Source organism: Cupressus sempervirens, chromosome 5, assembly GCF_028749045.1.
Source record: "Cupressus sempervirens isolate cs-2001-9-10 chromosome 5, ASM2874904v1, whole genome shotgun sequence".
Classification (NCBI taxonomy): domain Eukaryota; kingdom Viridiplantae; phylum Streptophyta; class Pinopsida; order Cupressales; family Cupressaceae; genus Cupressus; species Cupressus sempervirens.
The window spans coordinates 848,349,367-848,421,455 of record NC_143122.1 but is presented as its reverse complement, the minus strand read 5'-3'; positions in this window follow the sequence as shown (position 1 = coordinate 848,421,455).

Below are 72,089 nucleotides of genomic sequence, written 5' to 3'. Positions count from 1 at the left end.
TAAATAAAATATCTAATTTTATCATTGTGTAATTCACAACTAAATAATAGGTCAAAAAAATAAAATTGACTAAATAAACAATTATTACACCTTTATTTTATTATTTCAAATTTATTGATAATCCGTATAGCTTAAGCCTATCTTAAATATATTTATAAGCCACATATGAAAAAGATAACCCCATTTGGCTAGAATTAGAACTATAAGTTTGGAGAATATATCCCTTGTGCAAAATATTTTACCTAAACTCTATGTATAGAATGTCCTTTTACATTTATTTCATTTTAAGTTTAATATTTTATTTAATAGTTCATATTACTACTCAATAAATATTAATTTCAAATTTAATATAGTAAAGGAAATTACCATACATATCTATACAAAACATTCTAAAAAATAATAAATTTATTACCTAGTAAAAAATACTTTAAAACAATACTCATTGCATTATAAATTTAATATAACATAAAAATTATTTAAAATGATATGAAAAAGCTACATTTTAAAGGCTTATAGCCTTACATGACCCGCGGGTTCTATTTTCCATAATGCAAAAGTCATTCTTTTAAAGAAAGACACCCAAGAATATCACTTTCACTTCATTTTGTGCTTTTGAATTTGGCCTTTTGAAGAATTCTATTAGGCATTGACCTAGAGTCATGGTTTGAAGGTGTTGTCTAAGTTTTCTAAAGACATTTGATGGGTAACCTGTTAAAGTATGATCTTCATCTTTGTTTTGTCAAATTTCTTTTTCATGGTGTTTTATACTTATATTGCATGGTTTATCAGTTCTTTATATTATTGTTAAAGCCTCCTGACCAACTCTCAATAACATGAGCATTATTTTGTTCCTCCCTAAGTTTTAATTTCTAGTAAAGGAAAAATAGAAAATCACTTGTATATTGACTCTGTGACTTGTATTATTTTATTTTTTTAAATAGTATAAATATTTAAAAACCAACATTCATCTTCTTGAAATATTTACATGTCATGCCCTCCTACGAAACCTAGAAGACTTAGTTTAAAGTTGTTAATTTTCATAATTTTTTACTTAACAATCTTTATGACATATGTATGTTTTTCCTAATATGTTCCCTAATGTTAGAGGTCCTAAATTTAGTTCCTTTAAATAATTTCAAGGAATTTATCTAACCATATACTTAGGTTATTACCTAACTTCCTTGTTGCATTAAAAAATTTTCTAAGATAAACTTGCATGAATAAAGGAATGGAATGCAACTAAATAATACACTTTCTCTTATTTGAAACATATTTTCTTAATGAATACATTTCTTATAATAACTTTCATTACAAAACTATAACCAATAATATTTCCTTTCATTAACATCTAAGGAAGGGAGAGAAAACATATCAATATTTACATATTCTTTTCCCATAAACCTTTTTCCTAAGTCACCCTCCATTTTACATAGATTTATTTAGAATAAATTAATTATGTTAGAAATATTTAGAGTAACTAAGAGGATGAGGGGGGGAAATTAGTTAGTCAAGGTCTATATGTACCACTTAAACAATTAAACATTAAACACTTTACTATTCGGTTTATCTTGATGTTTCCTAGTCTCTACTATAAAACTATCATAAACTATAATTTGCATTGCATAATGAAAAAATTATCAAATGTAAATATTAATAAAAAAATCATAATAGGCTGACACTAGGATTTTATGTGGAAACCAAATTTGGGGAAAACCACCAACAATATGTCACTCTTTTTCACTCTTTCAAAGTGAGCTTTGTTAGGAGCCAACACAGTTAAAGGTTACAATACACATTACTAAATGTGACCTAGTTAGAGGATTAAATCACCCTATTAGGAGTGTCCTTGTAAGAGAACTTTAATTATTCCATTTAGAATGTTACCCAATTAAAGGATTTACACAGACTGTTAGTTCAACCTCTATTAAAAGGATTTCAATACAAACTATTTACAATGATAAGAAAGAAAATAGTAGGTTGGATTTGTATGATTACAACTCACTTTTTCACATTTAGATCTCTGTTTAGTCCTTATTTTGGTGCACTAATAAGATTTTCATTGTCACTTCTGATCTTGATCTACTTGGTCACCCTTCAAGCAATTGGTCCACTCTTCTCATCAACACTTAAGTCTTCTAGTCTAATTCAGTTATCAACAACAACATCATATCTACAGGATTTCTCCTTTAGCTTCACATTCACACTCTTATGTCTTTCTAATCAACCTCACTTTTTATGCCTCTCTTTGCATACAAACTTGCTCATGCACACATTGCTTGGGCTCAGCTAGGCTTGAGTGGACACAACACCAAATGATCGATTCTATATCTCCTCAAATACGAAATTTTTACTTTACCATTTTCTACATCCACCATAGATCTAAGGGTTTATGATTAGATTCAACTTGATTCAACATATCTATTCATCTACTTGATCATCCTCTAGAAACTTTTCTAGAATCTGTCTATTAGGTCTTTACCTAATCACCTTCTTGAATTTAATGATCCAAATCAACAATCTTATCTTCAACAAATTTTACATCTCCCATGAAATCAATTGAGTTAGCTTGATCTTACAATTTATTTGAATTTGTTCTCTTATTATCACTCACCAACTTCTAAATTCTGATACTTGGTCAACATTGAAATGCTTGGTTGCTGTAAATCTTTGTGGCTAGGCACCAACTAATTTGCTTGGTCAATGTTGATGCTTAGTCAATTTTAGATTTTATTGGCACTAACTATGGCTCAGTTGATAGTAGCATTTCTCATAACTTCTTAGTATTTTACTCTTTTACTATGCTTGGCTTAACTTTCTTGAGATAAAAAAATTACTTTTCTTTATCAAAGTCTATCTAATGAAATGTCCATTGTAACTTCCTTTTCATAACTTCAACCTTTCCTCTGGGTGCTATAGTTATGAGAAATTTCTCAAGTCTTCTTCATCAATAAAATAGATATGACATTTATATTGATAGCAATATGTCTTATCCATAGATTTGACATCAATGACAAAACAATAATTGTTCCAATTATAAGTTTTCCAACAATCTCCCCCATAAACATTAATGGCAATATCTCAAACATCTAAATACTAGTAGTAACTAGGTTACAATACAATCCAAAAGATTTCACTTCCATGAGTGACCAATATCCTTAGTTTCATTTTGATAGTCATCCATGCAAACTTCATCTGCCAATTTTCTTCACTTTCATGATTCTCTCCCTCTAAGGTTTATCTTTCTTTCTTTTCTTAGTAATGTCTTCCTTATATATCTCCCTCTTTAGATCTTAACTCTCCTTCTTTAGATCTATCTTCTTAGCAGTCTCTTCCTCTTTGACAATAACGCCAAAGACATGTAGCTGTCTCAACTTCAAACTCTTCATACATTTGAATTGTGTAGATTTTGCATGTCTATTTGATACTTGTCATCTATCTATGACTGATTTGTTTATGCTATACTAAAGTATTCTACCTTGGGAATTTCCCAAAGTAGAGTTTTATTGCACCATTGTGTAGAATTTTCTGATTAGCACATGTGATGCAATGCACCTTATCTTCTTAAGTAGCTTTAGTTAGGGAAATCACCCCTAGTTGACCTCTAAGATATTCATGAGCATCTTTGGGTAATGGTTTTGTGAATATATTAGCAATCTATTCCTTTTTATTGACATATTCTAGCCTCACTGCTTTATCTTGAACTAATTCTCTTAAGTAGTGATACTTGATAGCAATGCGTTGCTATAGTAATAAGATATTGCCTTATTAATTAAAACATTTTGATTTTATTATCAAGTCACTTATTATCTCTAGTTTACTAAAGCTAAAATTTAGGCATATAATAATTAATTCTTTTATTAATTATTATCATGCAACCTAGGTTTTACCTATTAGGGTTTTGATCTCCTTTTATAAGGATTGATCTCTTTGTAATTTATTCATTCACTTTTGATAATAGCAATCTCTTTTTTTCTGATCAAGAATGTCTCATCTATGGATCTAACAATTCCAACCTCCATAGATTTTGCTTCTCTCTTTTTGTGACATGTGTTTACATGTAGGTGATTCTCGGGAGCTATGGGGTTGATCTTTCATCAACTTTGACATGGTATTAGAGCTCCAGAGCTTCATGCCCTTGTTTTGTTAAAGAGAGGTTTTGGCTTGACTTTCAGATCTATGCCTTTTTCTCAAAGGGTTTCATTTTTCAGAGCATTTTTGTATTGAATGGGGGGCGAGGGGGGGGGGGGGGGGGGGGTCCTAGATTTTTTGTGCTCTTTGAGCCCAAATGGACATCATTGTTGAGCTCAAAGAACCCAAAAACCCTAGTTTTATATAGAATTTGTTCAATTTGGACATAGTTGGAATCTAAGCCAAAAATTTATTGCTCTAATATTGGGCACATTTCTCAAGATGACAATTTTGTGATTTTCAACATAGAAATCAAAATTTTTTGGTATCAAAATCAATATTTTTTAGCACGAGAATAAAGATTTTTTGGCATGTAAATTGAGATTTTTTGGCATGCAAATTTATTTTTTGTTGCACAAATCAATATTTTGGCATGCAAATTGAAAATATTGGCACACAAATTGAGACAAGTTTGGTACAAACCTAACATGCTTCGAAAGGTAATTTTGGTACTAGTTTGCATACTTTCTAAGTTAGTTTAGTATAGATCTTGAGGTAGTATTTTTTTTTACCCTTCTAGTTCTTTTTTGACCTATATATGGTTTTTAGGTAGTAACTTGCTCATTTGGACTCCATTTTTTACAAATAAGATATCGATGAAAAGTTGGTTTTGAGCCTATCATGATGGTGTAGTTTATTTGGGCTTTTGATGACTATTGGTTTCCATTTTATGTAGCCAAATTAAAATGTTCCATTTTTCACTTTGGGAGACATATCTTGAGGCATTCTATTTTCTAGATTTTGCTCTAGGCACATCCCATTCAGTTTTTTGCTTTTTTAAATTTTGGTGAATATCTTGGTTGTTTTAGGTTTGTAGATCAATTTTGTTGCTTTAGATGATTTTTCATGGGTTGTACTATATTTTGTATCAGCTTTATGTCTGTTTTGATGTTTATTGACATCTTGTTGTGGTATTTTTGCAAACATATTGAGCTATAGTGCCACTCTATTATATTTCAAGATCTTGCACATCTTTTTATTTTTTTGTACTAGTACTATATTACAAAGTTCCTTGGGGGGTTTCATGTTGGCCATATTCACTATCTTCCTTTGTCAAATGACTATTTCTTCTATGATATTAGCCTCATAATGTGTCGATGACATGTGTCATTATAGGTGTTTGTGTTGGAATATTCAAATATGGAAAGAATACTTATGAGGTGGGGGGGGGTGAATAAGAAGTATCATACTTTAACCAATAAAACTTTTAACTGCAAGTAAATTGCATGCATGTAAATACATCAAGAAAATATGAAACTAAGACATGCATCAAAAACACATAACACTGGAATTTGGTAACCCAGAAACCCTCTAGGAATAAGAAGGTAAAACTGGGGTGGGGATGATACCCACAAAAATTACTGAAGCAATATTGTTCAACCACTTCTGATGGTCTGCCATGTTAAAGGCTTACACTATGTCAATAGTGACCTGGTTAAAGGATTTCAAACACTTAACATGAAGTGTCACCTTGTTATAGGATTTAATCACCTTTTGATAAGGATCTACAAATAGCTGTTAAGTCAACCTATCTACATAGGATTTTCTTTCTAATACAATGGTAAGAGAGTATTAGGTATTATAAACCTGATTGTTTGCAATCCTTGATTACTGAATGCAAGTACTTGTTCTAGCTCTTTCTATGATTTCAATCCTCTGAGATCTGATTTCTGTTTGTCTACCTTGCTTTGTTCTGATCAACCGATTAATGAATTGTTGCTCTTACTTTCTATGTCTCCTCTCACCAAATACCATTCTGCTTTAACTCTGCTCTTCTCCTCTCATTCTCTCTATTCAATGAAACTTTCATCTTTCTTAAAAAGACTTTGAAGACTTATGGTTAGATATGGATCTACGATCCACGTTGAATCTCAATTTCTCGCTCAATACTTTTCTTTTGTTGATTGGTTGCATGCCTTTCCAAATTTCCAATTGGTTGCATGCAAATTGCATAGGAAATGTAAAAGATTCATTCCTATCTCTATATCTTTCGAGATTTATCTTATGTCAGCTACAAAAATAGTTTACATCATAGTTTGTGCAATCACAAACTCTTATGTTGATATCCTAAGTTACTCGGCTCTTGAAGCATTGCTAATGCTTGACACATGCTATTTCTTGGATAGCTCGGCACCTAAACAGAACTGTATCACTCGGAACCTACTGTTACTTGGCACTTGTTAACACTCGGTACCTACTATTACTCGGCACTTGTTAACACTTGGCACCTACTATTACTCAACACTTATTAACACTCGGCACCTACTATTACTCAGCACTTATTAACACTCAGCACCTATTGTTACTTGGCACCTTATGTTATAGCTCGGCACTTGATATTACTCGGCACCTACTCTTTGCTTGACATTGTTTAGTGGAAAATGGTTAAGTGTATTGACACTCAGTTGTCAAAATTATTCTTCAAACCAACAATCTCCCCCTTTGACATGAGTGGAAAAAACACTTAACTAAGATCCTTATGACTCCTTGTTAGTTGATCATGTATGTACACTCAGTGATTTCTATCCTATTTCTGCATTCTGACTAATCAAAATTTGTCAAAAAAAAAAAAAAAAATCTCCCAAAAGTTGTTGTCTCCCCCTTTTATCATACTTTCCATTTCATTCCTGTACTTAACTCCCCCATATTTATTCTCTTCTTATCACTCCCCCATACTTATTCTCCCCCTTTTTGACACTTATGTCAAGGGTCTTACAAGGAAATGCCATACTTGGCCAAAAATGTACTATTTACTTCAAGGAGTACCTTTAGAGCTGCATCCCAATTTGCTAGTGCGACATCCAATGACTTATGCTAGATGGAAATCTCTGCTGCTAGGTGTACAAGTCGATCAGATGTAGAAAAATTGAGATCTTTCTTGAGGACTATCTCTGCATTTATCTGCTCCTTGTGAAGTAGTTCTAAATGAGGAGTTATTGAGGATTGAATTTGCATCAATTTAGCTTTTGTGGTTGCCTCCTCTGCTGCTAAGACAACTAACTCTCTTTGTGTGTGAAGTGATTGGGCCAAATGCTTCTCACTCTGAGCTAGATTTGTGGGGAGTTGCATGCTAGAAATCTTTAGATTATTCTCCAAGCTCAGTATTTTTTGGCTAGTGTCCTATGTGAATGAAAAAAAATCACACAACTTGTTGTACAAGGAAAAGATGTTTCCTAGTATAGTTTTAACTGTTTTAATTTTATTTTCCAGTTCTACTTGTGATAGTGCTATATCACCAGATATTTTATTACTTACCTTGCCTTGGAACTTTCTTTCTGACCATTCTAGTAGTTTGGCATTTGTTTCCTGGTCTTCACTAGTCACCTAGTCAACTATATCAGATAGTTGCTCTATAATTTGTCTTGACTCATCTGGAGACTGTAAGCAGAAAGCTTTTGTGAATATGTCTTTGATTTCATTCAAGGTAAGCTTATGCTTGTGTTCTTTTCTTAGTGCTTCTTGTCTCCTTCTTCTGTCCAATGCACTCTGAATTTCATTGATCTTCTCTTCAGTGAGAGTGCTAGATTCATAATATGGAATCCTTATTTCTTCATCAAGCTCAGGAACTCCATAGTGAAGTTTCCTAACTACCTTTGATGAGCTCTAGCCTAGTGTCCTAATTTGTAATTGTAACCCATCAGTGCTCGACTGCTAAAGAGTCTGTGTTGGAGTACCAAATTTTGGTAATGCAACCGGTGTTTGTATTGTGGACTCCCCCTTCTTCTTTGTCTCATCTTTTTCTTCAGCTTGAGTATCCTTTTTATGATCGCTAGGTGGGGTTGAACTTGTTGGTTGTTTAGTTGTTTCTTTTATTTCCCCTGCTGCTGTACTCAACATTTGAAGTGTATAAGTGACTACACTTAGTAGAGGTGGTGGTGGAAGAAATAGAATACCAATAGTTTGTATGGTTGAGGGTGGCACTTGTGCTTTTACCTTGAATATCTTTGTTTTAACTTCTAGATTCTATAATTCATCAACACTAACCAATATAGGATTTGAACTTAATTTTGCTACTAGTGATGATTGGTCAAGGATTTCTAAATCCTTTGCAGTTAATGGATTAATGTTTGGATTTGAAGTGTCTGTAACATCTTTGATTTTTATAATATCTGCAGGTGTGATAGTGGCATGAGGAGGACTAGGAGGGGATACCTATGTGTCTTGCACACTTTGATCTTGTAGTTTAGCTATATTTTTCTCTTCCTCTTTCTGCTCTGTATGTACCTTTTCTTCCTTTTCTTCTTCACTCTTCTTCTCCACTTATTCCTTCTCTTTTTCCTTGGTTCCTGACACCTTCTTTTCCCTTATCTTGGCACTTGCCTTTGCCTTATATTCTTCATTATACACATCTTCTATTTTCTTGTAAACTATTTTCCACAATCTTGTGGATTTTGTAACTACCTCTTCAATTTTATTCTGTAAGATGTTGAATGCTCTATGCTTGGGAGTGAATCTATTATTATGCCTTTTTACTGCATTTGTTAATTTATCTCTAGAAAAATAAGGCAACAATCTAGCTAATGTTGACTCCCTTATCTCCCTTTCCATTTGTAAACAAAATTGCCATTTATCCTCTACAATTTTATACAATTCTTTAGGCATTGATTCATCTAATTCTAGAGGTGTGTGCTTATATTCAGCCATCATAACATACACAGATTCCTCTAATTTATTTTTCTCTTCTTTGGTGAGTTTAGAAAAATTTAGGTTCTTTAAACCTTTCAAATCATCATTCCTAATTTTTGAACATAATTTATCAACAACAGTTTGAGGTTTGTGTCTTACCACTTGAAATTGACTGTTGTCTTCTGACACTGTCTTCTCCTCATCTATTTCAGGCTGGGCAAAAAATTTTATTTTCTTCTTAGACTCGGAAGCAGTCTTCTTTGAGTCTTTCTTGTTTCCTTTTGCCTCCTCTTGGGCTTTTTGTGTTGCAGCCCTTGTGGTAGGTCTCTTTGGTGTAGAAGCAGCTACTTTCTTTCCCTTGGATTGAAGAGCAAGTGGAGTTGTGACCTTGGTTTTAACTTGTGCTTCCTTGGCTTCTTCTTCCTCAGCACTTTCCTCTTTATCTTCTCCTAACCCTTGAGTTAGACCTTGAGGTTTATCTCCCTCTTCTTCAATGTCTTCTCCTTCCTCTTCTGCTATTCCTTCTTCCTCAACACCAAATTTTCTCTTGATTTGTCTCACCATTCTTTCTTTCTTCTTTACTGCAGAAGTAGTCTTCAAATCTATTATCACCCTTGATTTAACAAAATCATAGGTTCCAAAAGCTCTTACATTTTTATCAACTTCTTCTGCAAGGATGGGTGTTATTGCTATAGAAGCTTGATCAATATCAAGTTCATAACCTAGTGGCCTAAGCCATCTTACTCTAGGTATAACTGCTTGTATATAGGTATAATCTATATCTACAAGAAAAAAAATGTCCTTTTCATATTTCTCAGTCAATGAGACTGGAATCTTCATTCTTTTTTTCATGGACTTTTTGAAGTCCTCAAAGTAACTAGTCATTTGGGCATCAAAATTTTCACCCATCTATTCAATGTATCCATTGATTTGTTCAACAATTGTTTTGTCTGGACTCCATCTTACCTTACCCACAAAAGGGAATTCTTTCATCAGATAGAAAAATATGCACACCAAAACTGATCCAAATTTGCACTGAGCTCCCTTGCTCTTCCTTATAGCTCCCAAATTCTCATTAATCTATTGAAACATGAGCTCTGCTAGATCATAAGTGTGATCCTTTTTAATTATCTTGTATGCAACATCAACTGCTATACAAGGCACACTATTTAACCTGCTTGATTGATAGAATTTGTGTGAACTGATTCTCATAGAAAAATCTAGTAGGGGATCTGCGACTGTGTCAATAGTCATTCCTCTATTATTCCATTTAGCACTTGTGTTTTTCTCTTTTACTTCCCTTTTGTCACTTCACAGGGTCTTTGGCCGATCTAGGGTTGGAATACCCATAATGCTATGAATAGTGTTCTTGGTGAATTTTACTAGCCCTGAATCTAACCAAAAGGCTCCATCATGTATTCTACTCAAAACTATCTGTACCCATTCAATTTTGAAAATAATCAAAAACTCTAGGGTTTTGGTTAATCCTTTTTTTTCGATTATTGAGAACTCATCTTTCAGTCTTTTGTTCTCACATAGCTTGTCATATGCATTGTAGATCTCTAAATCTCTTATGGCTCTAATTTTATAGTTATAACATTTGTGAACATCTTGGATCATAACAACTTTATCAAGAATAACTGATAATGCACCTGCTAGATCATTCTTGTATGCTACTTCTAGAATGGGCTTGAATTCAGGTTGTTTTACTTCATTGCTGACCAGCTGTATTTCATGACTCTCTCTACCCTTAGTGGTTCCTGACCTGGATTCCATTGTTTGCCAAACTAGAATTTATGATTTAAACAAGTTTATAAATTCTACATAGCTTGACACTTAAGTAAAATACCTCAAATCGATGAAACTTGTCCTGAATCGCTGTTGAAATCTTCACAAATGGTTTCTAAGCTAACCTTGATCTTCTCCGCTCTTATCAACTTTGCTTCTCATTTGAATGGTGGGAAAATGATCAAAAATCAAATTATGTACCCTTCAAAATAGAGTAATTAATGCTTAGTACACTGACAACTGTCTACTTAGCACTTGAAGGGTTTCAACATGACTTGGCACCCATTGTGTTTTACTTCAGTCAGCTCCCATTGATATTTCACAGCTCAGCATCATCTATCAACTCGATCGCTATTAGCAACTTGGCACCTGAAGACAATGTTGGCAGATTTTGCAAAACTCTTAATTTTGACTTAGCATCTTTGCTTATGCTGATTTCTTCTTTGTAGTTCTTCTATGTCTTGGGACTGATGTAGGATGTAACTTGATTTATCAATCCCACACACTTATTCTTACTTAATTTGATGAAGTGTGATCACTTGACCTATTAGGTGAAGTGATCTCTACACTTGATGTGCTGCACTCATCTTTCTTCTTCCATGTCTTATTCATTTCACTTCTGATATGTCCAACATCTATCTTTGCCTTTCCATTGTTGAACTTAGAACTTGATGCCTTTGACCTTGTTGGGTAGTTCCTGCTGACATGACCAACTTTTAAGAAATTGAAACATGTAGTTTGACTCAACCATCTTTTATAGTTTCCCTTGAAATGTGTTCTTATGCAATTCTGGGATGTATGTCCATATTCTTGACAATAGTGACAACTATACCTAGTGTTGTAATGCCAAAATTCATGGTTTGATGTCCTTGTTGGTTGATTTAATGTCCACATAGGCTTTGATCTGCACTCAAAAGCTCTATGTCCATATTTTTTGCAATTATGATAGTGACCCTCAAATCTTGATGTCGTAGTAGTCTTGGTTTTGCATTCATATGCTTGATGACCTTGCTTCTTGCATTTATGACAATGGTTTATACTTTTAGGTTTATCATGTTGATGGGCATTCTTGCTTCTACATACATTAGATGTATGTCCTTTCTTTCCATAGAAATGACATGTAGGTTTAACATCTTTACCTTTATCACTTCTTTGTTATGCACCCTTTGATGATTCTCCAACTTCAGTGCTGTTGTATCCAAGTCCTGATGTATCATGGGTTGATCTTGGGGATTTCAGTAATTGCTCAAAATATTTGGTGGCTTCACTTGACTTGTTGAGATTCTCTGCCACCTCTTTTTCTCTATTCAATTCATTCTGCATCTTCAAAGTAGAGATCTCAATATCTTTCACATTGAGTTCATGATGAAGGTTCATCATTTGGGCAAGTGTATCCATCTGCATGTTTAAGATCCTTGTCAATTTAGTACATTTTTCTTCAAATCTATTCGCAAGATTTCCTTTGTCATTTTCCATCATGACTTTATCTTCAACTACTCTTTTCTTTTGTTCAATGATTTCACATATCATTATGGCTTGTGATTCATGTTCCATCTTGAGAGATCTTATCTCCTCTGCTTGAACTTTGTTTTTCTCCATCAGTTCTACTATTGCTGCATCAAACTCTTTTGTATCTCCATTAGAAAATATGTTGGTGGTATCAATATCCTTGTAGTTTATCTCATTTTCAGTTATGGCTAGATCCTTCCTTTTTTTTAATGAGTTTCTCAACTTGTTTGTAAATTCCTCCAAGCTATGCAGAGCAAGTTGCACATCTATCACTTGATTTTCAATGATCTTTCCAAGTTTGAAAGCTTCCATCTTTAGATCTTTTCCTCCAAGCTGTTAGGCTTTTTCTTGTGAGAACCTTTGCGGCTCTGATACCAATTGTTAGAATATTTGAATATGGAAAGAATACTTATGAGAGGGGGCGTGAATAAGAAGTATCATACTTTAACCAATAAAACTTTTAACTGCAAGTAAATTGCATGCATGTAAATACATCAAGAAAATATGAAACTAAGACATGCATCAACAACACATAACACTAGAATTTGGTAACCTAGAAACCCTCCAGGAATAAGAAGGTAAAACTAGGGTGGGGATGATACCCACAAAAATTACTGAAGCAATATTGTTCAACCACTTCTGATGGTTTGCCCTGTTAAAGGCTTTACACCGTGTCAATAGTGACTTGGTTAAAGGATTTCAAACACTTAACATGAAGTGTCACCCTGTTAAAGGATTTGATCACCTTTTGATAAGGATCTACAAATAATTGTTAAGCCAACCTATCTACATAGGATTTTCTTTCTAATACAATGGTAAGAGAGTATTAGGTATTATAAACCTGATTGTTTGCAATCCTTGATTACTGAATGCAGGTACTTTTTCTAGCTCTTTCTTTGATTTCAATCCTCTGAGATCTAATTTATTTTTGTCTACCTTGCTTTGTTCTGATCAACTGATTAATGAATTGCTACTCTTACTTTCTATGTCTCCTCTCACCAAATACCATTCTGCTTTAACTCTACTCTTCTCCTCTCGTTCTCTCTGTTCAATGAAAATTTCATCTTTCTTAAAAGTACTTTGAAGACTTAGGGTTAGATATGGATCTATGATCCACGTTGAATCTCAATTTCCCACTCAATACTTATTTTTGGCTGATTGGTTGCATGCCTTCCAAATTTCCAATTGGTTTCATGCAAATTGCATAGGAAATGTAAAAGATTCGTTCCTATCTCTATATCTTTTGAGATTTACCTTATGTCGGCTACAAAAATAGTTTACATCATAGTTTGCACAATCACAAACTCTTATGCTGATATCCTGAGTTACTCAGCTCCTGAAGAATTATTGATGCTTGACACATGCTGTTTCTTGGATAGCTCAGCACCTAAAAAAAATTGTATCACTTGGCACCTATTGTTACTCGGCACTTGTTAACACTTGGCACCTACTGTTACTTGGCACTTGTTAACACCTGGCACCTACTATTACTCGGCACTTATTAACACTCGACACCTACTATTACTCAGCACTTATTAACACTCGACACCTACTGTTACTCGACACCTTATGTTATAGCTTGGCACTTGATATTACTCGGCACCTACTCTTTTCTTGGCATTGTTTAGTGGAAAATGGTTAAGTGTATTGACACATAGTTGTCAAAATTATTCTTTAAACCAACATTTTGTACTTCTTTTGCACTCTTGATGTTCTTGGTTCATCTTTCTATAGGAGATATTGCATTTAGTTTCAGTGTTCATGTCTTACCTCTCAACATTATAGGGGGGTTATGTTGGTTCTATTGCTTTTTTGGTTCAATGGAGTGAGCTATATATTCAGTATTTGATCCTATGTACTAAGCGATTGTAGTTCCTGGATACCTATGTATTTTGGTGAGATGGATCATTTACCATATAAACATTCTTTGATTCCTATTTTTGGAGGCTATGAAGATACCTTCCATCTTCAATTAATGAGTTCTTCAGACTTCATATTCTCTACCTGGTCATGTTCTATACAATGGAGGTTCTTTAGATTAGTAGTTGAAAGTGTTTACAGCTTCATGCTTCAGTGATATTCTTCATGATCATCCTTTCATTCCTATCTTTTACAATATTCTTTCCTATAGCATCTGCAGCTATCACTGCTTTGCTTGCAGAAGGAATAGACAAGTCTACCAAATCTTTTGGCACATATGATATGGTCAAATCCAAGATTGAAATAGAATTAAAGACTACCTCTGTAATTAAGAAGAAAGATAAAATGGTGAAGAAAATAAAGAAGAAATTTGGTAAACGAATTGAGGCAGTAGAAGAAGAAGATGACGAAGAAGATGAAGAAGATGATGAAGAAGATAATGATAATGAGGATGAACAAGAGCAAGGCCCAATGTAATTAACTCAAGGCCTATGTGAAGACAAGGAGGAAGGTGCTGAGGAAGAAGAAGCCAAGGAAGCACCAATCCAGGCTGAGCCAAAGAAGAGAAAGGAAAAAAAATAGCCTCCAGCTCAGCCAACATCAAAGAAAATTGCCACACCATCACCCCAAAAGCCAACAACTAGAGCTGCAACAAGGGCCTCTACTCAAAAAGCTAAAGAGGAAGCTACAAAGAAGAAACCAATCAAGAAGACACAGGAAGAGCCAAGGAAAAGAAGAAAATATGTAGCTCAACCTAATACTGATGAAGAAGATCAATCTGAAAAGATAAGCCATTTTTTAGTTGATACATTATGTAAAAAGATTGGAAATGGAGACTTAAGAAACATAAATAAAGTTTATTTCAATAAGTTCACTAAAGAAGAACAAAATAGAATAGAAGAATCAGTTTATGAAATGATGGCACAGTTCAAGTACACTCCTCTTGAACTAGATGGACAATTGCCAAATGAATTTTCTTAAATTGTAGAAGATAGATGGCATTTTTGTTTGAGAATGGACAAGGAGATGAGAGAATCAACCCTAGCAAGCATACTACCTGATTTGACTAAGGAAAAAATAGAGAAAGCAGTCAAAATGCACAATACTAGGTTTACACCTAAGTACAAGGCATTCTTTATTCTCCAAAACAAAATGGAAGAAATTGAACAAAGAACAACAAAATCATGGAAGAACTTGTACAAAAAGATTGAAGATTTTATTGAAGAAGAATACAAGGAAGAAGCTACTGCTCTACCAGAAGAGAGAAGAAAAAGGAGAGAAGAGAAGACAGAAGTAGAGCAAGGTAGAGAAGAAAAGAAGGAAGAAGAAAAGAAACAAGAAGAAGAGAAGAAGGAAGAAGAAAAGAAAGAAATAGAGGATGAGACACAAAAGCAAGATGAAATGGCAATAGTTGAGCAAGAGCATCAACAAGATCAGAGTGTGCAAGACACACAATTGCCACCTTCTAGCCCTCCTCATGTACCCATCACACTTGTAGAAACTATAACTGTACAGGATGTTCCTGACACTTCTACTTAGAACATCAATCCATTAACTGTAGAGGATCTCAAAAGAATTCTTGACCAATCCACACAACAAGCAAGATTATGTACAAATCCAGTATTGGTCAGTGTGGATGAACTGCAAAAACTAGTAGAAAACATTGTTAGAGATAAGGTGAATCTACAAGAACCACCTTCCATCATCTCTATAGCTACTAGTGGTTAACTTCAAATGCTAACAGTTATTTCATCAGGCATAGTTGACACAACAATACAAAAGCCAAGTGCAGTAGCAAAAAAAGAAAAAGAACAAATAGGACAGACTATTACATCTAATCCTATAGCACAAACACAAGGTGCACTTCCAAAAATTACTATAATTGATCAATGTAGACAACAAGAGGAGAAAAAAGAGGAAACCCCTAAAGAGCAGGAGGCAATACACATATTGATAAATTTGCCTACCTCGAGAACTCCTTCACAAAAATCACTACAAATATCTGCACTAGGATCTAGTTCTACCAAAGTTGCAAGGGTACTTCACTATAGAGACCCTGAATTAGATGAGGAAATAGTCATACCAAGTTATGACTCAAAAACAATAAACATTGATCAAATCAATGAGGTACATGAAGCCTTGCACAGAAGAAAGAGGCAAGAAATACTCAGGAAGGAGTATAAACAAAAGCAAATAATGCATGAAATTAAAGACATCTTTATGGATGCCTTTAGTTTGTAGTCACCAGATGAGTCAAAGCATATCATGGAGCAGTTATCAGATATTGTTGACTAGGTGACAAATGCAGACCAAGAGACAACTGCAAAACTTATGGAATGGTTTGAAAGGAAATTTCAAGGGAAAGTTAATGAGAAAATATATAGTGAAATTGCACTTTCACAAGTTGAATTGGCAAAGGTCATAGAAAAAGTGAAAAAAGGTACTTGAGAATATATTCTCATTATACAAAAAGTTGTGTGACTTTTCATACTTCACACAAGAGACCAACGAAAAGATAATGAGCCTGGAGAGAAATTTGAATATTTTTAGCATGCAGCTACCAAAAGATCCAGCTCAAAGTGAGAAGCATTTTTCTCAAATGCTTCACACTCAAAAAGAGATAGCTGTATTAATGGCAAAAGAGGCCACCATCAAGGAAAAACTATTACAGCTCCAATACTCCATTACCCCACATTTGGAAGTTCTCCATAAAGAACAAGTCTATTCTAAAAATGTTCTCAAGAAAGACCCTAATCTTTCTACTTTAGAAGGACTTATTCACCTTGCTGTAGAGACTTCCATCCAACACAAGTCATTGAAAATTGCTTTGCATAATTGGGATGCAACTCTCAGGATGATTATGGAGGTAAACAACACATTTTTGGTAAAATTTGGTCTTAACCCTTAAAACCCTTTTACATAAGTGTCAAAAAGAGGGAGACAATATAGAAAGGGGGAGAAGAGAATGAGGGAGATGAGACAAGAATGAGGGAGATGAGATAATGGGGGTGATAAGATAAAAAGGAGGAGCATGATATACAACATAAAATTTTGGTTACCAAGATAGCACAGATAATGGCACAATCAACTCAGGGGGAGTTACAATAATTTTGAGGTATATATATTGTAAATTACAAAATTTTGATTAAGGTTTTAAAATCTTTGTATGTACATCAAGAAGATTAGTAAATGTACTCATAAGATTAGTTAAGTGTTTTTGTCACTCATGTCAAAGGGGGAGATTGTTAGTGTCAGAATGGTTTTTGACACTTGAGTGCCAACACACTTAACCAATTTCTACATTAGAGCTAAGTACACCATGTATGTTGAGCCACAACATGAGCTAAGTTAGGAAAGCCTTTAGGTGCCGAGTGATCTTCAGGTGCTGAGCATCCTTCAGGTGCCAAGTGAAGATCAAGTGCCGAGTGAAGATCAAGTGCTGAATGACTTTCGGTGCCGAGAATGATACAAGTGTCGAGTCATAGATGATGTTGAGAAATATAGAAATGCAATAGGATTCAAGTAAGTGAGTTTAATATAAGTGCCAAGCATCAAGAATCAGTAAGTGTTGAGCAACAAAAAATGCACATATGAGTTTGTAACTTTACAAATGCAGATGTAAACCATTTTCATGGTCAACATATGATGAATCTCAAAGGATTAAAAGATAAGATCGAATCTTTTGTTTTTCCTATGCAATCTACATGAAGCCAATAAGAAAAATGGAGAAGGCATGCAACCAATAGTAAATGTGCAAGGAATGAGCAAGAAACAGAGATTCAATATGGATCGTAGATCCATACCTAACCCTAAGTCTTCGAATGTATTTATAAGGAAGATTAAATCTCATTGTATATGTGGATGGATGAGGGTGTGTTAGGAAAACTATTTTTAGAGTGAAAAAGTATCAGATCATAGAGGATCAAGATCAGAGAAAGCAGATCAAGTGCCTGTATTCAACAATCAAAGGATTGTAAACTATTAGGTTTATTATACCTATTACTCTCTAGCAATTTTATTAGAAAGGAAACCCTATGTTGATAGGTTAGCTTAATAGCTATTTTGTAGGTCCTATAAATAGGTGATTAAATCCTTTAATAGGGTAACACTTCATGTAAAGTGTTTGAAATCCTTTAATCAGGTGACTATTGATACGGTATAAAGCCTTTAACAGGGCAGACCATCAAAAGTGGTTAAACATTAATATTGCAGTGATTTTTTGGGTATCATGCCCACCCCAATTTTACCTTCTTATTCTTGGAGGATTTCTGGGTTACCAAAATCTCAAGTTTTATGTGGTGATGCATATGTGTTTCTCATAATTGTGTGATATGTTTATATACATGCAATCTACTTTAAGTTAAGAAGAAGTTTTAATGGTTAAATTACAATAGTTTTGATTCACCCCCCCTCTCAGAAGCATTCTTCCTATTTGAATATTCCAACACCTTCTTAGATAGCTTATGTCCTATTGACATAGGTGTACTCACTAGCCTTGAATCTTCCATACTAGAAGTATTTGATATTTGCTTGGATTATGAAATGAAAATACCAAATTTCAATTGACATACTTGTAATCCAACAAAGAATTTGAATTCACCAAACATAGACATTTCAAATTCCTTTTTCATTTCATCAACATATGCTTTACATAATGCTTGTCATCCTCCAAATATGATATCATCAATAAACATCTCAAATAACAATACTTAATCATTCTTACCATTCTTCAAATATAAGTTGCTATTATCTTTTTTCCTTTTAAAACCAGTTTTCACTAAATAGTTATATAGTCTTTCATACCATGTGCTTGGGGCTTTGTTTAGTTTACATACCATGCTCATTTTGTCTAGATCTACAAATCCTTCAACCCGTTTAATGTATACTTCTTACTCTAGTATATCATTTAAAAATGTTGATTTGACATCTATTTGATATACCTTGAAATTCTTGTAAGATGAGTATGCAAGAAAAGTTTTGACTTCTTCAAGTCTAGCCATAGGAGAAAAAGTATCTCCATAATCAACTCCTTCTTCTTGTGCATAACCCTTGCATACTAGTCTTGCCTTGTTTCTTGTTACTTCACCATTTCCATTGAGCTTGTTCCTAAAAATCCACTTTGTTCCAATAACATTTTTGTCTTTAGGTCTTGGTACTAAGGTCCAAGTATTTCTCTTCTCAATCTAGTCAATTCCTTTATTCATTACATGAATCCATTCTTCATTGTCTAAGGAATCCTTTATTGACTTGGGCTCAAAGTCACATAATAATCATTTATCACCTTTTAGTCTTCTTATTTTCATTAAACTTGATTTTTTATCACTAATGATTTGATTAGGTTTATTTTTGGAAATGGAGGATATGCTTGGTGACTAAGAAGAGTTAGAGGGGGCATTGAATCAGGAACCAGTAATTTTTTTTTACTTTAATTCACCAATTAATCATTCACAATCTAATTTGATCTAATTGCATGCATGAAGAGTGTTGGCAAACAAATTTGTTCTTCTTTAATTATGACCCTTAGATGCCCAAATTATGAACAATATCTAATTACAAACAGTTGAAAAGCCACTTATGAATAGACTGTCTTTTCTCTAAATTGATAGGTACAGCTCCCTATGGTAGATGTGCTTTGAATTATGTTTTACTTCTAAAACTAATATGGGGTGTGTTCCTGACTTGAGAACAGAAGAGATAAAACTGAGCTAGACCTAAACATGATCTAACTTAGGTAGAAAAATATTTTGGAAGAATTGGTTAAATTTATGAACCCACACATCTTATGAAGTCACAAAGCTTAATAGCATAACAAATAATACTAAATTGAATTAATTAGGATCTAAACTATAGAGAAGAAGAAGTCAGCAAAAGTGAAAAATGTTTAAGGGACTTCTCTTTGAACATGCAATGACACTACTTATCACATCTGTTCACTGCCTTGAAATAAGGGAATGAAACTTCGTTCTTTCCTTGCTTCAATCTAGACAAAAGAGAGAACATATAACTACAACTAATAGAAATGGAACAAAAAATAGTTGATAAAAAATATCATTCAATTGACTTTGCAACGTCAAGTACTTTACACCAAAATTTTTTTGACCTTTTATTAACCTTTCAATTTCATACATATAGGATTCTGAGATGATCATAACAGTAGAAGTTCAATCGGTTCATCTCCTCAAAGAATGAAAAATGGCAAGAAACTAGTTTGTGTTATTGTAACAATTACATAAGAAAGTGAAAAGGGGGCAGAATATGAATCACTTTGTCTTCTTCCCCTTTTCTACTTTTGTTCTATAGGCCTTAGTGGCAACTATGATTAAGATTAGCTCTTAATGCCTAGGAACATGTATGTTGGTGTATCTCAAGAGCCACTTTGAATATTTTTTGGCCAACTCCTTCATAATATTTAATTGATTTGGCAATTCCTCCGTGGCCATGTGTATGCATCCATTGAGTTTCTAGAGTTCTGCAACTTTTTTTTGATTATTGGAAGATACATTAGTTAAACTATCTAAAAATTTGGAGAAATTCTCCTTGATGACATTTATCCCAATGAATGATTTCCCTTGGCTACTAGTTTGTGAATCTATATGTAGTCCTCTCATGAGTTCAAATCCTCTTTCTTGGGTCTCCTTCACTTTATTCTCTATTTCCTTAAGTCCTTTTTCTACTAATAAGATCATTTTTGACTTGAACTACATGCTTTAAAGCCATTCAAATAGAGGTTCATCTCCCTTTGGTAAGATTTTTTCTTCAACGGCTTCCTTTTCCTTCATTTGAATGACCATCTTTAGAAGAGAGATACAATTGTTGCTCTTCACTCTTTCTCTAGCTAGAGTACTACTATATGCTAAGATGCTATCCTTCTCTATTTCTAATCTTAAGATAACATTGCTAATTTGTTGTATAATAATGACTCCCTCTAATTTGAGCTTCTCAATCTAGTCTTTACCAATTTGGCTAAAGTGCCTATCTTCCTGAAATTGAGAGTTAAGGGCTTGAACTTTGACAACAGTAGGATTTGTTGTTATTGATACTCCAGATATAGTTACCAATGGAGTGACCAATTGTATGATGAACCTATTCAACTCTTCTATCTCAGCCTTCATCCTAACTTTGACAACTTCAGGTTTTCCAATTTTCCTTTAATTACTTCATTGGTTGACTTCCATAAGCCAACCTTGGTGTCATGTCTAGCCTCTCCAAGTTCCACCGAGTGCATGGTAAAATCATTAGTAGTCATATCTTCAATTCTTCCTTCTTCATTGGGCTTGGTTATCTCCATTTTTAGGTGCCCTATTTTTGGATCTTTCCCAAGTATAGACAAAGTTTTCTATTTCTTTACCTTGGTTAATGTTGGCCTAGAATGAACTGTAAGGGATAGGGTATCCAAGGCGGGGGCACTTTCATCTTTCCTTTTTCTCTTTTTCTTGAGAGTATCTTCTAACTAGGAATTGATGCCTATTACCTTAGAGGTCATCCCAAGTGAGTCTATGCTAAACATCTTCTTCTTGACTTGAGTGATTTTCATTGTAGTTAAAGAGAAGGGATTCTTTGGGGCCTAAGAAATGAGCTTGGAAGAGCTTTGGCCTTTCTCCACCTCTAAGGTTTTCTTTGTTTCCTCATCAGATTCATTAGATTCATTGCTACTACTCTTTTCATCTCCCAAATCTAATATCTATATTGAGGAGCCACTTGGTTGCAAAAGTGTAGCACTTATTGGTAGAACTAGGCTATGATGAGGAGAGGGGACTGGTGTAACATGAGGAGATGGAACTGAGGTAACAACAATATCCTTTGGGTTCCAATAACTGGGAGGGAGCCATCATGATGAGCCTTAGCTATGGGGATGCTCTTGTCTAGAGGTTGGTCACCTCCTCCTAAAGGTTGAGCTGATTCTTGAGTGATAGCTGGTGTTACACCTAGTGTAGCACTCTGGGAGGAAGAGGGAGTTGTAGCTACTAGAGAAGCTTGAGTGGTTGTGACTTTACTCTGACTTCTTTTGGCTGTCCAGTTGACCCACTTCACAATCCTTTTGATAATTCGGGCCATCATAGTGTCTAAATCTTCCTCACCACCTTCATAAGGCTCTAAATTGATAAGAGTGTTTCTTAACTTAGTTAGATATGTATTACTATAAATATATTGCCCATCATCCTCCAATCCTTCAACATTAAGATTGATATTATATTTTTTTATTTTCTCCATTATAAGCCTAGTAAAAGCATGATCTCAACTTTCAAATTCATCTTTACAATCCACCCAATAGTCTTCAATAGTGGTAATGTGTTTGATCACACTCCCAATCTGCAACACATCCCTAGCATATCCATTTGGATCAAACATAGATCTCAAGACCTCATACATATCCAATTTGTATTTCATCTTGAACACTTTGAGCATATTCTTTGCATTAGATCATGACTCACAACTATAAGCTTCTACTTTCATAGGGAACTCATATCCCTTCTTCTTCAAGCTTCTACTTAACACATTCACCTAGATTGCCTGCCTCACAATCTCTATCAACATGATCATGTCACTCAGATACCTGGGTAGCTTCAAAAGGAATCCATCAAAAGCTGCAAGATGAAAATATGATGAAGATGAGAACTAGATAAAATAGCTTCCAAATTGACTAATAGCCATCATTGCCTCTGGACTGAATCTCCTCTCTAGGCATCCTTGGAGTTCCTTGCAAATTCTTATTGTGAATGCATTATTAACTTTGACATACTTTGCATAACTATTTTGCAATTGCAAACATGGATAGAACTCATAACACTTCACATCATTAGGGAAATTTTCTATTCTTGGAAGGCCCAACCATAACTGTAGAGATGCTATCATGTAAATCAGTAAGGGAGACATATAGAAAGTATTGTAGAATTTTGTGACACTAAGAGGCTTGGAAAGATTTTCACTTATCTCATGAGCCCAATCAATATATTGTGTATCTAAACAAATAACTTGTACCAGAAAGAAATACTATTCAACAAAATTTAGAGCTTCTACCTCACCTTTTAGTCTGTGTAGGAGAACTAGAATATCTATGATCTCAGGTTTGAGATTAGTACCAGAAGGAGTTTTTGGGACCTTACTCTTGGTGCTTCATGGCTTTTGAAAATAGGATTGCATAATTTCCTTCCTCCATATGATCTTCTTTGTAGAGAACTCAAAGATTTCTCCTCCTACTATCAAGGGTGAAAACTCCTCCCATTCTAGAACTTAGAGGCAATTCACCATAGTTTACTTATCAATGGAGATTAATACTGTATGATCAGGTAACACAATTTGTCTGGTATCCAGATTGTTGTGATTTATGCATTTATAAATCAATTCTGGAGCTTGGACTACCACTAGGAAACTAGCTACCTCGACTAGTTGACTTTCTTGGATCTTCTTAGTTATGGGATGAATCGGCTCCGACTTCAGCCTCCTTTGGAAATCTTGCATATCATAAAAATAGAGTGAAGTATCTATGAAATTTTGTAATGTGGACTTGATTCTATTGAGCCCATCAAAACCCAAAAACTTGGTTTCCATTTTGTCTGAGAATGAAGTAAATTGAACTTTTGAATCTAGATGGAGAATAGGATATTGAATTTGCAAATACAAACTATTTGAAAGCATTGTGCAATTTAATAGAATAATAGTTCAAGAGAAAGCGGTAGTTTGAATAACTATTATGTTTCCATCTATATAGGAGTCTTAATTCATCTGTTGATCTTCAGGATTTGCACCACATGAATGAATTAAAGGATAAATCCATTGAAACAATAAATGTGGGAGCTCTAATGGATATTTTGGTGTCTTTTCATTGTTTCTATTAGCCCAACGGTAACTTTTCTTTCTTTCATACTTTTTCATTTTTCATTACATTTTAGAGAATTGTGAATAGAGTACCTCGTAAGGAAATATCTACCTAATTAAATTCTATACAATATACCTTTCCCACAATGGTTAGATTATTTCCATTACCATTTTATGATGTTTTGTGTGTAATTTGTGGGCCCAATCCACCTACAAAGTTGATTTTCTCTTGAATATGGAAAATCGTCCTCATGGGTTGAAAACCCTTCGAGGAGAAGATGATTCTCATTTTTCCACCTAGGCTTTCCTTTAAACTTTTTCTTTTGAGTTAATATTGTCCTTTAAACTAGTAGTAGATCTGTAGTCTACAACTCAGATTTTTGAATGAGATTCCTTTAATGTTAAATGATCACCTTACTGTGATGGATAAGACTTTGCTTTTCCTTATATTTCTTGGAGCCTTTGTCTTTTAATTCAAACTCATACAACTTCTTACTTGTTACACATATTCTTTTGGATCACACAAGATATATTACATATATGCCAACTCAAATAATCACCTTTTGGAGTCGGCTACAAGATCATATTCAAAAATCTTCACCAAGTTAAAAAACTATTGAAACTTAGGTTTTGAAGACCACTTGAGTGATATTATGACACTTGATAAGATAGACAACTTGGAAAGCTCTAGCACTGAGTTGACATTGGTACATGGTCCACATTGATCACTCGAGAGTAGTCATGAACTTGGTTAGCATTAATGACTCAACAAACATTGGATAACTCAATTGACACTGAAGGACTTAGTTGACACTATAGCTCAGTCAACACTACCTTCCTTTTGCTTGGTTAACACAACTAGCTTGATAGACACTATTAGCTTGATTAACACAACTTCCTAGTTGGTTTACATTATGAAGCTTGGCTTACAACACTTTCTACTTGTGAAGCTTGGCTTACACTACTTTTTTCTTTTGAAGCTTAGTAGACTCTATAACCAACCAAATGATTAAGTGTTTAGGAACTAATTAAAAAATAATTTGACCATAAGGTCAACATTTATGATGTCTTCTCACATATTTTTCTAACACACATAGTTTCCTTCTAGGTTCTTCTTCAAGTTCATCTAGAAAAATAATCTCAAGCTCATTTCCTCTTCCTTATTTAGGTACTAGTTTAGGTTTTGAATGCTCAACATTCACTATCTGATGGTGGTCAATAATTCCTATCTATGACTCAACATCTATAGTCTATTTCTCGATACCCACTCTTTGCTTCTTAGCATTTTGCATTTGCACTCCATCATTTCTAGTCTGATGGGAACTTGGAGCTTGACTTGTCCATTCACTTTAAGTACTAGGACCATCATTGTCCACATAGACGAATATACTATAGTCTTTAGGTTCTTCATTAAATTAAGTATCATATCTTTTTGCAAACTCATCAAATCTCACATTTGCACTTTCCACAACTTTATTAGTGTTAGAATGTAAACACTTATAAGCTTTGATTTTAGTGGAATAACCTAGGAATATACCTTCATCACTTTTTGCATCAAGCTTTCCATTCCTACAATCTTTCAGTATACAACATCTACTATTAATTTTTTTTTAATGTTTAACATTGGGAGGATAACCATACCATGGTTCAAAATATGTAGCATTTGTACCTTTCTTGACTTGAACTCTATTTAGGATGTTGGTGTTTTAAAATATTATTCTACTTCCCATCTACAACATACCCTTTTAGACATCGGGCCAACTATAAGGTTAGACCCTTCTTCTACTTCAGGCTTTGCAAAACCTAGGTAGGTGTAACTTAGATTCATTCATATGGTACTAGTTGTTCAAAAGCATAAACTCAAATCTAAACAAAGCAGATAAAACCCTTATTTCTACTATACTCATGCAATGACATAGATGAATAGTAGAAAATTAAAAATCCTATGAAATCCACAATTAGAGTGAGGGCATCCTTTCAACTCTTAAACAAAAAGGGAAATGGATGACTATACATTTTATTTGAGCTAATCTTCAAATATGTAATAGTAAGAACAAATTGATCCTATAGCTGATTAGTGCCTTATCTATTGGGAAATTCCATAAATCACACACGTACATATTCCATATATCAAGATACTAGATCTTTCCTATCACTTTGTGGATTAGACATTGGTGTTCATAAAGACCACATTCTCATGAAATATCATTCTTAAATAACCAACAACCCTATCCAATAAATCAAGCATTAACTTGGTTCTTTGTTCCAACAGCAAAACATACAAGACATACAACCTTAAGGGGATGCAAAACGGGCTAAGTTCTTTATCCCTGAACCACAAAACATTGTAAATTATAGAGTTAGGAAATGAGAATTAGAATGAAACTAAGAAGTTTTCTACTCATTTTATTCATTCATTTGAAACTATACATTTAAGATACATGTAAATAACTCTTGAAACCACTAAATAGATCAAAACTATTTATATTAGCACTAGTACATTTGGGCTCATTTTTTGAGCATTATTGGTTGAAATTTTGACCCAAGTTGGTCGAAATTTGGACCAAACAATTGGTCAAAAATTTTCTCGTTGAAATTTTGACCAATACATTGGTCAAAAACTTTCAAAATTGTTGGCACAATTTCTGCCAAGTAGAAAAATACACAGCATAGGTCAAAATTTTGACCAATGCTTGGTGGAAAATTGCCAAGCAATGGTCAAAATTTTGAGCAATTCTTGGTAGAAAATTGCCAAGCATTAGTCAAAATTTTGACCAATGTTTAGTCAATTTTTTTTTAGACATTCCATAAAATAGTTCATATACCTTGCCTATGATTTGACATTTTGCATGCATCTTGCACTCTCTCATCTGATTGATGGATTACAGGGAGTGATATGAAATGATGATGCTAAAAAATAGTGGAAATTTGATATTGTAATGCAAGTTCATTTTGGATTTAATTGTGTGCATTTTTTAGCATCATCATTTCAGATCACTCTTTATAATCCATCAGCCAGATGAGAGAGTGTAGGATGCATGCAAAATGTCAAATCATAGGCAAGGAATGTGAACTATTATATAGAATGCCTCAAAGAAATGTCATAAACTATATATAGAATTCACTCTGATTATAGTCATAAACTATATTGAGAAAATCAAAATAAATAGAATAAATGCATCATGTGAATTATGAATAGTAAAGGAAATGAATTTTTTTAGATATTGTCAAACTTCATAGCCTAAGTAAGGATTCACAAAAGAAATCCTTATCTGACTCAAGAGCACTGCGCTAGCCGTACATTTGAATTATGGTTGTTTCTATGCTAGAAAAAAAACTAGATCAATCTAAACTTGAAACAAATCTTATATACAAATTTGAAATTTAGCATTAGCTTTAGGGGGGAAATATCTCAAAATTGATTAGAAAATAAACCCTGATAAGACCCCCAAAAAAGCCTATGTATTAATATTTAAAAATTAAAATCCTAAACAATGGGCCTATTTTAATATGAATAGAAGAAATGTTTAACTTCAAGTGCAAAATTCCTCTAATGACATTTCTAAACATAATGGACAGTTAACGACTATTTTACAAGAAAGGGCTTATGTTAAAATAATGCACAATGAAACACAACAAAACATGATATACAAATATACTACTCACAATTTGCATTGTTATAGTGATCGCATTCCTTATCATCACTAGCCTCATTGATCTTGTGTGAAATGATGAATGAGGAAAAATGTAATGTAAATTCGAGCCCATACCCCAAACTGGTCATATAGAGCTTAAACTTAAAACAAGACAATACAAAGATCAAGCTTTGCATTTCTCTTTAAAGGTGTAGATATCAAAATCCTAGTAATGGAAACACTGGAGCTAAGGATGGAGAATACAACTATAACATCATGAAAAGTAAGGGCATTCCATCTAGTGGTCTAGAGTACACAAGAATACAATAAATTTATGTGAAAAAAAATTCAATGTACTTCAATACAATAGATGAACCACTTTATTTTGATAGATAAAGGCACCTTGGACAATTTTCTTTAGAAGGTAAAAGAAGCTGTGAAAATAGAGTATGAATCATCCCAAAAAGTGAATAGCTCATTACATCAGTGAGAAAAGTTTCTTCATGAGGTAATGTGCAAAATATGATTAAGGTGTCAAACTCACTTTGATGGTGTTGAAACAAATATTCCTTCTAGAGAAACCATTGAATGGAGAATTCAAATAAAGCAGTCCCTTCTTGCAGAGAAACTAACTCAAGAGAAGAAGAGGTATATATGTTGTAGTCTTATAGATAATAGAACAATAGACATCTATTTTGTTTGACATTTCAATAGAATTGAGAAAACAATGATACAAGAACATGAATCTCAACAGATCTCAGTAAGCGAGCAATGCCATGCCTAACTAATACCACATAGCATGATGCAATTAAAAGCTAATATGCACTTCAAATCTAATCCAGATGACATAAGCTACAACAAAAAAATTATCACATTAAAAAACTTCTGATATATGTAAGTTAGTTGTTTATTAAATGTTTCATTTGTTTTTATTACCATAGATATTTTTCTTTTATCCTTTATGTATTTCATTAGCCTATATATTCTATTCTATGCAAGCGTTTTATTTTCCCTTACAAAGAAATTCACATACATGTCAAAATGAATGTGTGTGTGTAATTGTAAGGATGAAATTAAAATACTTTTGCATCTCCATTTTGGCCTCAGTCTGATTGTGTGTCTCTATTTAGTGTATATGTGAGTGTATATGCTTGCAAAATGGAAGCATAGATAAGTCATGTGAACTGTTTGACAAGATGCTTGAACGTAATGTGGTCATCAAAAGCCATGGTTGCTAGATATGCACAAAATAGATATATTGAGAGAATATATTTGTTTAAGTTGCAACTGCCTTGGTAGACATGCATGCAAAATGTGGAATCATAGGTAAGGCATTTGAACTATTTTATTGACTACCTCCATGAAATATCATCTAATGGAAAGCTAATATTTTAGGATATGCATATTGATCTGTTGAATATATTTGCACACACACACACACATGCATGCACATATGCATGTGTATACTTATATAAGAGAAAATGAGTTAAATATATGTGCTTTGCCAACATCTCTTGTCTGTGCCAAAATGGAACCTTTGAAATGGGTTATAGACATCTCTCAAAGCATAAATAATAGAGAACTAGTGTTGGATGTTGTTGCCATTAGCTTCGTAGACATGCATGCAAAATGTGGAATCATCGTCTACCTCTGCATAGTATAGCATGGTATAGTTAGTACTATTACTACTACAACAACAACTAATAACTGACCTAGCCTCCTGCTACTCCTATTGGAAACTAAAGTATTGTATGTAAGCCACTTCTACTACACAGTATATACAAGACCCTTCCTTTTTCTTTTCCCTTTCTTCCTTCTCCATTGAAAAAGATCACTGCAGAAACATAGATCATAGGGGCACAACAAAATACAATATATATCCACTCTTGAATCATAAATGAATGAATGAAGGGAAATACTAGGTGGTGACATAAGTTATAACACAATCAATCAAAATTTAATGACTTTTAATTCCCGTTCCATTCCCCCAACTCAACAAAAGCTTCAATGGTGTAGCCCCCTGATTTCTCTTTATCATTGATTTGTGTGTATGCAAAAAGGAGAGATAGAAGAGCTTGTGGTGAAAATAGCACATCAAATCCATGTATAGTAATGAACAGCACTATTTAGTGCCTTGTCATTCATGACTTTATATTCTTACCCAGCTTGGAAAAATCCTAGCTATTTCTCATCAAATCCCACCTAGCTTTATACATCAAAACCTAACAAACTAGGAAAACAAAAACTATAATCATTGTCAACAGATGTACTAAATAAATATATGAATGCCATGGGAATGGTGTACAATTGGGGCATGGGGTTGCAATTGTGAGACAACTTAGTGCTAACAAGAAGTCAATACCAAAAAGATTGGTGCCACAAATTGTGCTACTCAAATACGACAAGGGTTATAGTGTTCTTAGCATGTAATTGATGGTGTTTTTTCACAGATTTTTTATGGTTTCAAGCAAATTTCATTTTCAACTAAAATTAGGTAATCAGTTTGAAATTTTGATACAATACTAATTAACCAAGAAAAGGTCCTATCTAAAAAAATGTTTGCATTTGAGGTGATATATTTGATTTGTTCACATAAGTAAGCAATTATTCACATGTACATTACAAAATTAATGAGTCCAAAAAAATTTGAAAAAAGAATAATTTGAAGGCCATGACTCATATTTTTTTCTAAGAATAGAGTCCATTAAATGAATGAACCTCTAGCCTTTCTAGCCCTTGCCTAAATATGCATCAATAATGGTCTTCTCTAGTTTCAGTTTGATGAGGAGATATTTGATCATTTGATTTACAAGTAACACTATTTAAGACTTGAATACAGGGAAAACCACTATTTAAGAAGAATTTGTGAGACTTATGGTGTTGGAAATCTTAGCAGAATAAAACATGCACATCTCTACTAAATTATGATATTGCTATTAGGATTCAATAGTGTAGTTTTAAGTCAAACTCATTGACTCAATAATCCCTACTTATCTTTGTTAAACTTGTAGCGATAATCCAAAGGAATCATACTATAATGAGTAAATGGAAACTCCTTGAGTGTAATCTGTAAAAGTTTCTAATTTATTGAAAACTGAAAATTTCTCAATGTTTTGCACCTATAGCTTGTCCTCAATGGTAGTGGCTCCAATAAGAGTCAATTTATTTCAATTTCTTTAGCTAACTATTCCAGAATTTGACTCTATTCATTAGAATTAATAATATCCTATTTTGCTTTGATCCATCTCTTCTATACATGTTAAAAATGATTACGATTAAATGAAACAGAAATAGATCTCAATGAATGAATTCACATTTTCATCTCTATTAATTGAATTCAATGTGCAAGAATATGCCAATAGACAACAACACCTGCATTTATCCTAATCCAAGTAGGATTCTTCATTAAGTCTCGAATATGCCAAAGCTAGTGTTTTAAGGCCTGCTTCTCCATACTCCTTCAAATGCTCCAGTGTTTTCTATCTTCACTCCTCTACTTCTGAAGAAAGTCTCTCAAAAATGACATTATCAACACCTTTTCATAAAAGTAAAATCTCACTGTGTGGATCACAGATAATCACAGGCATATGCTTCCTAAAGCCCAATTGAGAAAAATAAGTATATGCTATTAATTTCTGAGTAAATTTCACTCAAAACCTGTTACATGTATATTGTAAAAAATGAAATATGACATGTAATTTATATCAATGAACTGTGTTACCTTGTACTACTAAAATCAATTGCTTTTATTCAAATTCAAGAGCATAGGATGTTTCATAGACCTATGGCTTAATAGTGTGGGTGTTGACAATGACACATTTGATATCAAGAAATTTTGTATAGTGTTATAACCAAACTTACAATATTAGTGATGCATAAATATTTCCTAAGAAACCATTTGACATTAGGAAAAATTTAGTAAACCTAAAAAAAATTTCCACAAAAATTCATATAGATAATATTTCATACAAAATATTCAATCTATATTAAAGCTCAAGTGTACTCCCAACAAATCACCTCCCTGAAGTACACGCATATATAAACCAGCTTTCTCACATAACTATGCTATATGAGGATGATCATAGTGACTAAAAATTCCATTTGCCAAGATGGCATTAGTAACATTAGGGAAAGTGACCAAATTAATCTCAAGAACCTGCAAGGAAAATAAAATTAGAAATGATAAAACCACAGTAATTTCTACAATCAACAATGTATAAATAGTTACATTTTTACTCTTTCCATACTTTGCACATTAGTGTACTTTTAAACTAGGTTTAAAAGCTAGTTGATTCATGATCATATTAACAACTTGGTTTAGTTTGAAGATGTGCCTGTTTTGACAATTTAGGCTTCAAAACATCCAACAAAAATGATGTTGCTTCATGGATCATATTAAATTGCATATAGATTTAAATTAGAAACAAAAGTATAGTAAGTTACAAAGAAGTTTCCTTATGGTCTCCATAGTCCACCAAACCTTTTAAACATTTTTGATTCATCTTGTAAGATACTATCACTTTCCACTCTATCTACTAGTGTCATACATAATAGAAAAATATGAGTCCACTTTAGCTGAAACTACAATAGCATTAATTTCAATTTCATACGCTTCTTGAAACCCAATTGAGAAAAATAAGTATATGCTATTAATTTCTGAGTAAATTTCACTCAAAACCTATTACATGTATATTGTAAAAAATGAAATATGACATGTAATTTATATCAATGAACTATGTTACCTTGTACAACTAAAATCAATTGTTTCTATTCAAATTCAAGAGCATAGGATGTTTCACATACTTGTGGCTCAATAGTGTGGGTGTTGAAAATGACACATTTGATATCATGCAACTTTGTATAGTGCTCTAACCAAATTTACAATATTAGTGATGCATAAATATTTCCTAAGAAACCATTTGACATAAGGAAAAATGTAGTAAACCTAAAAAAGATTTCCACAAAAATTCATATAGATAATATTTCATACAAAATATTCAATCTATATTAAAGCTCAAGTGTACTCCCAAAAAATCACCTACCTGAAGTGCACACATATATAAACCAGCTTTCTTACATAACTGTGCTCTATAAGGATGGTCATAGTGACTAAAAATTCCATTTGCCAAGATAGCATTAGCAACATTATGGAAAGTGGCCAAATTAATCTCAAGAACCTGCAAGGAAAATAAAATTAGAAATCATAAAACCATAGTAATTTCTACAATCAACAATGCATAAATAGTTACATTTTTACTCTTTCCATACTTTGCACATTAGTGTACTTTTAAATTAGGTTTAAAAGCTAGTTGATTCATGATCATATTAACAACTTGCTTTAGTTTGAAGATGTGAATGTTTTGACAAATTAGGCTTCAAAACATCCAACAAAAATGATGTTGCTTCATGGATCATATTACATTGCATATAGATTTAAATTAGAAAAAAAAGTATAGTAAGTTACAAAGAAGTTTCCTTATGGTCTCCATAGTCCACCAAACCTTTTAAACATTTTAGATCCGTCTTGTAAGATACTATCACTTTCCACTCTATCTACTAGTGTCATACATAAGAGCAAAATACAAGTCCACTTTAGCTGAAACTACAATAGCATTAATTTCAATTTCATACACTTCCTGAAACCCAATTGAGAAAAATAAGTATATGTTATTAATTTCTGAGTAAATTTCACTCAAAACTTGTTACATGTATATTGTAAACAATGAAATATGACATGTAATTTATATCAATGAACCATGTTACCTTGTACTACTAAAATCAATTGTTTCTATTCAAATTCAATACCATAGGATGTTTCACATACTTGTGGCTCAATAGTGTGGGTGTTGAAAATGACACATTTGATATCATGCAACTTTGTATAGTGCTCTAACCAAATTTACAATATTAGTGATGCATAAATATTTCCTAAGAAACCATTTGACATAAGGAAAAATGTAGTAAACCTAAAAAATATTTTCACAAAAATTCATATAGATAATATTTCATACAAAATATTCAATCTATATTAAAGCTCAAGTGTACTCCCAAAAAATCACCTACCTGAAGTGCACACATATATAAACCAGCTTTCTCACATAACTGTGCTATATGAGGATGGTCATAGTGACTGAAAATTCCATTTGCCAAGATAGCATTAGCAACATTAGGGAAAGTGACCAAATTAATCTGGTGCAGGAGCACCTAGGAAATATGCCAAGTTTCCTAAACCATTTTTGGCTTGTAGTGGTCTTGGCTAGACCACATGAATAAGGGATATGTGATAAAGCCCCAAGTGTGTGAGTTGTGTTTGTAAATAGGTTTTTGTTGTGTTTGAGTTTCCAAGTTGCTTCTATGTTGGCAAAATTGCTTAAATTGCTTGTTAGAGCCTAGAATGGTCAAACACTGACCAAGACCCCAGGAGGATGGGAAACATGGAAAATATGTTAAAAGTTGTAATTACATGGAAATAGGTTCATTTAACCATGTTTGAGGTCATGGAGCCATTAAATGCACAATAGTGCAAAAGTTGCACTTGGCAACTTTGCAACTTTGCAAAGTTGCTTGACAACATTGACAAAAAGTGCTAAAACTTTATAAGGGCTTCAAGAATCAGTTGGAAACCTATGAGATCTGTTGATTCATGTGGGTAAGAGGTATTTAAGACCAATCCAAGTTCGTTTGAGGGTGGGCATATGCTTTTGTACGAATTTTGGCATTGGAATGAAGAGCAAACTGAGCATTTTGATGACAGTTTTCTAATTTCACCCTTCATCCACACCTTTAATGGATTGATAGGGTTGCTGTTTTCATGTGATTTTATATTGTATGGAATTTAGATGCTTTGGTAAAGATTAGGATTTTTTTTGATCAGTTTCATTACTAGTTTGAAAAATCTTTTTAAAGTTGCCAGTTCGCTGGTCTGTACACAGCAATCAACAAAGAAATCTCTATAACTTGAATTCCAATGGTGGAACCATGATGGCCTTTTGGAATCAAGTAATAGACTATATAAAAAATGTAAATATGTATTTTTGTCTTGATTTGTAGAGGTTTTTTGTTTTTTCTAAGAGGCCCTAGGCGAGTTTGCATACCCGGCTAGGCAATGAAATCAACAAATAAGTGTTTGAAAGGGGCATAGAATGGGGTGTTGGGTGAAATAAAAATTCATGGAAGGCAAGAGTGGTGAGTGAAGGAAGTTAATTCCAGGATTTCAGTCATTTAGAGTCCATTTGAGTGGTGGAAGGAAGAACTCTCTATATTCCTGTTCATACAAACAAGAAACCCTTGTAAATAGACATATTTTTGGAAATCCATTGTACGGATGACCTGGGTGTTGCAGACCTGAAAAATCTTCAAGGGGAGCCAAAAGGGTATCCAAATCATAATTTTTTTTGAGTACTTCTTAAGGGTTTGAGGAGATATAAGCCAAAAATCAGTTTTGGAGGCCTAATTTTGTTATTAGTCTTGGTAGCCCTCTTAACTATGCAATCTTCAAATCGATTGGAAACCCAATACTCCAATTCACTTAGTGATCCTAAAAACTATTGAATGAGACCTAATACAAGCCTTGGAATTCAATATAGCCAAGAATGCACTCCTAGAAGCCAGTTGTCAAGAATGGTGCAATGAGAGCACTAGGGAGACCCCATGGTGAAATAGAGTTTTGAGTTGATTGGTGAGGATTAGTGTAATAAGGGAATAGAGAGAAGATTCCCGTGGAGAAGGGTATAGGATAAATACCCTAAGAGGCTAGGAGAAAGCCTAAAGTGAGTTCTAGTAGTTGAGGCTAGAACCTTGTTCAAGATCCTCCCCATCATAATCTCAAGAACTTGCAAGGAAAATAAAATTAGAAATCATAAAACCACAGTAATTTCTACAATCAACAATGCATAAATAGTTACATTTTTACTCTTTCCATACTTTTCACATTAGTATACTTTTAAACTAGGTTTAAAAGCTAGTTGATTCATGATCATATTAACAACTTGCTTTAGTTTGAAGATGTGCATGTTTTGACAAATTAGGCTTCAAAACATCCAACAAAAATGATGTTGCTTCATAGATCATATTACACTGCATATAGATTTAAATTAGAAATAAAAGTATAGTAAGTTACAAAGAAGTTTCCTTATGGTCTCCATAGTCCACCAAACCTTTTAAACATTTTTGATCTGTCTTGTAAGATACTATCACTTTCCACTCTATTTACCAGTCTCATACATAATAGAAAAATACGAGTCCACTTTAGGTGAAACTACAATAGCATTAATTTCATACCTCATGGATATTCCAGAGAGCACCATGCCAGAATTTTCGGTGAACCCAGCAAGCCCAATGCTCCATGACAACTTGTATACACAAAAATGAACTTAGAAAAAATCATGTCAAAGCTAACCACTATCGTGGGAAGATATTTTAGGATTCATATTAGATAATCTTGTTGGAAAATGGGGTCATATTTGAATCAAAGGTTAAGTGGTGGAGTTCTTGTATTTGTATTTAATAAAAACTAAGGTGCATAGGACTAGGAATGAAAAAATTAGTCCTTGTTTGAAGCCTTCAAAGCATTTTCCCTAATTTTCCATATTTGGCCTAATTGAGGGCTACTATCCCTAAAGCCTTAATTTGAACCAAATTTTCTAAGAGCCCTAGAAAGGGGGTAAAACCTTAGAGAAGTGGAGTCCACTTGGAGAGACAAAGGCCAGCATTTGGTAATTGCTAGTAACCTTGCTTGGCATCTTGCAGTGGGTTGGGTGCTACTAGGCACTTAAAAATATTTTGGTGGATTAAGGCTATAGACTCTACATCAATTGAGGTGAGATATGAGCACATATTTTGGGCAGCTTACAAGTTACACTACCTCAACTTGGTGATGCAAGCAATTGGCATCCAAATAAAGTGGGTGAAAGAAATAGTGTACATTATTCAAGCACATCATTCTTTTCTTTGGAGCATTATGATTTTAGGATATGCAGATGATGAATTGATCAATCTTTAGACCCTTCCAAATAAAAGTGGCAAAAAAGATGACTTATTAGGATGAGAAGATGAGAGTTAGATAGATTTGGGTTTTGTGATTCTTTGGTATGTTAGTTTGAGCTTCACTTGGTTTCAAGAATACTATAATATTCTCTACTTGACAAGGCGAACCAAGTGAAGGTGGAAACTCATCTAACCTCATCCCCTTCCCCCTAACATCAATCTAAATTATCCATTAACATCTAATGACATACTTCATTCATTTCATTCATCCATTTATGAACTATAACATTCAATCAATACAATCACATATCATTCTATAATATGATATAAAATTCATTAATACACAATATTATCAGAAGATTTTACAAAAGTTTTTCCTTGTTCAACTGTAGGCACCAAGGGAAAAAGAACAAGGCAAAGAAAACCCTTGGTATAGCTCAAGACTAGAGTCTTGTATACATTACAGATGCCCTTTATAAGGGTCTTTAAGAAGGCATACCTCCTTTATACAAGGGGAGGATTTCTGATAGAAGAACCTCGAAAAACAAATACAAGGTTGGATTAAAATCCATTTTAGCTAGATTCCCTTCCCAACATATTAGGGATTACAAATAACAATGGCTGAGAGAGTTAAAAATACTAATGTTGGAGGAAATTGGAGTGACAAAAATTTGAGGAGATCTTTGGTCTAGTTAAAGAAACGGTGGACATTGGAGGTAAATGTTGCAATCCTTGAATAACTTGCAATAAAAAAAAAATCCCATGGAAATGAAAAGAAGAGGGGTAAGGGGTTAATAGGTCTTATCCCCCTAAAACAAATATCCCACAAGTCACCTATTCTCAAAATAGGAATTTGTGAAAATATTTAGCACCTTACACTTCCCACCAAAGAGGACAAAAAAATTGGCTTCAAGCAAGGCTATAAAGCAGTGGTAGCTCACCACGATATAGATTCTAGTGGCCAAAGAAATGTAGAGTATTTGGTGCATTGGTTCACACAAAGGTAAATAGGCCTAATCAATAATAACTAGAATTGAGAACTTCATGAGAAATTATCTATTTGATGTTAATTTTTAACAATGATAACAATGTGCTTGAAATTTCACTACATCCTTCTACTCTTGACATAGATCCTACTCATGATTATGAAGGCTAATAGGCACATCATGACTATCTTCGGCATAAAGGCCACATCATCTACCACATTTTGTTTATCCCCAACCTCAACATGCTCAACACTAACATCACGCTCACCTCCATTACCATGATGTTCTCCATACTCAAAAATTATCACATAAAGGTTACACTAATTTCAATTTAAGATGTCAAATTTTATTAATAATTACATAATTAATTTTCAATAAAAATTTAATATGTACCTCTATCACTGTGATGCACATTAGGGCCTTCATCATGTGTAGGATATGTGCCTTCATAATCATGAGTAGGATCTATGCCAAGAGATTTACATATTGGGCATGCCTTGAACAAGATACTGAAAGATTTTATCAATAGATATATGCTGCTTGAAGGGTATAAGGTGCACTATGTGCCTGGTTGGGATTGCCATGGGCTACCCATTGAGCTCAAAGTTCTATAGTCCATAGACCAAGAGGCAAATAAAGAGCTCACACCATTGAAACTAAGAAATAAAGATACCCAATTTGCCAAGAAAACTATGTGTTTATATATGTTTAAACACATATATAACATGCATGTTTATATTCAAGCAAATGCAATTGGTAGCTATAAAGCTAAATCACACAACCTTTCCTAGCATTATTGATGCCTGTGCCAAAACAAGAGCTTTAGAATAAGCTATGGACATGCATTAAAGCATAAATAATTTTTGTTAGGTGTTGTAGTCACAATTTCCATGGTAGACATGTTTGAAAAATGAAAGCATAAACAAGGCATGTGAATTTTTTGAAAGAATTCATGAACAAAGTGTGGTCATGGTATAACACTACTAGTTTTTTTATGTGTTGTTAAACTCCTTTACCCAACTCTTAGTTTGTTTTTGGGTGCTTAAAATGGATAGTATAGATATAAGAATGGTAGAGATTAAGCCTTGGAAACCATGAAACATATTGGGTGAGCCGAGGATGGTGCCTTGGAGGACACACAATAAAATAGTTTAATTGCCTAATGTTATCACCTTGTTATCAAATTTGATCAATATAAAAAAAGTCTATTGAGACTTAGCAAACTTTATCTTAATTACTTGACATCAATGATTGAGAATTTCAAATCAGTCATAAATGAAACAAAATTGTTTCTCTGATGTTCAGATCATAATCCAAAAATCAATTTGATGTTTTTCAAGTAAACATTTAACATCAAGCATCTATGACCTCCTCACTTCTATCAATCATTGGTATTTATTTTTTTCTAATGTCACATTCTAGAACACTTATGAAATTCATCTCTAAAGCTAATTATAGGCTATCATAACTTTGAAATACAAAGATTTTTTTGTTTTGTTTTTTGCACATAACCATATTGGGATATTCACAACATGATAACTTCTTAAATAGATATATCATATTAATTTAACACCACAAATTAAATCCAATATGATTACAGGTATCAATACAAGAAATAAAAAGTTGAACTTACTCCTTAATCCTCTGTATCCAAAAAAATCTATAGACAATAAGATTAATGTAAGAGAGATACAAAGATATCATTCCTACCCTACATAGTTTAGTGATTTGACAAACACCCCTTTAAATTCCCACTAATCAGTGGTTCCAAGTCCCACATCATGTTGCTTATGAAAACCAAATGTTCCATAGCTACTTATAGTCTCTCTAAATATACATCTACCTAGGTAGAGAATAGGCCACCAAAGATGCTTAAACTTGAGTCTCAAGTTTCTACTCTAGTTTTTTTAGGCTTTGAAGTACTACCAATTTTGAGTGCTATAAAGCACATCCCATGCCAAATCTATTTCCAATGCTGAAACACTAGTCAACTAGTTCTCATCTAGATCACCCTACATAGAATCAAGGTAAGTAGGCCAAGTATGGACTTGGAGATATTGAGACTCACTATTCACAACCTCCTCACATCTAGATTCTACATGACTAGACAACATTGGATTGGCTTCATATGTAGAGACACTTCTAGAATTGTTGAAGCAAAAAATTGGAATTCTTACCAGAAGTCTATTGATAAATTAAACCCAATCCATATAATAGGAGGAATTCAAAACAACCGAGGACTTTAGGACCAAAAGAACAAAAAATATTTTTAAAAAAAAAAAATCTCAATTGATCCTCACTTTCAAATAACTTTCTATAGAAAAAAACCCAAGGATTCAAAAATAACACCAAAAGATTATACTCTTTGCAAGATTCAAACTCTGAACATCCCAAAAACTATCAAAATATCTTGGAAACATATGAATCTTCCAAGATGGCAATTTTTTTGTGGGATGGCACATTCCAGTTCAACACTCTACCGATATATAGATGAACATTGGCCAATTATAATTATATGTAACCAAAACTAAATATGTTACACATTCACAAAGACAACAAGATAATGGTGCTTATTTTTTCCATGAACATGAATTGTAGGTATAGGTATATAGAGGAGAGCATATGAATGATTCAGATTTGCATATGTACACATATACATGTATATATACTTATGGGAGATAGTTTGTATATATATATATATATATTTAGACATACATACATATATACATATATGGAAACATACATTTAAACATATATATCTACATAAATACAATTGTATATATATATATATATATGTATGTATGTATGTATATATATATATATACACACACACATTTATATATACATATATACATATATAAATCTCTATACATACATACATACATACATACATACATACATACATACATATATATATATATATTAGAGATTAACTTGCACCAGTTATTAATAGCGATTAACTTGCACCATAGACCGATGATCTTAATCTTTGTTGTGGGATATGGACTAGGAAATTCTTCATTTGGAGAGAAGGTTTCCATCATGGTAGGAATGCATAAAATATCTCCAGGTAAAATGATATAAACTACTTGAGCTCAAAGTTCTGTAGTCCATAGACCAAGAGGCAAGGAAAGAGCTCACACCATTGAAACTAAGAAAGAAAGTTTCTCAATTTTATAAGAAAAATATTGATGCTCACAGGAAATCATTTAGGAGATAAAAAATATGGGGAGAGTGGGACAATCCCTATTTGACACTTGCTCTAGAGTATGAAGTTGCATAGATTGAAGTATTTGGGCAAATGTTTTTTTAGGGAAAATTTTGACCAACAAGGTAAATTGTGATGGCACTCAAAGCACCAAGGAGGTTTATCACACCCATGAGAAGAAGACCTTGAAAAAGAAATTAAGGGTCTTGCCATCCATCAGAATATCTTGATCATGAAACCAAATGGAGAAGATGTCGATGGAGAAACACAAGCTTTACACAAAAGCACATGACAAAACAAGATGCAAGACACACACACACAACCTAGAGCTCCCAAATGTTGCAACATATATTAAATGGAAAGCATCTACAAAAGAAACCCTCAAGAAAAAAACCATGCAATTGGAAAAATATGCTCAGGATTGAAGTAGAGACTTTGAGTAGCATAACAGCTGTAAGGAATTTGATCTTCACATGACACATAGTAAATTAGTTGCAAATTTATTCGGCTAACTATCTAGGAGAATGAAAGAAACTTGAAAATTAATTCTAATTTATAATAGTAGGTAAGCATCTAAGAGAACTAAACAGAGACTTGTAATTTAATTTAAGTTATGTTATTTAGTATTCCAACTAATAGATTGGACTTGTGAAGATATACTAGCAATATGATCTAAGGTATCTAATCTTTGTGAGGCCTCACCTAATCCGTTATAGTGAAGATGACATAATTACATTATGATACTTCTAATTTGATATTTTGACATACTTTCGAGACTATAGGGTTATGTTATTTTAATATCTACATCAACATTTATGCTTGCACATTAAGACCTAAATGATAATTCTATGACAAGGTTGCATAAGCATATGTCCCCTCTTGAGATCCACTATTAGAAGAGCCCAATTTCAACACTAGGAGCCTAACCCACTATGTTTCAACTTATGTAATACTACAACCTTTTATATGATGTTTAAGTACACCCACTTGGGAGAGAGTGTTAGGATGGATCACCATCATGTTGATTTTCAAATTCAAGCTTGTCAAGGATTTTAGGGGGCCTAAATGGGATCCTCAAGTGTCATTTTATTGAAAATAAGCCACCTTAATGGTAGTATAACATGTTAGGGGCCTAAATTTAACCATTTTAGTGATTAGCTAGCTTAGGAGACCCCTTAAACAATGCCCTCTTGAATCAATTAGAAATTTGGAGTTTCCCCATGAGTGTACCCTCACCATCCCACTTGGTCAACTTTCTTATTTTGGAGGGGCAACAATGTAAGAAAAGGAGGCTTGATGTTCCTTACTAAAATAGTTAGTGAGAAGGCCTTATTAGGGAGCCTTGGCCAAATTAGTGGGTTGTTCACCCACTCTCTAAGTTTAGAGATAGTTAGGGTTGGAAAAGGACTAAGGGAGCTTTGCAACAATATCATTGCCTTAGCTTGGACCAAGGTTGGTGTTTGAAACCATATGCATTTTCTTTATTTTGGTATTGCATAGTAAATTTGCAATCATGGAGAATTTGTTATGGGATCTTGTATTGTGTTGTGAATCTATGGATGGTAGATTCTAGTATCAGAGCCAGGTTATGAAACTTTGGGCATTAATGGGTCCATGAATGAATGAATTGACAAGTTCCTTTCCACCTAGATTGATATGTATGATGATTGTGATTCTCAAAAGGCGGTCAATCAAGGGCCAATGAGTCTTTGAAACTTGATATCTATACTCTTAGTCACAACATATAGACTTATAAGAAAACCCTAACCTAATTCTAGTATGAACTCCTTAGCTGATTATCATTGTTATTGGGAAATCTCTATTGTATAATTTTAATGTTGTTAATTTTATTTTTGTAGTTGTGTTTTTGCCCTGAAAATTTGGGCATGTCAATGTTTCAAAGATTTTTTTATAAAACTTGACTGAACACTTTGATTTAAGCTTGACTCATCATCTCTAGTGGGCATCTATTCAATGGGATTCCAAGTGGTGAAGCAATAGCAGATGAAGATCCAGATCTCCAAGTAATTATCTTGCATTCAGTGGCTTGGGTATCAATCCCAATGACTACAATCAACATTCTCACATTCATCAATCTCTCATCATTTTGATGCATCCTATAGTCAAATATAGAGATCACAACTATTCCTAGTAATATAATAATAGAAATTCAATATCTGTACTTAAAGACATAAACATAGAATACTTATCTTTTCTAAGTTTATGCAATGATTGCCACATATAGAATCATAAAATTGTGATCATATATAGAGGTTCCAACACAAACATGCATAAAACTGCTGATATTCAAGCAAGTATCTCTCACTACTCACCAACACTAGCAACTCTCAGGCAAGTGGCTCTGTCAACCACATCTTGTTGCCATTCCAAAATAACAATGCTAGAAATAATACATGTGAGTACATTTTCCAACTACAAGCTCCTTTGACACAAAAAAAACAATATATGTGTTTTTACTAGTACATTTGACCTTATTTTTGGACCAAAAATTTTGACCACCTATTAAAATGTTTTAGATTGGTTGAAATATGGAAGGAAAAATATCTTTTCAAAAAAAAATCCATGCCCGTGTTGGTTGAAATTTGCTAGATTTTTTATGTTGTTGTAGTCAATTCCATGGACAATTCCTAGAAACACTGCTATTGTTGTCAATGGTCAGCTTCTTTATGTAGTCATCCATGTAAAATGAAAAAAGGTTTTGTATTTCATTGTTTTGTTTTCATGGAGTGTGTGAAGGAGCTAGAGCATGTGATTTTGTTGTTGTTGAATTTTAGCATCTGTCAAAGTAATTATCTGACTCACACATACATGCCTATGCATATATATGTATGTATATATGTATATGCATACATATATACACACAGATATGTATACATATTAGTTGAGTATATTTGATACCTTTGATTATAGTAGGCTTGTTAAAGACACTTGCTATACTACTGATCTGCATATGTATACATATATAGGTATATATACTTATGTGAGATAGTTTGTATATATATATATATGTATGTATGTATGTATGTATGTATGTATGTATGCATGTATATGTGTGTGTGTGTGTGTGTGTGTAAATATATATATATATATATATATATATATATACATATATACATATATAAATCTCTATACATATATATACATACATGCATACATACATACATACATACACATATAAATATAACTAATTAGGTTTCTAATCTTGATTTGGTCAACATTGTTAATTTAAGGTTGCTTCTTTTGGCCTTGCACTTTCTTCTTAGTGGGTTTTTTTAAACACAACTCTACATCCATCTCCACTTTCAAGCGATTTGGCAATGCATCTATTTGCTACAAAAAATAATAACCATTTCTTGTTTTAGTTTCTGATAGGTCTTGCTCAACTCTTTCATTTGGAGAGAAGGTTTCTGTCATGGTAGCAATGCATAAAATATCTCAAGGTATATATATATATATATATATATATATATATATATATATATATGCATTGATACATATATACATATATACATGCATTGATACATATATACATACATACATTTGTAGATATGTACATATAAGTATATATGTTTAAAGACATATATAACATGTGTGTTTATATTCAAGAAAATTCAATTGGTAGGTATAAAGCTAAATCACACAACCTTTGCTAGCATTATTGTTGCCTGTGCCAAAACAAGAGCTTTGGATGGTGCGAATGCTATTGACATGCCCATGATACTTAGTTTGGATTTTGTAATTATGCAGATTGTATTTGTTGAAAAAAATCTAGTTTGTCATTTCCAGGATACTGCTCTTGTTGAACCTTTAATTGTTCTTGATGTGCTCACCTTAGAGAATTTTTGAAATCTTTGAGTTGTAATTTGGGGACTCTAATGGAAAAAATACTTCTTCAGGGTTTTTGAAATACATACCAAACCTAAGCCATTGGCAATAAACAAACCCTCGTCAATTTTGCAAAGTGCTTCTTAGAGTTCAATTAAAGTGCTTCTCTCATTGATAAAGAAAATTCACTCCATAAAGCCCAACACAGCTCACTGAACCAATAAATCTTGAGTCAGTACCATCTTTCCCTAAAAAAGAAGGCTTAAAGTGTGTCTAGTAATGAACTTATAGAAATCTCATAGCAATCCAACCCTGTCTACATTTTTTTGATAATACCAAACTAGATGTCAATGGAAACTTTGATACTACTGTCATTTTTCAAAATACCATTGAAAATTTAAGAAGCCCAACCCAGAATAGAATAATTATACCTAAAATGCTCAGCTTGTGTAATCTCAGGGTGGGAAGCAAAGGATTTATGATTTACCTTGAGACATTCTCTAGCCATGTCTAAAGAACTTACCACTAAAATAGGGTGGCTACCAAATTTTAGATGCATAATAGGGCCATATATCGATGAAAGTGAGTGTAGAATCTAATGAATTTTCCTACTTTTATCTTTGAGAAGATGAAGGTTTCCAATCATAGGAATAGCTCTTGGGCTTGGAGGGAGATGAGTCCTATAATTTCTAAGGCTTTTTAGTAGAATTATGGTACATTAGTTTTTACAATTGCTGCTTTATGCTCATTATCTCCGTTAGAGAATGAAAAAACAACCATTCAAACCTATTTTAGCATTTCCTCATCATCTTATATTTCAAGAATGGGTTTTAGGCTTTCAAGAAACTTAATTGTCTTGTAAATGGCTCTTGTTGTGAAATTTAACATTAGAAACATGACATCTTAAAAGAAAGGAAATTGACCTTTTTGGTGATGCTAGTAGTAAATTTGTAGATTGGTGATTGCATTTCATTGAAAGAGATTCCATCTGAGCACAACACTTTAGCATCTACATGATGGGGTAATGCCCAAATTCCCTCCTATTGTAGATATTTATAGGGAGATTCTAAATGCTTCACAACCTTAAGGGTTACTTCACATTCAATCAAAATGAATATCCATTTCTTTCTTAGATATCTTAATATGGGAGCAACATGAATTTGAAGTTGGGGTTGATCTATTCTGCTAAGATGATCAACCAAATTAGGTACAATTTATTTGTTCATATCTTCATTTTTTGAGTTTTATAGTTTTGGGAGCTAAATCAAAGTTGCAAATTGTCTTTCTAGGTCACAATTGAAAATTTCATATATAGTTGATAGCAAATGAAAACCCAATTCATCCACCCTATTATAAACTTCTTAATGATTGAAATTAGTTCACAAATGAAATTCTACCTCATTTTATTCTTCCATGAATCAAGAATTTCTATTTGAAATACAAAATTCTTGCACATGGTTATCTATCCTCAGACTCATCATATTTGCTGAATGATGATTGGAGATTTTTAATTTCTATAGCTCATCATGGTGTGATCAGATTAGATCTAAAAAATCACTCATCTAATCATGAAATGAAAATAGAGGATAAGATGGTAAAAATCACTTATCCCTACACATGCCCAATATTTACCCACCATTCAAAATATAGTCTAGATACTTAGCCTCTACAGTATTGCAAAAAATAAAATGGATAGCATAATAATGGCTATGTTACTAGAGAGGAGATATTCCTACAACATTATCTCATTATGAATCATCATTGTTTCCTTCCTCCTTTTTCCTATAGAGAGAATAAGATACCATGAAAAACATCCTAGTGAAGAGGACACCCAAATCATAAAGTACAGACATGGGATAATTTATTTGGAGTCCAATGAATATGTTATGGCTTCTGTAGAATGGATTTGTGCCTAAAATGTTCAATGAGTTTAGGAGCTCCTTTATATTCTCACAATGGTTAGTACCCACATTTCTCATCATTAGTTCTAGAGACATCAATATTGAAATAACGCATCTAAGATTTACTCACTTAAAGATTGAGGGGTTTTAATTCTAAATTGAGGGCAAAGGAATACAATGACATTGACAAACATGGAAATTGCTATGAAGATAATGATAGAAATGAAGGCTATGATAATTATAGAAAGATTGAAAAGCATTTTGGCTCTCCTAAAATTGAGTGTGGATGCCTAGTTGGACATCTTCATCTTTGTATTCATGGCTGCTTGGAAAAAGTGTGATTATTGACAACATTTAGTTATTTTACTACAAAATACATCACTAAGCATTAGTCACAAATTATTTCTTGCAAGTATCATTACCATTTGCAAAAAGTTGGATTGAAAAAAATGTTATTTTCCCATCTAAAATTTGTAAGATATAAAGCTCTAAAACAGCTTTAGCTCCTGCAGCTCCTACACTCCAAATGGAATGCCTGTGTAGCTCTCGCATGCACTGTGTGAAACATAACAATAAACTCTAACTTTTTTCTTTTTTTAAAAAAATTTTTAAGCTTGTGTTGGTAAAAATTTCAACCAACACAGATATGGATTTAAATTTTTTTTTTTTTTTTCTTTCATATTATGACCAATCTAAAACATTTTAATAGATGGTAAAAAATTTTGGTCTAAAAATGGGGTCAAATGTACTAGTGTAGCTTTGTTACTACTATTTATATAAGAGAAAAATATGCTAAAGGAAATGGTATCATAGTCATGATAGAAGTTTCAACCTAACTGGAACCATCCTTGTGGTATCACAACAATGAAAAATGTCCAAGAAACTAGAATGCTATGGTCTCATAGTAAAAGCTTGAACCCTTACAATGAGAAAGAAAGACAAAGATATAGGAAAGGAATGAAATCCTGAATCTAATTTGGAAGCACAACATGTGTCCACTTGAATCTTCATTCCCTTCTATCAAAAAGCATCTCTCTTCTCTCTACAACCAAAGTCACAAAGGAATCTCATTATTGTATCTTAAAAAAATTGAAAAATCTCCTCTAATTGATGAAAAACCCTATTCTAATAAAACTATTAGGCATGCATATAAAATAATAATAAAACCCTCACTAAATTGACTTTGAGGTGAGAAAATCTATCCATAACTACATCCCTACTATGTCTAGCACACATCCAATTCACTATCTTGCTAAAAATCAGAGTTGAACTGCTATACCTATATGTGGTTGAAAACTAGGGACCATATACAAAAACTTGAATAGCTTGAACAAATTAATTCTTATGCAAAAATAAAAAACAAATATGGAAATTTCATTCTCTCCTAGTTCTAATGATATATGATTGTCCAATATTGGCTTATCAAGAGTGCCCAGAAGATCAATTTGAAGTTCAGGTTCTAAAGCTACCTTACAAATTGCATTTATTTTTCAAAGATTTAACTATACTGTAGAGTTAAAACTTTATGTTAAACCGAAGTTTATTTAAAACATGCCTATACATATTTTTGAGGAAAATAATAAAAAAATTGATATTTTGCACTTTTGAATTTTCCCTCAAAATTCTCATCTAGGTCAAACTAGGTTTGATCGAGCTCAACATGTATCACACTATGATTCATCTGTCTCTTGCCCTATCACCTATTCTATTAGTACCTCTACTATGTGGGCACCACATGGAACCACTAGATTAGTCCTTAGTTTGACACATCTACCTAGGCCCTTTGCCATTTGGTAGCATCTGATTGGGTTTCCATGTCACCATACTTAACTGAAGTGCATCTTTCCTTGGCAACATACCAATAGTCATTGATCTTGTGCCATGTGGCACAATTATCATATCCCAATTTTAAGATAGAATTTTAATAATAATTAGATAATAATTTTTTTTTTTTTGATTGATAAACGATTGAAGCCTAGATTCATTATTGTTATTTGTTGTAATTATTTATTTTATGTGTTAAGTGAATTTGAACCCAAGACCTCCCAAATGAGAGGCTCACAAGTTACTGTTGTGTTGTAGGCTCTTGCCTGATAATAAAATGTTATTAAATAAACAATGATAATAAAGTTATAGTTATAAAACTAGAAAATCATAATTATTTAATCTATATTATCAATGAAATAATATTTATTATGATATTTTAAATAATTAAAAAATAATAAATTCTCAAAAAGTAAATAAAGCAATAAAATTAAATATAAGAGGCACTATTGTAGAAAGTATGTTAACTTTCTGAATAGAGTTTCTTAATAAATAATAATAAAAACCAATAAGTAAGTAAACAAATAATATAATTTAGAATAATATAAATTAACTAATTATAATGAAAGGACAAGAGAGATTTAACAAATAGACATGGCTCCTTAAAATTAAGATATAAAAGGGATCAGAGTTTATTTCAGAGAGGGGGAAAAAGGAGGTGGAGAAGAAAAGAGTTCAAAAGGGAAAAATGGAAGAGGAAAGTAATATCATGAAGAAAATAAGGAAGTAACTTTTGAAAAAATAGAGAAGTATTTTGGAAAGTAAATATAGAGTTGACATAATCTAGAAAGAATAATTCATTGAAGGACCAACGAAGGATAGAGCCACATGGACCAAGAAAAGAAGAAGGTAAGAAAGGTATGCTTATGGATTATGTTTGTTTAATTATATTTATGAATTTATTTATATTAATGAATCATACTTGTGGATAATATTGTGTTAACCTATGAGGTTAATACCATGGATACTAATGAAACTTGAAGCATAGAGCATGCGAGATATTTAAGATTTCCATTGTCTGCCATGGTTGAGAGTCGATATCAAAGCATGGAGCATGTGAGATATTTAATATCTCCATTGTCTGCCATGACTAATAATCAATGTACCAAAATATTCTAATGTTGTCAAACATATGCATATGTCATTGGCCTTGGATAGAGGATGCCCATCCAAGAAGAATCTTAAGGGGTGTGCTCCTAGGATGATGGCGAGGTAGCTATGAGCTCAGAAGCCTAATCTAGATATGTCCTTAAGATTGGGGTTAACTTGGATGGTAGAATAATATAATTGGTTTCATTATTATTGTGATTCTAACATTTATTTTGCAGGTATTACTTGTCACTAACTAACCCTATTAGTAGGCACATTACAATGGTATTAGAGCATGATCTTGCCATCTTGTAGGGTTAAAGAGGATTTAGAAAAATAATTTATATGAAAGACTAATGTAGAAATTTAATGACTATTAGAAATGATTCAAACATACCCATGATAGCAATCTAAGAATTTGGACTAAAAGAAATATAAATTTCAACTCAATAGAAGAATTTATATAATTGCTTGAGGACAAGCAATTTGAGGAAGGGCAGATTGTCATATCCACATTTTAGGATAGAATTTTAATAATAATTAGATAATAAAATGTTATTAAATAAATAATGATAATAAAATTATATTTATGAAACTAGGAAATTATAATTATTTAATGTATATTATTCATGAAATAATATTTAGTATGATATTTTAAATAATTAAAAAATAATAAATTTTCAAAAAGTAAATAAAGAAATTAAATTAAATACAAGAGACAATATTGTAGAAAATATGTTAACTTTCTAAAAATAATTTTATAATAAAAGATAATAAACACAAATAAGTAAGTAAATAAATAATATAACATAGAACAATATAAATTAAATAATTTTAATGAAAGTCAAGAGAGATTTAACAAATAGACATGACTTCTTAAAATTATTATATAAAAAGGAGGAGAGTTTATTTTACAGTGGAGAAAAAAGGAGGAGGAGAAGAGAGGAGTTTAAAAAGAGAAAATGGAAGAGGAAAGTAATATCATGAAGAAACTAAGGAAGTGACTTTATGAAAAGACAATGAAGAATTTTGGAAAGTAAATATAGAGTTGGATAATCTAGAAGGAATAATTCATTGAAGGGTTGACTAAGGATAGAGCCACATGGACCAAGAAAAGAAGAAGTTAAGAAAGGTATGTTTATGGATTATGTTTGTTTAGTTATATTTATGAATTTATTTATATTAATGAATCATACTTGTGGATAATATTGTGTTAACCTATAAGGTTAATACCATGGATGCTAATGAAACTCGAAGCATGGAGCATGTGAGATATTTAGAATCTCCATTGTCCGTCATGGCCAAGAGTCGATATAAAGCATGGAGCATGTTTGATATTTAAGATCTCCATTATTTTCCATGGCCAATAATTGACGTACCAGAATATTATGATGTTGTCAAACATATGCATATGTCATTTGCCTTGGATAGAGGATGCCAGTCTAGGAAGAATCTTAAGGGGTGCACTCTTGAGATGATGATGAGGTAGCTATGAGCTAAGAAGCCTGATCTAGAGATGTCCTTAAGATTGGGGTTAACTTAAAGTGTAGAATAATATAGTTAGTTTTATTATTATTGTGATTCTAACATTTATTTTGTAGATATTACTTGTCCCTAACTAACCCTATTAGTGGGGACATTACAAAAATCCTATGCATTCATCCTAAGTTGCAAGCATGAATACTGATGATATTCCCATGGGGAGTATTAAGATATGTTACATTCATGACTAATTTTTTCATTGATGTCAACATAGTAGTTTTCTGTGGTATTTGACAAGAGAACAACAAAAAGATCAATTTAGTATGGACAACTAGTTGAGTATTCTAACTATCTAAGGTATTGAGAGATATTTTTGAGTATCTAGTATATGTAGTTAATGTCGAAATAAAAATGATAAGTCTAGAAGAAGTTATGTAAGTTTTGGTGATGTCTATTTTGAGATAGAGTTTATAGAGGCATGTTCTAATAAACTTGTTATATCTCTTAGCAAAATTGTTATTCTAAGAATTGAGGTTGAGGATATGAAAAAGCTATGTTGGTGATGACATGGCTGAGTTTTTTCATCATAACATTGCATGTACAAAAAGTTATTCAAGTTGCAAGGTGAAAGATTAATGGTATCGCTAAATGTAACATGTTCTTAATGAGGTCCTATGATGATTAATTTAAAAGGTCTAGCAACCAAATTAGGGAATTGTTTTGAGGACTTGTTATAAAGGAAGGACATTTTTTTTTATCATATGGTATGGTTTTTGATTGATGATAAGTAATAGTAAGAGAGGAATGAAAAGTTGAGCAAAGCAAAGTGAAAGTGAAGGAAAGTCCATTGCTAGGTTTTGCTGAGTGATCCAAGGTTTGATATTTGGATCTAAGGTTCATGACCTAGTCACAAGGTCTAACGGTGATTCATATAGTTGAAAAAACAAAGGAAAGAATAAAATAAAAATAATTTTCATGTTTGAGTAGCGAGCTCTTCTTGTTGTTGAAATTGCATATTTGGGCAGTGGGCTCATCTTGCATACATTGTACTACAACTCCTAATAGGGTAAGAATCTCCTAATAGGAACTCTATGTACTAAATGTTATAATAGACTCCTAACAGGGTCCATCCTTTAACAAGGAATATTCATATTAGTACAACATCTTGTGGGCATCATTCCCACTGGGGTTTTCCCTTTGATCAAGGGATTCCCTAGTCAACATATCTAGTGTAATTGTCCATGTGTATCTTATTATGGTCACTATTTACTTTGGTTGAATGGTTAAGTTTATTTATAGAAGATAAATGTTTTAATTGTCTAATAACTAATTCACCCCCCCCACCCCCCTATTGTTTCTAAAAATTGGTATAAGAGCATTAGGCCCTTGAAGATAAAGTTTAACAAATTTGGGAGAAAAATGGTGAGCATGTTTAGGAAAGATAGTCTAAAGTTTGATAGAACAAATTATGATAGATGGAAGGGAAAGATGAAGACACATCTATTGTGTATGGGTCTGGGATATTGGATCTTGATAAAATAAGCAAAGATAATCATTGCTGAATTTTTTTTTGAAATTTGTATTGAGATAGAAAGAGATATTTTTATGTGCAACATGAGGGCTAGAGAAGCAATACTGACTACACTTCCTGAAATTGAATACAATCAAGTAAAATCACTTCCTACTTCACATTTGATTTAGAAAGCTTTGGAAACTAGTTTTGAAGGTGATGCACATTCTAAGAAGTTGAGGCTACAAAGTTGGATTTTTGCATTTCAAGATGCTAAAATGACAAAATATGAATATGTAAGAACATATGTAGGCAGGATATAAAAAATTATTGTAGGTATTAAATCTCAATGTGGAATAAAGAAGATGATGAGGTTATCTAGAAGATATTGAAGACTCCAACACCACCATTTAAGTCAATAGCTTAGATGATACAGTTGTTGATATATTATACCAAAGATTTCACATAGGAGTCATTTCTTGGAAGACTTGAAGTAGTTAAGAATAATCTTAGATAGTCTGGAGAATTGACTAGAACAAAAATAACTTTCAATACCTTGAATATTCAACCTAGTTTATCAAAGAGCACAAGTGCTAGAGGAGATTTTGCTAGCAACAACAAATCTAAGGAGGATAGAAAGATTGAAGGAGTAGCCCTTCTGGTAAAAAGAGAAAAAGGAGGTAAGAAAATATTTAATGTTAGACTTGTGATGAATATGGTCATTATGCATCTAAGTGTCCTAAAAGAGAGAAAAAGTATAAGGGAAATTACAAATCTAGAAAAGACAAAGAGTGTTTGTATGTAAATGAAGATAATGATTCTGATGAACAAGTAGTGAGTGCTAGTGATGATGAAATCTGATTTGTGAAAATCAAAGAAGAAAGTCCAGAGAAAGAACCTTTAGTGTCATAGGTTAAGAAGAAATATGATTGGATAACTAACAGTGGTTATTCAAATCATATGAATGGTGATATGAACAAGTTTTTTGACTTCAAAAGTTAGGATGGAGGGATTTTCAAAGTTGAAAACAATGCAACATGACAAGTTAAAGGTATTGGATCTATAACTCTTGATGCTAAAACTAACACTAAGGATGTATACTTTGTTGATGGTTTAAAGCACAATCTTTTGAGTGTTGGACAACTAGTGGACAAAGGTTATCAGTTGCAATTCATAGAGAAGATATCCATGATCAAGGAAAAAGATGAAAAGGTAATTGGAATATGAACTAGATCTAGAGGTAATGTATTTTAGTTGAATCCCATTGGAATAACATATTTGGTTGCAAAGGTAAATGACATTTGGTTATGGCATAAGGGATTTTTTCATATAAACTTTGACAATATTGTGAAGACTAGTAGTATATTTGTAATTAAAGATTTTCCAAATATTGTAAAGCCTACTAACACAATTTGCAAGGAGTGTGTGTTGGCAAAGCATAACAAAACTTCTTTTCCCTACAAGAAGTTTACTACTACAACAAAGTTTGAAATTGTTCACATAGATCCTAGTGGTCCTACAAGGACTAAAGGATTATATGGTGAAAGGCATTTTATGATTCTAGTTGATAACTTTTCTATAATGATGTGGGTTGCATTTCTTAAAGAGAAATCTGAGGCATTTGATATGTTTAAGATATTTTGGAATATAGTTGAGAATGAATCTAGTGTGAAGATTAAATGTTTAAGATCAAATAAAGGAGTAGAATTTACTTTAAATGAGTTCAACATGTTTTGTGAAGAAAATGGAATCAAAAGATAGTTATCAACTTCGAGAACCTCTGAGTAGAATGATATTGTAGAGATAAGGAATAGGTCAATTATAGAAGCTGCAAGAGCTATGTTAGCTAAGAATTATGTATCCAAAACATTTTGGAGAGAAGCTATGAATACAATAGTCTACACTATGAATAGAGTGCGAGTTAGGAAAGACACAAACATGACCCCTTATGAACTATGGTTTGGTCACTCACCTACAGTTAAGTATTTCAAAATCTTTAGGAGTAAGTGTTATATCAAAAGAGATGATGATATTGGTGAGTTTAATGCTAGAAATGATGAAGGTATTGTTACCTATTTTTGCCTCCCACCAAAAATTTGAATTCAAATGCCTTTAGCCAACCCAATGGTCTCTTCCCATCTTTAGTATTATTTTAATGCTCTGGAAATATCAAAAAAATAAAACATTTGAAACGTTATGGTATTTCCTTTATTTCCTTAAGTTCCTTTCTGCCAACCCACAACTTTCCACACCGTTAGATCTTTCATGATCTACGGTGGGTAGTTTCTTGCATTCTCAAGATGCACTAGATTTAAACAATGTGGGGAAGTCCCTTTGCAATGCATGGTAGGTGGGTCCATTTTTTTCTTGTGGGCCATAGGAGGAAGATGTCTTGGGTGAGCTGGCAGTTTGATTGGGGCCTACTTTCTCACATTTTTTCTTTTGTCAAACTTTTTGACAATGCGGGTAAGCACCCTAGCAACACATGTCCTAATGATGTCATAGAGGATATTCATGTGAGTTCAGAGGGTACAAATTATGTGTACCATTTGATGTGATCAGATCAATGGCGAGCGCATGCTTGCAATGTGAAGTTGCAAGGATGTTAAGTAATGTAGGATAGCACCTCATTGTCGCATGTCCTTGTGGGGTTAGGTTTGTTCCATATGCCACAAGGTGATGCCATTGGGGCTAGGTCACTAAGGTGGTTGTCAAGGTGTTCGTGGGCCCAAAAATTTTAGTGGGGTAGGTGTAGTGTAATGAGGATCTTCACAATTGTTAATCTTATGAATATCAATGATCGGTGCTTTTTCGTGTTATGAAGATGCGAGGAAATTAAATAATGTAAGAAAGTGCTTGAAGGACACATGTCCCAATAGGCCTAGTTAAGGTATTGATAGTTAAGGCTAGCAGTTATGTGACCGCCATGGTCAGGGTCTTGAGGAGGTGGCACAGTCAGTTAGTTTGGTGGGAAAACTCAGGAAGACTTTACAAGGTGGTAGAAAAATAAAAGACTATTGGCCCACGTGGCCTATTTTGGTTGAAGGACTCATTTGACTTGCTGACTTTGCTAATTCATGAGCTAGAAATGAAGGAAATTGAGGTTTCTTACATGATTTGATCCTCATAATCGATTCCAACCACTCCTGAGTGAATGATGCTCTTGGTAAATGAAGGAGAACACTCCACCACCTCTGATCCTATCCATCTACTTGGTTAGAATGGTTTAAATGGAACCATTTCTATCTTCTTGAGGCCCTATTTCAGAAAAATATTAGATTTCATTGTATTTAAGTTTGTGCCAAGGTTGGATTTGTCCTAGATCTTCAGGATTATTATTTATAGGACTTATTGATGATGGTTGTGGAGTAACTTCAGTTAGAAATATCTCAGTTATGCCTGAGTTATAAGGGCAATTTTTGTAGATTTTGTCCTGGTTGACTCTTCTCTATTTTCTCTAATATTGCTCTGCAACTTCAGTGTAAATCCCTTTTTCCTTTGAATTATATGACATTCTACCTTATCTCCTTCAGCCATTGATGTAAAGTGCAAGAATTATTTGCCTCTCATTGGTGTATTGTGTATATCTACATTCTTGTAGGAATATATATCTTTTGGTTTATGAATGGTAAATAAGTGAATCCTCTCCTTCCTTGTGTCATTCATTTGGGTTTCTGGATTTGCACGTGGTTGTTAGATTAAAGAAAGTATGAATGTGTATAACTTTTGGTGTCATGATGGTTCAATAGTGCATGTATGGGTAGAGATTGGTTTGAACACTCTATTTTGTTACATCACCCCCTTAGGTTAGAATAGGTAGATTTACTTCTATGCATTCCTTCTCCCTTTTCCTCTCCAAGAGTAGTTAGGTGCACCCTGATAGTAAAGGAAGCTAGCCTTCTTCGGAGACTCAAGCTCACAGTTCAAGTCCCACAGCTTGGAAGTTGTTTCCATGTTTCACAAGGTTTTCCTTAGGTAAAAACTTCAAACATGGGTGCAAAATTTTGTGACAACAGTTTTCGGCATGCACAGTTGGACAATATTCAAAAAATTTCAAGTCTACTAGTGTCAAAAGGAAGATTTCAAGATTAATATCAAGGAGATAGTAATGGCTTTGGTATTCAAGCCTTCAAGAGGCTCATTCTTTATGTACTTGGCAACTTTGAGCTTCAAATACATCTATTTCTAGACCAAATTTGTAGTAGCTCATGCCCAAATCTGAAACAAGGGCATCTTCTAGAGGTAAATTTTGGTACCAAGAGCTTTCATTTTCAAATCCTAGAAGAAGGAAGACTAGAGTATCTTTATCGCCAGTTAGGAGTGCAATAGTAAAAATATGAAATGTCCCTTTACTAATTTTATATGATATTTCACACCTCTAATCAGATCTTTAAAATCAAACAACTAATATCACAAAGATCCACCAAATTTCTCAAGAAACCCCAAATCGAGTATGCGGAAAATAGTGCCAAAAGCTTCACAACTTCACAAATTATTAATAAATCTGAAAATGAAAATTTTTAAAGAAATTTCAGCAGCATAAAATCCTACAAAATGAAATTTTCAGATCTGTATAGCATTTACACAACAGCTCAAAAATGTAGGACAAAAATTATGCTCATCGGGCTCCCGAAAACAACACAAAATAGTTGAAAATACCAAAAAAGCACTGATAATCTATCACAGAAGTATAATCATGACCAAATAAATGTATTTAGATCTATTTTAACATCTAAAAGTCTGAAATACAGTAGCAACCAAAAATGATATGAAATACTCAACTGGAAACACCAAACTCTTAAAAAAAACACACCCGAAAATCCACAAATCTGCACTGTTCAGCACAAAGGCAAACTCTGTATGAGCATGCACATGGAATGGATTCAAACTCCCATCCTTATCCTTCTTGGAAACTTGCAAACTCCCATTCTTGGGTCTCCCTGGAAACCTGCAAACTCCCGTTCTTGGGTCTCCTTCTCTACAGGTTTGGCAGCCTCTGAAGAATAACAAAGAAAATGAGCAAAAATCCAATTCTGGAATCAGCCCAAAATGCATCCAAACCCCTTAAAAGAGGGAATAACCCTAACTCACATCTAATAGGTGTTAATAAAACATATTTTAATAATAATCTTCATTTATTAGTCGATTAGCTTCCAAAGATTATCCCCTTTTTCCAAAACTTCACCTTTTTGGGCCTGCCTGCCTTAGCAAAGATTATTATTTTTAATTATTCGAAAAGGGGACATGACAAGTCCTCCCCTCCCAAAAATTTCTTGTCCTCAAGAAATGGCTGAATATTAAACCAATCAATCCACCTAGATCCCAAATGTAGTCATGAACTATACTATTACCAATTAACACAGGCTCCTGCAATATCCTCTACAATATGACCAAGAGGAATCCATAATCAAACTGACAATTATAGCTCAACCAAACTCCAAAATCACAACTTCCATAGTCAAAAACCCACAAGACACAAACTCTTAGAACATCAAAACCCAAGTAAAGTGGACTACCAACACAATAAATACCATCAATGCATTCCACTGGCCTATACGAAATGTACAATCCAACTCTGCAACAATGGTGAATGCTCCTGAATGAAACTATAGCAAGTATGGAGAATCCACACACTATACAATGCCTGCAGTCAACACAACTCTGTAGATCACCGACCACTGTCTCATAACCATAACTACCATGCACCCCTGATGGTGAAAAGCCATCACAAGATAAACAACAAGAATTGGAACCCAAACCAAATTTTCTTGCCATCAACTCCTCAACACAAGGATCAAATGCTAACTAATGTACATACCTTGCAATATAATGTTGATAAAAAAACCAACCTCAGTCAACAACTCACCATGAACAAGTGATACAACCCACTATGACTAATCACCAACTAAGTTAGGAGATGTCATAGCCAAAGGAGTAGAATCAATAACAACACCCGCTGAAGCATCACTTTGAAACTCCTACTCTAAGTCATGTATTATCAAGTTGTCAACTGTAGAACCTATCACCATGTCATGCCCATCACAACTCTCATCTTTAGGCGTTAAACTATCCCATAACTGATGATAAGCACTAGGAACCAAAGTACACCAATGTATCATCATCTCATCAACATGGTCATCAAAGGTAAATTGATGAGCAATGCTGATAGAATGAGCCAATCTCAGTTAGTGGCTCAAACTATGATCTAGATGTAACTAACTGCAATCAATCACTAACCAAGTTGGAACTGACTACTACCTCCAAAGACATCGCCAAGGGAGTAGTATTACTAGCAGGAACCATGCCAACTATCAGCTCACCAACATCACACATGGTCTTTGATACAACATCTCTAGTCTTCATGCCATTAGTGCTAGAGGTCACCACCATGTCAGGCATACCACAACAATCTACTGCAACAACCAACTCAACTAAACCTGACTCTAGTGGGGATGAACCTGATATGCCAATGTTAGTATCAAGGATGGATGCATCCCCATATCCACTATCTTTGACAATCTCGACCATGGACATCCTCGGATCATCAGACACCACAGCTTGTGACTATACAGAATCTAGTAAGGACTATAGTTGCTCTAACTCCATGGTCACCTTAGCCAAATGAAATTGTGACTCCTTGAAAGCCAACTGTGTACTCTTAAGAATCTCAAAAGTCACCTCAAGCTGTTGAGTAAGCTCACTCACCTCATCTTCCTTGGCCAACAATGCATCGTATGCTATACTGCCCCACTCCATAAGATAATATCTATCGGCTGCCAACTACATATAATCCTATCTCAGAATCTAGATAGCCTCCCATAAAGAGTGGAAATCTATCAAGGAAAGATAGTTGCCTCCCTGCTCATCACTAGTAGGAGAACCCCATCCATAAATGGCTAACAACTGACGAGAAGCATCAAAATGCTGGCAAGCGATAGCAATGTCTCACTCACTCACTCTCAACTGATTAGACACATGATGGCATTGGCTAGACTGTCTCCTAGAAACCTCCTCTGATGCACTATCTAAAGGAGTATCCTCAAAGTTACTAGTCTCTAGAGTATTACCATCCATATCCTGTGAATCAACTCTAAAGCTCATATCAACATACAGAGTATCAAAAATTGTAGCATTGCTGTCCAACTCCTCTATACCTAAGGAAACTAAGTCTTCAAAACTGTCACTACATCCTCCTGGATGTCATCAATGCCAATATGATCCTGGGACTCATCTATACACACTGCCAAATATGAAAGATCATCAACACATTCCAGCAAGTATGGTCGACTGGATATATGAACAAAGCCCAACATCGGCGTATAAAAACTAATACCAACATCAAACAAGCTACTAGCACAAGAAAAGACAAAACCATGCAATCTGCTAATCAAATCCATGATAGCACCCAAACAAACACTTCTACCAAAAAGTGTTAAAGATCTCCAGTCAACTGAATCCCAAATGCCAATATAACAATCTCGAGTCCATATTTGTAAACTAGAATCAGCTGGTAACTCAAGCAAAATCCTCACTTGAGTAATATGACCAATACCAACTAACTCCACATACCTATCTAACATTGTCCCTATATCCTAGATGTGAATGCAAGATGAACTCGCAACATTATCAATGACCACATATGATCTACCGTTCGCAGAAAGCTGAGTATCAGGAGTGCAAGATGAAACTAAACTCAACTCCATGCCATACTTATCCCCATGTCTCTCCCAGTCTTGTAATGCCAATGGAGTATTCACCAAAGAAGCTCGAGTGTCCTCAAGCCTATGAGAAAGCCTGTCAGCTTCCTCCTCCTTCCTCCTCAAGGCATCTGAATAGTCTCTGACAAGGCTAAGAAGATGGTCATGATCTAATAGAAGATGTAAATAACTCAACTTCATCATTCCCATTCCTTCCCTAATCACTTGTAAGCCAACACAAGAAGACTTTTCCTAAACTCCCTTATGTCTACCCTGTAACTAAATCATCCGAATGTGATCCTCTATCATATCTCGCATCCTATCATGATGAGATAATGAAGTCACAATACTATCTTTGTTCATCTTTAGCTGGCTAGACAAATCATGTGAAGTACTGCCTGCCTCAACCTCATGTGATGAAGCATCTAACTATGTCTGGTACTCTTTCTCAAAAAAGTCATGAATGCTCATCTCTACCAGGTATCTCACCATCATGCACAACAACATCCTCATAATCATCATTTGAACCCACTATGCTATAGTCACTACCTATTGTAACTATACCATCCTGAATACTTATGTCATCACCCTTTGATGAGCTGTATACAATTATCTCAATTTGAGTATCAAGTTGACCATTACTATCAATCTGTGTAATATCCTTTATCACTACCTCCTGTGGTGGAGTAGAATTTGAGACCTCAGCCTGGCTATAAGCTAGTTTCTCAAACTCCTCATGCAAGTTCTTAGTAATTGTGTCATCTTCCCTGTGAGAAAATTTTCCAAATAGAAATCCAGTCAAATTATCCACTTTAGCTGGGTCAGACAACATGTCATTCATTATACGGTGGTGCTCAACCAACTGTTCAGAAATGTCATGGCTTATTTTCCTAAGTTTATCTCGAATGTCTAAATAACCATCCTTTCTACTATTTTGAATTTGGATATCAATTGTCCAAGATCATGTCCTCTAAGACTTTGTACTATAACTATCCATTCTAGATAAAGTAGAGTGTAACCTCAATAGGTTATAACTTCTTCAAACACCAAGAACTAACATGCAATTGATTAGAAGTAGCATGCAACCATAGATTTTGACATGCAGCTGATTAGAAGCAACATGAGACCACCAAATTCACCAAGAAATAACATGCAAATGATTAGAAGTAGCATGAAACCATAGATTTTGACATGCATCTGATTAGAAGCAACATGCAACCATAAATTATGACATGCAAGATCTGGGTAGTTGTCAAAACTGATATGCAAACTTCTACAAACCCTCAGGCTGGCAAGATCATGGCTTTGATACCACTGAAATATCCCTTTACTGATTTTATATGATATTTCACACCTCTAATCAGATCTTTAAAATCAAACAACTAATATCACAAAGATCCACCAAATTTCTCAAGAAACCCCAAATCGGGTATGTCGAAAATAGTGCCAAAAGCTTCACAACTTCACAAATTATTAATAAATTTAAAAATAAAAATTTTTTACATAAATTTCAGCAGCACAAAAGCCTACAAAATTACATTTCTAGATCTATATATAATTTACACAACAGCTCAAAAATGTAGGACAAAAACTATGCTCATCGGGCTTTCGAAAATAACACAAAATAGCTGGAAATACCAAAAAAGCACTGATAATCTATCACAAAAGTATAATCATGACCAAATACATGTATTCAGCTCTATTTTAACATCTAAAAGTCTGAAATATAGCAGAAACCAAAACTGATATGAAATACTCAACTAGAAACACCAAACTCTTACAAAAAACACACCCGAAAATCCACAAATCTGCATTGTTCAGCACAAAGGCAAACTCTGTATGATCATGCAAATGGAATGGATTCAAACTCCCATCCTTAGCCTTCTTGAAAAACTAAAAAATCCCATTCTTGGGTCTCCCTGGAAACTTGCAAACTCCCATTCTTGGGTCTCCTTCTCCACAGGTTTGGCAACCTCTGAAGAATAACAAAGAAAATGAGCAAAAATCCAGTTCTGGAATCAGCCCAAAATGCCTCCAAACCCCTTAAAAGAGGACATAACCCTAACTCATGTCCAAGAGAGGTTAATAAAACATTTTTTAATAATAGTCTTCATTTATTAGTCCATTAGCTTCCAAAGATTATCCCCTTTTTCCAAAACTTCACCTTTTTGGGCCTGCCTGCCTTAGCAAAGATTATTATTTTTAATTATTTGAAAAGGGGAAATGAAAAAATACAATTGGAAGATCCATCTCTACTCCTCCTGCTATTAGATCTCAGCCTAGATTGCCATCAACACATATCAATAGATCACTTGTCTATATGGCATAGCCTAGGGCTCATGCTTTTGCCACCTTTAATGGTGGAAGTCCTCTTTTATTGGCCCAAAGACATGACATACCAATAGCTACACTCAAAAGTATACCAGGATTTACTAGCAAGAATTCTATCTCTCCCTCAAAACACATTCAAGAAGTTGCAAATGTCTATAATATCAATGGTATTATAGAGGATGATGTTATAGTTAGGCTTCTAGCCTCATCCTTAAAAAGAAAAAGCTCTAGAATGGTATAGAGGTTTGGCTCATGGTTCTATAACAGATTGGGATGGATTATGAGCAGGACCGTGCAAACACTTTGAGGACAAAAGTGACCATTTGTCACTTTTAGAATAGTTGACTACTATAAAGAGAGCCCCCCATGAATGTATGACTAATTTCAACTATAGATTTCAAAAGACATGGGATAGAATACCTACTTTAGTAAAACCTACCCCTGGTAATGCCTTCTTGCATTACCTCAGAGCTTTTAATAGTGACATTGCCACTACAATCCAAACTATGGGAGGAGATACCTTGCCTAATGTTTATGACATAGCAATAAAGTCAGAAAACATACTAATACAGGGAGGTAAGCTAGCTCCAAGACCTCTTATGATTTTCTTTCCCAATGTTCCAAATCACCAACCAACAAGGGCTCCTCTTCCCACAACTTCCACATCACAATCCCTTTCTCTAGTCCCTCAAGCTTCCACATCTTCAAATGGAATAGATGAAATCAAGGAGATGATGTAATCTATGATGCTGAACATAGAGAACATAGATAAAAGATTGCAGGGCCAAGAGAAGAAGATGGAGGATAGCTTCTTTGTGATGCATAAGGTGAGTAACAAGATGGTGACTTTAGAGAGACAACAAGCTCATGGTAGCAAGGCTCATCAATTGCAATATCAAACTCTGAATAGTGGTAGGCCTCCAAATCATAATCATGGGAACAATTCTTTTGATTAGAATAGGTAGAATAGCCATTCTTCAACCTCAAATGTAAACCAAAGTAGGGCCATAGTTCCTCAAAACAACATGGCCCAAGATCAAGATTTTTGTCCCTCTTGTAACTACTCTTATGGAGATCAGCGATTGATGCTTTCCCACATTATGAAGATGCGAGGAAATTAAACAATGCAAGAAATTGCCTGAAGGACACGTGTCCTAGTGGGCCCAACTAAGGTATTGATAGTTAAGGCTGGTAGTTATGTGATCACTATGGTCAGGGTCTTGAGGAGGTGGCATAGTCAGTTAATTTGGTGGTCAAATTTGGGAAGACTTTATGGGGTGGCAGAAAAATAAAAGACTATTGGCTCACGTGGCCTATTTTTCTTGAAGGAATCATTTGACTTGCTAACTTTTCTAATTCACGAGCTAGAAATGAAGGAAATTGAGGTTTCTTACATGATTTGATCCTCGTGATTGATTCCAACCATTCCTGAGTGAATGCTGTGCTCGGTAAATGAAGAACACTCCACCACCTTTGATCCTATCCATCTACTTGGTCAAAATGGTTTAAATGGTACCATTTCTATCTTCTCAAGGTCCTATTTTGACAAAATATTAGATTTCATTGTATTTAAGTCTATACCAAGGTTGGATTCATTCTAGATCTACATGATTATTCTCTATAAGACTTAATGATGGTGGTTGTGGAGTAACTTCAGTTAGAAATATCTCACTTATGCCTGAGCTATAAGGGCAATTTTTGTAGATTTTTTCCTAGTCGACTCTTCTCTATTTTCTTTGATATTTCTCTACAACTTTAGTGTAAATCCCCTTTGTCTCTAAATTATATGACATTCTACCTTATCTCCTTTAGCCATTGATGTAAAGTGCAAAATTATTTGCCTCTCATTGGTGTATTATGGGTATCTGTATTCTTGCATGATTGTATCTCTTTTGGCCTATGAATGGTATATAAGTGAATCCTCTCCTTCCTTGTGTCATTCATTTAGGTTTCCAGATCTCCATGTTGTTGTTAGATTAAAGAAAGTCTGAATGTGTATATCGTTTGGTATCATGATGGTTCAATAGTTCATATATGGGCAAAGATTGGTTTGAACACTCTATTTTGGTGCACCACCCCCTTAGGTTAGAATATGTAGATTTACTCCTATACATTCCTTCTCCCTTTTCCTCTCCAAGAGTAGTTAGGTGGACCTTGATAGTAAAGGAAGCCAGCCTTCTTTGGAGCCTCAACCTCATTGTTCAAGTCCCACAACTTGGAGGTTGTTTCCATGTTTCAAAAGGTTGTCCTTAGGTAAAAACTTCAGACATGGGTGCAAAATTTTGTGACAAAAGGTATGTTTCTTCATTCTTCATTGAAAAGAAAGGATTATATATGTTATAATTAAAGAACTAAGACTATTATGGAAAGTGAAAATGTGAGAATTAATAAGAAATTTAGGATACAAGAGAGAATAGTTGATTATAATTCAAATGATGATGTTGTTACTAAGCCAAGGACTGATGAGGTATTTCTTGAGACTAACAATGACTTGTAGAATGAAGGAGAGCAAAGGCAAGAACAAAGCTCAAAACCTTTAGTAGAACTAATAGTTGAGATAGCAAATCCTACTTTAGGAAATAATATGATAAAGAATCACCCATCTAAGTGAATCATTAGATACAAAGATAAAGGTATGATGACAAGAAGTAGAGTCAATGAAGAACTATATTTGATATCTCAAGTTGAGCCTAAGAATGGTGATGAAGCATATAAAGACAATCATTGGAAACAAGATATGAAAGAAGAATTGGATTAGATAGTAAAAAATGAGACATGGGAATTGGTTCCTAGACTAACTGACAAGAATGTGATTGGAACTAAATGGGTATTCAAGAACAAGATGAATGAACAAGGTGAAGTTGTAAAGAACAATGCTAGATTGGTATGTAAAGGTTACTCACAACAAGAAGGAATAGATTATGAGGAGACCTATGTTCCGATGGCTAGAATATAAGAAATAAGATTATTCTTAGCCTATGTAGCATATAAGAAATTCAAAGTGTATTAGATGGATGTCAAGTCAACATTTCTTAATGGAGAACTTGAAGAAGTGTACATTGAGCAGCCTGAAGGATATCCTTTGAGAAATGACAAGGACATAGTATGTAGTTTGAGGAAAGAATTTTATGGCTTGAAGCAAGCACCTGGAACCTAGTATGCAAGGTTGGACGAGAATTTGACAAAGCTTTGATATTGCAAAGGTATGATAGATAGTAATCTCTATTGGAAAGAAATTGATGATGGTTTGATGATTTTGGTAATATTTGTTGATGATATCATATTTGGAGGAAATGATGAAGAAAGTGACAAATTTGTAGAAGAGATGAAGAAATAATTTGAAATGAGTATGATAGGAGAGATGAAATACTTTCTAGTATTATAGATTGTACAAAATAAAGAAGGAAACTTTATTTCTTAGTACTTGAAGGATTTACTAAAAAGGTTTGGTTTGGAAACATGCAAACCCATTGGAACACCTATGTAACTAGACATAAGTTATCTACAGAGGATGAGACACCTAATGTTGGGTAGAAGAAGTATAGATCTATGATTGGAGGATTGTAATATCTCACTCACATGGTCAGATATAGAAAATGCCATTGGAATTGTTGCAAGAGTCCAAGCTAATCCTAGAGAAGCACATTGTGCAGCAGTCAAAAGGATATTTAGATATCTGAAGGGAACATATAATTTGGATTGTGGTATGAAAGAGATAATGATTTCACTCTAAGTTCTTATACTAATGTAGATTGGGTAGGTAGTATGGATGACAGAAAGAGCACCAGTTGTGCAGCCTTCTTTCTTGGAGGAAGATTGGTTTCTTGGCTAAGAAAGAAGCATTGTGCATCACAAAGTACAATAGAAGTAGAATATGTTTTAGTAGAAAAAAATTGCAATCAAGTTGTTTGGATGAAATAGATGCTAAAGGATATAAAGATAGAAATCAATGAACCTGTTGTTATACATTGTGACAATAACAGTATGGTAAATATGTTTAAGAATCCAATGTTGCATTCTAAGACCAACCACATTTCTACTAAGTATCATATGTTGGGAGAGAAATTTTGTCAAAAATGAAGTTAGATTAGAGCATGTGACCACTTAAGAGCAGATTGTAGATATATTCACTAAGCCTCTTCCTAAAGAGACTTTTGAGTATTTGTGAGCTATTCTTGGGGTTATGCCCCTTCCTACATCAGTATATAAGATGCAAGAATGCATTAGTCTAGTGTAACAAATCACCATTTTTGTCTAGATTGAATGTTGAAGCTTCCTGTATCGGGGAGTATCTATGATGGACAGAGTCATCTAGGACTCTTGTTGGATATTGTGTTGAAAAGTATCTTTGGATACTTGAGATAAGTAAGAATCAATTGTTATAGAGTTTGATGCAGTAAAGTTAGTTGCTAAGACCTTTGACATTGATGTTAATGGGGGAGAAGTTTGACATGAAAAATAGTGAAAAATAATATACAACATGATAGTTAGAGAAGTTTGGAATGAGTGTAGAAAGCATGAAATGATAGTTTGATAGAAAACACATTAAGGTTTATCAATGGGGGAGAATGATTGATGAAGAGGATTTGAAAATAAAGATGAACAATCTTTTGTTGGTATTCTTGGAACTAGATGTTTTTCATCTATTTGCGATCAATGCCAAAGGGGGAGATTTTTGCAAGAATGAATGCTGATGATATCCCATGGGGGAGTATTGAGATATGTTACTATGATGATATGTTACATTTATGACCGAGTTTGTCATTGATGTCAACATAGAAAATTTTTGTGGTATCTAACAGAAGAACAATAGAAAGATCAAGTTGGTATGGATGGATAGTTGAGTATTCAAACTATCCAAGGTTATGGGAGATACTTATGAGTATCTAGTATATGTAGTTAATTTCAGAAGAAGAAATAATAAGTTTTTCAGAAGTTATGTATGTTTTGGTGATGTCTATTTTGAGATAGTGTTTATAGAGGCATGTTCTAGTAAACTTGTTATATCTCTTAGTATAATTATTATTCTAAGAATTCAAGGTTGAGGATATGAAGAAGACATGTTGATGATGATTTGGCTAAGTTCAATTGTCATAATATCAAGTGTATGGAAAGTTATTCAAGTTTCAAGGTAGAAGATTAATGGTATCACTAAGTGTAACATGTTCTTAATGAGGTCCTATAATGATTAATTGAGAAGGTCTAACAACTGACTCAGGGAATTTTTTTAAGGAGTTGTTATAAAGGAAGGATGTTTTCCTTTATCATATGATATGATTTTTGATTGATGATAAGCAACAATAAGAGCGGTATGCAAAGTTGATAGGAGTAGAGGGGAAGTGAAGGAAACTTCATTGCCAAGGTCTTGTTGAGTTATTCAAGGTTTGATATTTGGATCTAAGGTTCATGAACTAGTCTAAAAGATTTGATAGTGATTGGTTTGGTTGATAGAACAAAGGAAAGAAGAACATAATAGTAAATTGCATGTTTGAGTAGTGAACTCTTCTTGTAGTTGAAAATGCATGTTCGAGTAGTGGGCTCATCTTGCATACATTGTACTACAACTCCTAATAGGTTTGGAATCTCTAATAGGGATTCAAAGTCTCCTAACAGGGACTCTATGTACTAAATTTTGTAATAGACTCCTAATAGGGTCCATCCTCTAACAAGGAATATTTATATTAGTACATCATCTTGTGGGCATAATTCCCACTGGGGTTTTCCCTCTAATCAAGAGTTTCACTTGTTAACATATCTGGTGTAATTATCTATGTGCATATTATTGAGGTTAATATTTACTTTGGTTGAATGGTTAAGTTTGTTTAAAGAAGATAAATATTTTAATTATTTGATAATTGATTCACCCCCCCTCTCAATTTTGATGGTGGACTATTGTTTCTAACATCCTAAAACTACCACCTCAACTTTTATTGCCATGTATCACATTGCTAATATTCTATACCACCTCATTAGAATCTTGTGGAAATGCCTTCCACCTAGGTACCATATGTCACTCATTGATTGTTTTGCTATGTTATATAACTCCTCAACACCTTGCCATGTCATTACAACATAGTGATGTCACAACATGGGGCACCTCTATCCATGTCACTACTCTATCATCCATTGCCACATCATCTTCACCATGTCACCAATTTGTCACTATGTCACTATAAGATCTCAGGTCTGCCATGTGACTAGTGACATAGTGATGTTACAACACCTATCTGACCTCACCATGTCACTACCTCAAATTTTATACTCGTCATGGAATTTTTTTCCATGTGTTTCTCTATAACTCATTCGATTGCTACCACTTGTCATCTTCTAGTTCTTCAAACTAGTCTAGTCACCGTGCCATGTCTGTATTTTGGTTCAAAATTTCAATACCTATTTCCCCCAGCTGACCATGTGGTACCCCATGCATGAGCTTATCCATCAAAAAACACCATGTCTTTAAGATAAATTTTTAAGTGACTGGTGGGGTATTTAAAAAACAAAAAGTTTTCATACACAAGCAATGTGGGGAAACAAAGTGTTATTTGTATATCTACTTATTGCACTTGTTTTTGATGAAGTGTAAACTTTGGTGGATCAATCATTTGGGTTGCACCTTTTATGTATTGCTCCCTTGAACATGTCTTCAATCCTCACATGGTTGTTGAGATTTCTCATAGAGAAAATCCTTCTTTTTCCAAAAATTTTTTCACTGACATCATGATGAGGAAATAAGAAATGTGAATTCAATAAAATGACTAAGTTCATCTACATTGTAACCAACTCAACATTTATTCTCTGAGTCCTCCCAAATTTTTCTTAATGCCTACTCTCCAACCTATGTGGGGAAATTAGGTAGAAGCTTCCTTGAAACTAAGCCTTCATGCATGTCTCTATTGCATATAGGGGCTTCTCCATCTATTGAAAAATTTCTATGACATGGACTGATGATGTCTTGCAAAGAGTGCATATCTTTTGCAATTGCTGTGATCACATTTCAATGTGGTAGTTAGTTAAATGATTCACAACTTTGTTCTTCTAGGTATCTTGATATTCAAAAACACCTCTCAAATGCTTGGAATACCAAACACCACTATTGGAATTAGCTATTGATCTCTCTTGATGTTATCCATTGTTTCTACTGATCATGCAAATCTTCCCTTTCTTTTAAAATATGGAGATCACATTCATCCCCTAATCAAAAATACAAGTGCCCATTCATCCCTTAATCCCCATTAAGAGTTGAAAAGGAATCCTCAAATCGCTTTCAATCAATTTAGTCCACAAAAATCTTGGATATCAAAGAAAATCATGGTTTCTTGAAAACACAGTTGATGTAATTTGGGAGACAATTTCTACAGCTACGACAAGAATGAGATTTAAAAATAAATAAAATAATGTTATACTACCTACTTCTTGTCCTCCTTGTTAAACTTAAGATTCCTATCCAAAATAGACTTCTTTTATGGTTTTTCTTCAGTCCCTCAAAACACATAGAGGAGAGGAAACAAGTGTCTAGATTAAAAACTCACAAGGATTGTTCCAATATTTTTGCAATAGTTCCCTAGTAAGTCACTTTTTATACACATTGGAAAATACAAAAGATAGTTGTGATTTCAATGTCCAGCTGGTCACTTGATGAAAGACTATCATCAAGAGATTGAGAGAAAAGATACACAATCCTCTGTAGTTGTCACACACTCATAATTGGAAACCTTCATGCAAATCATAGCTCAAAATTAAAGATTTTGCATCCCCAACTCTATGCATTCAAACTTGTTAAAGGTCTTAACCCAAGACTAAAAAGAAAGGAAATGCTTTTTTGATGTAGTAGCTTTCTCATCCATTTAACTATTTTTGTTTTTTGCATTCCAATATGCTTCACACATCCCATCAAGTGCATTGTTAATAAAAGTAGTCCATTTATCCTTTTGTCCCTGTGAATAGACTATTGAAAATTTGGATAGATGAGAGCCTTTAATTCTAGTTAGTCATGAAGAGGGCGTACACAATTGTTCACTAAATTCCAATTCCATATCTAATGATGATATATGCATGTTGGGAATCGATTCATAATGAAATATTGCATTGAATACTTTAGGAATCCCTTTCAACACCTCACTCTTAAAATTGATCAAGTAATTAGCTAGAATCAATTAGATTGAAATTCAATCACTAAACCATCACTTAAAAGACTCACTTTAACCTTTTCTATAAACTACCAATTTCATGCCAAGGGGTCCTTTGACTAGCCTTAAAAATTGATTGCAATAGATAACTAGGCGATAAGATTTGACACAATAATTCTTTGTTCCACATTCTCTTACCCTACCAGATCTTATCTGATGACTATATGTGAGTCAAAAGATATTGACCGTCAAAGTTTCCTTCTCAGAAGTTCCCACAAGAAAACATGTTAGAAAACCATAAAATGCATTTGGTTTTAGCTTTGAAAATAGGTCAAACTAACACTTGGGGTCACAAAAATTGGGGGATTGGTTCAATTTCATAAGGAGAGTTTAAATTTGTGATTTGGGCTCATGATAAATAACTGGGTGAATTTGGAAAATGGTCAAAGTGGGCTACTCAGAATTGTAGAACTAGAAACATTGGCAAAAAACAATTTTTGCAAATGGAATGGATTTGGAAAGTGTGTAGAAGGATTCATTAAGACTTTCAAACTGACACACTTAAAATAATTTTTAGAGTAGAACACAATGATACAATCTATTTGATCTCACCTATCATGGATTTAGAGTTATGACATCTTGAATAGGGGTATTGATCAATCTGCATTTCTTGACAACATCAAAACTTTTTGCTTATAAATTAAAAGCTTTTGAATAACCTTATGGAAGAACATTTACAGCTAGGGGTAGCTAACTCCCATCGCTAATGCACCTATTCAGACACTAGGGCTAACTATAAGGCAATTTAACTCTCCTTCTTCTTCAGGCTTTGCAAGATCTAAGCAAGTGGACCTTAGATTTTTTATATGGTACCAGTGTAAAGGCATATAATTGAATCTAGATAAAAAATAAAAACCCTTAATCTTCTATGTTTATGAATGCACTCATGGACATGAAATAGCTAATAATAGACCACATGAACCAAATAAACTAAGTGAGGGAACCTCTTTCAACTCTTAAACATAAAAGGGAAAAGATATTCAATTAATAATTGAATCATTAGCATAACCTAGGTATGAAACAACAAGAACATATAACCTCTAAGCTAACTAATCCCTTATCCATTGGGCATCAAATAAATCTTAAGATACACATGGACAGCTAAAGTATACTCATATAAATAGACATCTAATCTATCTATCTGGCTTACAAATAGACATCAATCTTCAAAAGAAGTTCATACTTATCAAATCCTCCTATGATCCCTGTAGTTTTGTCAATTACATATCAAGAAAATTACTCAGATTATCAAGAAAATTACTAAGGTCCTTGACCCAATAGCAAGACACACAATGACATTCAACTTCAACATAAGCTATAAATGGATGATATGCACTTTGGGCATATATCATAGAAAACTACAAAAGTCACAAAAAAGGAGAAAATTTTTAGATTGAAACTATAAATGAAAACTATGTATTAAGTCCTTGAAATCAATACATTATTTGTATGTCAAAACTAAGAAAATATAAAATGAATGATTGTATAACATAATTCTTAGAAGAAAACTGCCAATAGTGGCATGTTGTGATGGTTAAGTTGTTATGTTGTTATCCTTGCCA